The following is a 72089-nucleotide window of genomic DNA, read 5'->3' on the forward strand; positions in this document are numbered from 1 at the left end:
TCCCAGCTTTGTGTATATATATATATATATATATATATATATATATATATATATATATACACTGTATCCAGTGTTTCTAGATTTCACTGCAGACTGTTCCTCCTGGTGTACTGTTTCTAATATACTTCAGGCAGGCAGTTGATTCAGTTAGCTGAAGTGTATCCAGGGTCAAGTCCTGGGGAAAAAAGTGTGGGAACTCCCACCCAAGATCCACTACCCCCACCAAAAAAAAAAAAAAATGATACGCTCATATGCTTCAAAAGTGGTATTTTTCATCCAATTTTCGTATTGTGTGTATGAAGCTTAACTGTTAGTACATAAAAAAAAACAATTCTCAATAAACATAAATACGGTAATTCTCTGAATAATCAGCATTCATTCAATTGTGCTTCCATGCAAATGTAAACATCGTGTTCTGATCTTTATTGGGGAATTTTATTTTGTATATAGAGTGTTTATGTGGTGAGTTTACACTTTTCATTGAACAGAGTTTGGATAACACAGGGTTAAACGGAAAGGTCATAAATTAACTGCACATTATCTGGACAGAATGCTTGGGGAGATAGTGATGTATTCCTGCTTAGGAGATGTATGTTAGCTTGGGGGGTTGCAAACTCTGCAAGGCTCCAACACACACTCGCTGATATTCCAACCTAAGCAATTTCCACATAAACTTCCCTCCTGGCATTAAACTTTGCCAGGTATTGTGCTCAGCTTACCACTCCAAACTGATGTTCCTCCCTCAGCTCACCTCTCTCCCTGCATGTCCTGTGAGCAGAATAGCTGTGCTCCTCCTCTGGGTTCTCCCATCATTTGGCACTGAAGATAGAGGAGTGGGGATTCAGCGGGACACACAGAGCAAGTATGCAGGATAAGGGTGGGAGGATGAAGAGACAGAAAATCAGGAGGGGCCGGCGGGGAGGAGCACATCACGAGAGGTCTGACTAAATACAATCTCTTAGCAGCAGGGACCTGATCTACCCGTCAGCTAGCTGTGATTGACAGGTAGATCAAAGCGGAAGCTGTCATGGGGCCCCCTACTGGCAATGCCTGAATGGTCAGGTGTGCGGCACTTACTATTGCGAGCTGTGTCGGCGGCTGCTGGTGTAGCACCTGCCATACGGCTCACATACTTCAAAGTCTTGCAGGACATGGCTGCTAATGGGAACTGAGTTCCCGTTGTGGAAAAAGTACAGGAAACGCCGTTCCCGTGAGTTCCCGCAGGACTTGAGCCCTGAGTGCATCTATATACACACTGTATCCTGTGTAGCTAGATCTGACTGCAGGCCATTCCTGGTGTACGTTTTCAAATAACCTTTCAGTCAGGTGGGCCAGGCAGGTTATTCAGTGCATAAAATATATATACAGTCACCAACATATATATATCCACATTCTTTTACCCTATTGGGGGGGGGGGGGGGGAGAGTGTCAATCTATGTAAATACTAAATGCTATTTTGTGGGTTATAACAGTTTGAATGGCATTGGCCCCTCCCCAGGTTTACGTAAAAAATTTATTTGCTAAAATAGTTTCACTGGTTTCCCCCAACCCCTTTACTATATTTTAAATGGAAAGGACCAGGGCAGAAACACATACCACTCGTTAGTGAGCTTGTCTCTAGCTAGGGGATGGTGATAACCTCACACTACCTGATGGGAACTCCAATTGCCCAGACCTCAATGTTTTTTTTGCTATTATGTCAGCCAACAATGTTCCTTAGTCGCGGGGTAGGAGGTATACCTTGGTCCAGTGTACCTCACTCAGACAATAACTCTTGCTTCTCTCCTTTCTCCTTTCTGTCCTTTCTCTTGAGTGTATCCGTTTCCAAAGTCACAAAACTTCAATCGAAACACCAGCACCTCAGAAGTGAAGATGGATAACTACAACAGGTGAGTACAGTCTGCCGAGCCCTAATGTTAAGCACACGTCACTCTCATACTCAAATCTTAACTCATAATGTTCAAGGCCTTAATTCCCCCATGAAACGAACAATGGCCTTCCAAACATATCACAAATTGGGTATAGACATCCTGCTCCTCCAGGAAACGCACTTTTCGCGTACCTTAGCTCCCAAATATTTAAATGCCAGATACCCCACATTCTACCTATTGAATGGCCCAGATAAGAAAGGAGGCGTAGTGATATGTATAGCAAAAGTCCCATTTACTTCCACCACAGTAATTAAAGATAAAGAGGGGAGATACATCATGGTGGTGGGGAAAATAAACTAACATACAATCACCCTCATCTCATACTACGCCCCCAATGTGGGCCAAGTAAAATTTTTTGAGACCATGTTTAAAATATTGATGCCACATGTGTTGGGCCATATCACAATAGTGGGAGACAGCAATGTGTCCCTAGATCAAGCCCTGGATAGAACCAATGCACACAAACCAATATTGAAACACACCCCCAAACAGGGTTGTAAGTTGGCTCGGATATTACACTCCCATGACCTCATAGATATCTGGAGGGACCTCCATCCCACGACCAGGGATTTCACCCATTATTCTCAGGTCCACAAAACAATAGACCATATATTTACACTATCACCACTTCTTCCCTCTGTAGACTCTGCCAAAATGTCCACTTCATGGCCTGACCACTCACCGGTTCAAATTTCAATAACTGACTTGTGGACTAGACCAAAACCCTCAGCATGGCTTCTTAATGCTTAATGCATTACTTAATGATCCTACTATATTTATAGAGATAGAGACAGACAATATTTTACGGATAATCGAGCAATTGATACCTCCCCTAATGTTAACTGGGCAGCACATAATGCCACAATTTGCAGCAAATTAATCCAACTAGCCTCCAAAACCAAACGCAATCACACACAAATGATAAAAACAACAAGAAGAGGAGTTGCAACATATAGTCCAGGAACAAAATTTTAACCCCCAACTAGACTTGAGACATAAAATAGAAGCGGCATGTACAGCACTGAACTTTAGTCATACCACCAAGGCTGAGAAGTATCTACGCTGGTCTAGGCATTTATTTTACACACTGGGAGACAAACCCTCCACGCTCCATGCCAGGAAACTTACCCCTCGACCTTACAATCCTGCGATGCCAAGATTGTGGACGCAAGATGGGAAATTAACCCAAAATGCTCAATTAATACTAGAGGAATTCTCAAATTTTTTCTCTAAACTATACAAGAAACAAAACCCATTCCCCACAGCTCAGGCGAACAGTTTCTTCCATGATATCCCCTTCCCACAGGTAGCACGGGCACATATAGGGCTGATGGAGTATGACTTCACAGAGGGAGAAATAGTGGCAGCAATCAAAAGCTTGAACTCTACAAAAGCACCTGGCCAAAACAGCTTTACTGCTCATTATTATAGAAAATATGCAGAAATATTGACACCACATCTGTGCTCCTTTTTCAACACATTGAGAAGGGGGGCTCCCTCCCGGAACTCCGCCGGACCCAGTTCGTAGTGGGAAACATGTTCGTCTGTATGCTGGTCCGACTGACCAAATACAAAGCAAGGGCAGCTACAGCACCTGCCTGCGAGAATGTTTCCAGCGCGAACCTACCATGTTGATTCTCGGCTGCAGGGTACTGTACATCTCGCGCTCACTGCAATAGGAAAAACACATTTTCCTATTGCAGCGAGCGCGAGAGAGGGGTGACAATGTCCCTTAGGTCTGGTATGGATTTTAAGGGTAACCCCCTTTAAAAAAACGGCGTGGGGGGCCCCCCCAAGGTCCATACCAGACCCTTATCCAAGCACACAGCCCGGCCGGTCGGGAAAGGAGGTGGGGACGAGTGAGCGGCCCCCCTCCTGAACCGTACCAAGCCGCATGCCCTCAACATGGGGGGTGGGTGCTTTGGGGAAAGGGGGCCCCAACCCAAACCACCCACCCCCCATGTTGATGAGGACAAGGGCCTCTTCCCAACAACTCTGGCCATTGGTTGTTGGGGTCTGCGGGCGGGGGGCTTATCGGAATCTCTGGGCCCCCTTTAATAAGGGGGCCCCCCAGATCCTGGCCCCCCACCCTATATGAGTAAGTAGGGGGTACATCGTACCCCTACCCATTCACCGGGGGGGGGGAAGTGTCAAGAAAAAAACACACTAGACAGGTTTTTAAAGTAGTTTATTAGGCAGCTCCTGGGGTCTCTTTCGACTCCTCCTCTCTCTAGCCTCTTCTCCCGCTCTCCATCCTTCTCTCTCGGTCTCTGGTTCTTCTCCCGCTCTTCGATTCTTCTCCTGCTCTCCGATTCTAGGGTGGGGGGCCGGGATCTGGGGGTCCCCTTATTAAAGGGGGCTCCAGGATTCTGATAAGCCCCCGCCCGCAGACCCCGACAACCAACGGCCAGGGTTGTCGGGAAGAGGCCCTTGTCCTCATCAACAGCAGGGCACACCCCTTCCCCAAAGTACCCACCCCCCATGTTGATGGCATGCAGCCTGGTAGGGTTCAGGAGGGGGGGTGCTCGCTCGTCCCCACCCCCTTTCCTGACCGGCAGGGCTGCATGCTCGGATAAGGGTCTGGTATGGACCTTGTGGGGACCCCCATGCCGTTTTATCGGTGTAAGAGGCTACCCTTAAAATCCATACCAGGCGATGGGGCTCGCAAGGTGTCAATCTCGCCAATAAAAGCGGTGAGATTGACTTCCTTTTCTAGTCCTGTCGTAACTCTAGTTTCTATACACCCAATTGAGGGAGGCCTGGGGGTTCTGGATCTGACCAAATATTTTGAGGCAGCACAGCTAGCCCAATTAATCCGTTCCCACTCCTGACAAATTCAACCATCTTGGATGAAAATTGAATCGTCTCTCCCCCCACTAAACCGATTAATCACATGATGTGGCTGCGCATGAGAGATAGACCAATTATATTGTGTCCTACCTTATCTTTTTCCCTAAGTCTATGGGACAGATTGATGAAGCCTCATAAATTCAGATCCACCCATTCTCCCCTAGCCCTGTTGACTGGAAACCCGATGTCTTAATCCTCAAGAGTTTGCATGGTGGACGAACAAGGGCCTGATACGTATTGCCGATATGTGTGACCACAAAGGTATCTTATCAAAACAAACCCTGATAGAAAAGTATCAATTCCCTAACACGGAATTATATCATTACCTTCAGAGTGCCTTATATGAAGGCTTTACAGCGTACAACTTCCACTTCCACAAATTCCAATGGAATACCTGTGCAGGTCGTTTGATAAGCATACAGGCCACATCTCGAAAATATGCAGTATCTTGTCCTCAAAGTCAGAAAAACTATTTATATGAACAAGTGGGAACAGGATATAGAGGCATTGATGGAAATTGACAAATGGGTTAAAATTGCACAATTCGCCTCAAAATCATATAACAAAACCTCACTGATAGAGGCGAATTATAAAGTTCTACTGCGATGGTACATGGTACCAGTGAGAGTGGCAATATTTGTCCCAGGTACCTCCCCTCTATGTTTCAGGGGATGTGGTATAGAAGGCACAGTATACCATATATGGTGGACATGCCCTAAAGTAAGGCGTTTTTGGATACGCATTTATAATTTTATCTACTCACTATCCCAGGTAAATCTAACTAAATCACCACAACAGGCGCTGTTGGGAAACCAAATAGAAGGAGTGCCAAGACACACCAAGAAACTCATATCATTTATCTTTACGGCGTCTAGGATAGCAGTAGCTAGATCCTGGAGAACGCCCATGATCCCCTTCGACATGGTGAAAGCAAAGTTGTCCTGGATCATGATCAATGAACGCCTCTCAGCGATATTAATGGATAAACAGCTAGTCTTTGACAGGGTCTGGGAACCATGGATAAAATATTTGTCGGACGAATCTTGTATGAGAGTTCAGCAAGCGGAAAAAGGCCATATGGTCACAAGGTACGGAGTCCTCTTCTTTGGCTTAATAAAGCCAAGGGTAAGGATAGGGACCCAAGAAAGAGGTAACTCAGCCCCTCCCCTTTTTGTTTTTTACTTTATTTTTTGAGGTTCTCCATGTTTTTGCCAGGTCACTCATTACATACTACAGGTTTTTCATATAGTTTGTCGAGTCTAAGTATAAAGCGGTGAGAGATACAATAATCATCTTTGATAGAGTATACATAACTGTTCACTTATTTAGTACTTCAAGACACTGTGTACACGGAAAGGCTGATCTCATGCAAACAATATTTTGCCTTTAAATCTTGTCCGGTTTAAATGCTAATAAAAACGAATGGAGGGGAGGCGTGGAGCGGCGGTCCCCCCATCCACAGCGTGATCCCATAAGGGGTGGCCGGTGGGGCTCTCGCCTGCTCGTTTCTCTCCTGCACGTTAATAGGTACTGTTGTGACAATCCTAGGGACAATATATTCCTAAACAGTTAAAATTCCAAGTAATGATTTTCTGAATAATGCCTAACCATATTTGGGTTGTGTTCAGTCAGTTGGATGCAGTTACTTAATCACTAAGGATGAGCTCGGTGTTCGACTTGAACGCATCTTCAATTTGAACAACGGCCGTTCGTCTGTTCGGCGAATTCAGAACTTTGTGGACCGTTCGCACCAAATTCGTGTGGTACGAACGGCCCACAATGCACTACGCCATCGAAGTGCATTGCTGGCTCATGATTGGCCAAGCATGTACTTCTGACCCCGCATGCTTGGCCAATCACAGCGCCGGCAGCGAGGAGAGCCATAATTGGCCACAGGCAGGATGCCTATGGCCAATTATAGCTCAGGGGGTTTAGTACACACCCCACACTATATAAGGCCGCCAGCGCGGCAGCCTTGTGTAGTGTGTTCCGGCGTGCAGGGAAAGAGCAAGATAGGCAGGGACAGGGTTCTTTTCTCAGCCATCTGCAGGAGTTAAAATGGGTGTTGTGTGCCTCCAGCACAGTATACACCTGTATCTACCCTTTTTGGCTGGTGTTCTCTAATACAGGCATCTGCAGGAGTTAGTGGGTGTTGTGTGCCTCCAGCACAGCACAGTATACACCTGTATCTACCCTTTATTGCTGGTGTTCTCTAATACAGGCATCTGCAGGAGTTAAAGTGGGTTTTGTGTGCCTCCAGCACAGTATACACCTGACGATACCCCTTATTGCTGGTGCTGCCTGTTGCATATCTTGCATATTAGCCTTTAAAATTAGCACTTTTGATTTCGAACGTTCGAGTCCCATAGACTTATAGGGTTCTAAGGTTCGTATGAATTTTTGGTCCGTTTGAAGGTTCTGGTGCGAACCGAACCGGGGGGTGTTCGGCTCATCCCTATTAATCTCCCATGGCACATTAACTATTGTGATACCTGTGTTCGCATTATATTTTCCTTATATCTTATAGGCTGTGTTGGCTAATATGTTTCTAGTTTTAGGGTTTTTCAGAATGTATCTTGTATTTTCATCAGTTTTTTTTTTTTCCCATTTAATATTTTATTGGTTTTAAGAGGAAGAAAGGCAAACACTTTATCAACATCAAATATAACATATTATGCATGCCTATATGCTAATCTAATATACATATAAATTAATTTTCTTCCAAGACCACGACCATGCACTCTAAATACAAAAAAAATCAACTATCTTATTAGAATTATAATCCCCCCCATTACATCAAGGCAGAAGTCATCTCCCACCCTTAATCAAAGTATATCTTAGACTCCATCCTGGGGGATTCTATCTATATATTCCTGAAGTGTATAGCACTCTCTTACCTCTATATTTACAAACAAAAACAAAAAAAAAATCTCTCCTCCCGTCTCTCCAAATGGACCAGGGAGGGTAAGTACTGTTGGAGCCGCATCGCCAAGATCTTAGAAAAAGGCTTCAGGTCCGCGTTTAGACTTAGGAATACTGTATGTAATGCCATTAAAAATAAAACACGACATTTGTAAGTGAACCAACATTCCAAAATGCCAATACCTACATAGAAATCTTTTTTCTTTGAAATACAACCATATATGTTGAAATACAAAAACACATATTTTTTTTTTGAGTCATTTGGGGGATCATCTTACCAAGGATGCCAAAGGTCACTGGGTGACTAAATAGATGTTAAAAGGAAGGTCATGCACCAGATGGGGTTGTCCACAAGGACACTAGCAGTCATATGAGGGATAAAGCCCAATTCTCTGTCTTAATTCATACCTTATTCAAATCAGAATTGTCTCACATGGACCTTCCTCCACTGGTGGCCATGACACTACATCCATTGCCATTGGTGGGGCTTTAAATAACCCTTCAATTCCGCTGGTGTCTTGCATCACCAGCGGGATGTGGACACCCATTAGTGCCACCGTGCCTGCGCCCCCCACTGGCCAGAGGGGACGTCTCGCCCATGTGCTTGGGCCTGGAAGAACCCAAGATGTGAAGGCCCACTGTTGCCACCTTGCAAGTGCCCACTGCCATTGCTCGACAACCTCCCGATGCCATCCTAGAAAGTCCCACTGCCCGACCTGATATTCTTATTTGAATCTTGATGTGCTTTGTGTATTTTTTTTTTAGATCTGTGCATTAATCTAATGTGAAACTTGTGAAACATTACCTCTGTGCAGGAGTTCTCTGTAATAAAGATCGGGCACTCTTGCCCTCTCTCCTTGTGCAGTGTGACTGGTCTTGTCTCCGCCCCCAGCATGTAGTGGGTCTGCTGGGTCCCTCCCACAGCTCTGCTCTGTGCACAGGCTACGTACAGCACAATGATGCTGTCATTGCTACTTTTACAAAATAATAACTAGGTTTGAAAATGCATTTGCTGCATACAAAGTGGATTTATATAATTTGAGAAATATATTTCAGTTGATAGTTTTTCCAGAGTTCCAGAGTTCAGCTTTAATTTCTGTGCATGAGGGGCCAACCAAGCCTAACAGTGGTATTAAACCCAAAAGCAAATGTTCATTATATTGCAGCTTACCAATTCTTATGCCCTGTACACACGGTCGGAAAATCTGACGGAAAAGGTCCGATCGGATTATATTGTCAGAAAATAAGACGGAAAAAATTTGAGAGACGCCCTCCTCCTCCCGCGGTGCACTCTGTGATCACCGGGTCAATGAGATCAGTGCCCATCAGTGCCACTTATAAGTGTTGCCTATCAGTGTCACCTAGCAGTGCCCTTCAGTGCCACCTACCAATGCCCTTCAGTGCCACCTATAAGTGCCCACCAGTGCCCCCTCATCAGTGCCCACCAACGCCACCTATCAGTGTCCATCAGTGCTGCCTTGTAAGTGCAGCTTATCAGTGCCAACCGGTGCCACCTATCAGTGCCCATCAGTGATACCTTATCAGTGCAGCCCAGCAATGCAGCCTCATTAGCGCACATCAATGAAGGAGAAAAATTACCTGTTTGCAAAATGTTATAACAAACTATAAAACGGTTTTGTTTTGTTTTCACAATTTTCTGTCTTTTTTTGTTTTATTAGCAAAAAAAAACAAAAAACACAGCAGTGATTAAACATCACCAAAAGAAAGCTCTATTTGTGTACAAAAAATGATAAAAATGTAATTTGGATAAAGTGTTGCATGATCGCGCAGTTGTCATTCAAAGAGTGACAACAGTGAAAGCTGAAAATTGGCCTGGACATGAAGTGGGTTTAAGTGCCTAGTAAGCAAGTGGTTAATGCATAGAATGTATTAAGATAATAACTCTTCTGCCTGTACAACCACTTTAAGTCTCACTAAAACAGGAGGTGTTTTACTGACCAGAGAAGATAAAACCAATGCAGCCACCACAGTCCAGATCTGGCCCTAAGCTCTACAACTGATTTCTGAAAACTGGAGCTAATGTGGAGCTCAAAGCAACCAATCAGCTTTCAGGTTTGTCACATGTAAAAAGGTGCCTGGTTGGTTCCTGCATGCTACAGATCGAGTTGTGCCCACCAATCCCCCCTCAAGGACCATCTGAGAGCAGGTACAGGTATAAGGTAGGAGGACATAATGGTATAAGAGGTGAGCCATTGAAGAGGAAGGTGCTGGAGCCATTGAAGAGGAAGGTGCGTGATCCATTGAAGAGGAAGGTGCTGGAGCCATTGAAGAGGAAGGTGCTGGATCCTAGATGAACAGATTGCTCTTCATGTGTCTCTGTGTATTTTCTGCATGAAGCAGTAAGGGCAGACTGAGCAGATTGGGTGAATATGGGAGCAGGAATAGCTGCGATCCTGGGGACACAGCAATGTATGAAGAGCAGAGCAATGTGAGCAGCACAGGAGCGAAGGGTGCTGGATGCGCTCGCTGTGTGCACACCCGGGAACAGCAGAAGGTGTGAGAAGGATTCGGAATAATTTGTTTTCTGTTGCTGGCAGATTCCAGATAAAAAAGAATTTGGTTTCCTAGCAACAGCAGCTGATTTCCCATAATGAGTCTGTCCGTCTGCTGAGATCTCTTCATTTCTCCCGCAGAAGCTGCGAGCTTTCCTCCAGTAAAGCCAATCTCTGGGGGCTGTTGGGGGTCTGAGCTGACATTGGGGAGCACAGGTTTTGTTAGGGAGAGCAGCAAGTCAAAGGGAGCACAGGCTGCTAGGTAGTTTAGAAGAGAACTAGTGATAAGGGGTTAAGAGGAGAGAATGACACCATCAGATAAGGGGGAGAGGTGAAGAATAGGGGGCAGCAGAGAGATCAGGGGGTGGGTGGGTGGGGGGGGCAACCACAAGGGCAGAAGAGTGAGCTAGCTAGTAGGAGTCACCCAGCTGGTAAGCACACATCACATCTGATAGCTCTCTCCTCCCTCCTGATGCCTGGCTGCCTCTCATCTTCTTCTCTGGATACCTGATACCTACCTACTGACTCTCCTGAATTGCACAAGTAAGTGACTCTCTTTGCCTCTTTGTGTGTCGGTTACAAATTACAATCTTGAACCCTTTCTAGACTCCTGAGGTCCAAACTCCAAGCCTAGGTATTCTCTTCCTATCTACCCTCTGCAGCCTGTGGACCACTCATAATCTTCACAGCAACTGTCAGATATCTTTCCTTCAGCATAGCCCTCCATCTCTCCTGTCTTATTAACAGTTTCGTGGACAGTTGTGTCAGTCTTATACTCGGCAGAGGCAGGAGGTATGTGATATGGTGAGAAATGGAGGCTCAGCTAGAGAAAAAACTTGACGTCTAGATCAGATTTTCTCAACCTTTCTTTTTTATTATCATGGAGGAACCCTTGAAACCGTTTTCAGGTCTCAGGGAACCCTTACTAAAATGATCATATAAACAGCTTATGGTACATTCCCAGGATCAGCAGTTTTGTAGAGACTTAAAAAATAGAATTTTAGTTAATAATTATGAAATTACATTAATAATAATAATGGCCAAGTGACCCTTTACATTGTTGGTCAGTTCAGAAGTGATCCCTTACAGTGGCGGTTGGTGTAGAAGTGACCCTTTACAGTAGAGTTCAATGTAGAGGTGTCCCCTTACATTGGTGGACAGTGCAGAAGTGTCCCCTTACAGTGGTGGTTGGTGTAGAAGTTACCACTTACGCTGGTGGTTGGTGTAGAAGAGACCTCTTACAGTAGAGTTCAGTGTAGAAGTGTCCCTTACAGCAGGGTTCAGTGTAGTAGTGACTCCTTACATTGTTGGCCAGTGTAGAAGGAACCCCATACAGTAGTGTTCAGCGTAGAAATGTCCCCTTACAATGTTGTTCATTGTAGGGACTCCTTACATTGTTGTTCAATATAGAAGGGACCCTTTACAGTAGGGATCCGTGTAGAAGTGTCCCCTTACAATGTTGGTCAGTCTAGAAGGGACCCCTTACAGAAAGGTTCAGTGTAGTAGTGACCACTTACATTGTTAGTCAGTGTAGAAGGAACCCCTTACAGTAGGGTTCAGTGTAGAAGTGTCCCCTTACATTATTGGTCAGTGTAAAAGGGACCCCTTATAGTAGGGTTCACTGTAGAAGTGTTCCCTCGCATTGTTGGTCAGTGTAGAACTGACCCCTTACAGTAGGGTTCAGTGTAGAAGAGTCTCCTTACAATGTTGGTCAGTGTAGAAGGGACCCCTTACAGTAGGGTTCAGCTTAGAAGACTCTCCTTACAATGTTGGTCAGTAGAAGGGACAGCTTACAGTAGGGTTCAATGTAGAAGTGACCCCTTACATTGTTGGTCGGTGTAGAGGTGTAGAAGTGACCCTTTACTTTTGTAGTTAGTTCAGAAGTGTCCCCTTGCATTAGTGGTCACTGTAGAATTGTCCCCATGTTGGTTAGTGTAAAAATGACTCATTACAGTGGTGGTTGGTGTAGAGGGGTCCTACTTCATTTCTGGTTAGAGCAGAAGTGACACTTTATGGTGGTGGTCGGTGTGGAAGTGAACCCTTACGGTAGTGGATGGTGTGGAAATGACCCCAAATGATCATCAGTGTAGAAATTACCTCTTACATTTGTGGTCAGTGTAGATAGAGATCAATCTGCTGCTGCCCTTTTCTCTGGGAACCGTTTGCGACCACTGGAGGACCCCTGTGGTTCCACACAACCTTGGTTGAAAAAAACTGGTCTAGATACTAATATTTAACCACCTACCATCTTAATTATTTGGATCGTCTTACTTGCAGCACGATTGGTAAACGTCCTCTAAGAAGGTGACATCAGCCTAATTAAATGGCCATTATATCCTAAGCTGATGTTCAGATTTGGGTAGATGCCAGTAGTTTCAGTTAGCTTTTTATGTCTTAAGCTGGCTACACATTATACAATTTTTTTGTACAATTTTCCTTTAGATTTACCAAAATCATATAATATGAGGTCAACCTGAACACTTTCAAATTGCAATCAGGCAGGCTCTTGCACTACATAGTTAAAGGTAAATCTAAAGGAAAGTGAACAAGAAAATTGTATAATGTGTAGCCAGCTTTAGGAACTCCCGTGGTAAGATTCCATGAGCCCGCATGTGGTAACCATTAGAAGAGATGGCTTTCACGATTGGTTTTTCATATTTTTCCATATTAGAGAGAATGCAGCAGGAGGGGCAAGACTCCTCCAGTTGCAGCAGGAAGATGCTCCACAGGGGAGTAAAGTCAGAATCTCTGAGAAGGTGGTCTCTACGATGTATAGGAATCCAGGGAGTGATTCATGCTGCTGACATGTAGCCAAAAATGAGCAATCAAGCTTGGGTAGCTGTAATAGGAAAAGCTGTCAGGGATCATTGAAAATGAGAATACTTGATTAAATATTTATAGTTTATATTTATAAAGAAAAAAAATGTGGAATAAAATGTCACTAGCATTCTAATTCCCATTGTAAATTCTTAGTATGTTGATTTCCTATTATAGTCAGCTCCATCTAGTGGCCAAAATATGATTTTCCTAATTGAGGTATTTCAGGAATAAAAAAAAGCATGATGGCAGCTAGATGGAGCTGACAATCATAGGAAATCAACATATTAAGCAAAATACAGTCAGAATTTGTGATGGTTTTGTATATATATATATATATATATATAGGCCCCCATGGTGTTTGCCTGCTGTTCTGCAGCTCCTAGTTGATATAGTGCTTTGAGGGTTAATTGCTGTACCCCTCATCTATCTATTGATATCACCAGGTCAGCCTGTGTTCTCTGCCAATGATAGAACAAAAAAACAGCTTTGGATATCCTGCTTAAAATTCAATCAGCTTTACATTAATTTTATTTAAATGATTCTGCCGGAGTGCATAACTAAAGAACACCAAAGGAAAAAAACGAAGAAGTAATCGTATTTCGGTAAAGGTGTGACTGTGCATGTACAACTTTTTTTGCACCGGGGACCAGTGGGGGGAGGGGTTGTTTTCTGGGCAGTTGATGATGGCAGATTCACAGAGTAAGTCCTCAGCCCTCTTTCACAAGTCCCCTTTACAGTAAGGTCCCCCCTTTATATCAGTGTCCACAGCACCCCTTTACATTACAATTCCCCCTTTAAAGAAGTCCCAGAGTGTCCTCGGTTCCCCTGCACACCACAGCCCCCCCTCCCCCTTTGCTTGACAGTGCAGTACCCTGTACATCACAGTGTCCCTTTAGAGTCCAGTCCCCTTTATATTAATGTAATGCGGACTGCACTGTAAAGGGGGTGCTATGATGGGAAAGGGACTGCACTGTAAAGGGCCACTGTGATGTAACAGGGTACTATGATGTAAAGGGGGGCTGTGATGTGAAGGGGGTGAAGGGGACTGCACTGTAAAGAGCCACTGTAATATAAATTAACTGTAACATGCCCCCAGTAATCACACCCCCCCATCACAGCCCCCCAATCACAGCACTCATAGCAGTCATGCCCCCCCCCTTTTCTCTCTACTCACCGTGCCCCTTTTACGCTCAGCCTCCCCTGCATAATGCTACCTTCAGGAGGGCAGAGGCAGGATTCAACCTGTGTATCCTATCCAGGGTCTCCTGCTTCACCAATGATGTCATCCTGTCATCAGAGCAGGGGGCGGGAAGAGCTGCAGATCTGGACAGAGGGTGAAAGCTGCCCAATTTATCATATTAAAGTGGTTGTATACGCGCACATCAAAAAAGAAAAAGAAAAAACCTTGCAAGGCAAAGGCATAATGAGCTAGTATGCACCGCATACTAGCTTATTATGAAATACCTTAGATCGTATTGCAGCCCGGTCCACGCGGAGGGAGCTGACATCTTGCCCTCTGCGTTTCTTCCGGGTTTGCGGCTCTGGCGCTGTGAGTGGCCGGAGGCGTGATGACGTCAATCCAGCGCATGCGTGCGGGAGTCTTCTTCCCGGCAAGGTCCTGCCTGACCTTCAGCCAGGCATTCAGAGTGCATGCACCCCTGACGTCAGCGGCTGCATGCAAAGTGAATATATGGTTTAGGAGATTTTAATTTTACGTACAGGTAAGCCTTATTATAGGCTTTCCTGTAGGTACAATTGACAAATTGGGGTATACAACCACTTTAACAAGCAAGTGCTTACACACTTGATATTATGAAGGCTCCCGCTCTCTGAAGCTCCTCTCGCCCCCTGCTGATAGAAAGGCGGGGCGGGAGAAGAGACACAGGCATGGCCGCATAGCGGGAGGTAATAGTCCTATCCGGACCATGGTCACCACTTATCTCCCGCTGTGCGGCCCAGTCATCAACTGGCTATAAACCTGTACCTGTCTGCGGGCCGGAGGGTTGGAGACCCCTGATGTCCAGGACACGATATGTAATAGGAAACCTCCCAGACCTACATCTCATGACAGTTGTTATGTCAGTTGTTAACACAGAGGATCAATCGATGACTTTCATAGCAAGTGTAGAATCTATGTCCAAGCATTACACAAGCAGAATGACTTTCACAGGTTATTTAAGTACATATGGCTGTCCAGACTTCATTTCATCTAAGGTTAAAAAGATATCTTTTTTTTCTGACAGTTCTTAGAAAGTATTTTACAGTAATTATTGTAAATGATAAAAAAAAAAAAAACTGGCAAAATATATGAACTGGAGGAACTCTCGTGTCCCGTGGCTATTTTTCACATTGGAAGTGTTCTTGAATTAGAGAGATAAACTTGTGTCCTGCTTGTATAATTGATGAAAATTCTCTTGGGCAAAACTACAATCATGAACAAAGGCACCAATTAATCAAAGAAGACACAGTGATTAATTAGAAAGCAGAAGAGATAATCCTACATGTACATAAAAGTGGATGCAGACGCCACTGAACGGTTGGACATTCACGGTCCAACTGCTTCACAATAGGCTCAGATCAGGAAGCTAAAACGCCAGGATAAGCAACCTTAGTTTAACCATTTCCCCTCCGGAGCAATATTTTCATTTTTCCCACACGTTAAAATCTGTATTTGTATTTGCAAATTTACCTAGAACTGTCCTCCTCCCTCTCCACTAAACATTATATATTTTCTGAATGCAGAGGACCTGTAGAATAAAAAGATGGTAGTTGCATTTTGTTTATTTTGTATGCTACTTAGGCAACTGTTTATTAAATCTAAATTTTCAGTAAAAAAAAAAATAGTAAAGTTAATTTAATTGCACACAAACACATTTACTACACAATTTCTTTCTATGAAATAAAAGATGAGATATTGTTGAGTTAATAGATACCAAGTACATCAAGTCTCAAAGCTGAATGTACCCACAACACAGCAAAAAACCGGTGGCTCTTTAACCACAACCAGACCGGCTCACGCCGGCATACGTCAGCACTTTGAAGAGGGATATGATTGTTATGGCAGCAGCTAGCTACCATAACCCAGGTATCCTTTTCCTCAGTGAGCAGTCTGGTTTCAGATAAAAGTGGTCTCTGCGACTGATTCGCCAAAAGATCACTTTTATCGGCAGCGGGAGAGGGCCCCCCTCCCGCCGCTCTCCGGTGCTCTCCGCCGCTTACCGGAGCCATCGGTAGCGGTGGAGGCTATCGGGTCCTCTCCCTGGCTTATTATGGAGATGAGTGAGGGGAAGATGGTCCCCACCCATCTCCATACCATTGCAGGGCACAAGGAACGTCAAAAAGTTACTTCTGCAAACTTAAAGCAACGTTATTTTTTTAAATTACATTTAATTTTTGTTTATTGCATTTTAGTGTAAATATGAGATCTGAGGTCTTTTTGACCCCAGAGCTCATATTTAAGAGTTCCTGTAATGCTTTTTTCTATTACAAGGGATTTTTACATTCCTTGTAATAGGAATAAAAGTGACACCATTTTTCTGTAAAAATATGTGTAAAAATAAAAGGTAAAATGAATAAGAAAAAAAAAGTTTTTTTGAATGCTTGCATGCAGAAGCGAACGCATACGTGAGCAGCACCCACATATGAAAACGGTGTTCAAACCACACATGTGAGATATCGCCGGGATCGGCAGAGCGAGAGCAATAATTCTAGCCCTAGATCTCCTCTGCAACTCAAAACATGCAACCTGTAGAATTTTTTAAACGTTGCCTATGGAGATTTTTAAGGGTAAAAGTTTGTTGCCATTCCACAAGCAGATGCAATTTTGAAGCGTGACATGTTGGGTATCAATTTACTTGACGTAACATTATCTTTTACAATATAAAAAAAATGAGGCTAAATTTACTGCCTTATTTTTTAATTAAAAAAATGGTATGTTTTCTAAAAAAAAGTGCGCTTGTAAGACCGCGGTGTGACAGAAAGTATTGCAATGACCGCCATTTGATTTTCTAGTGTGTTAGAAAAATATATATATAATGTATGGGGGTTCTAAGTCATTTTCTAGCAAAATGTAAATATTTTTAACATGTAAACAACAAATTTCAGAAAGAGGCTCGGTCCTTAAGTGGTTAAATGTGTTTACAGCTAATCAGTTTAGAACAAACTTTAAATGAGGGGCATAGAATTATTCTCACACTGCAGCATTCACGGCGATATATAACATGTGGCGCAATCACTGTTTACATACACAGGTGTGCCCTTAGCACATGTTTGCATCTGTGTGTGTGTGTGTGTGTGTGTGTGTGTGTGTGTGCACAGGGCAATGGTATTGCTTTTAATTTTATTTTTATTTTTTACTGTTTTCGATTTAGTTTTTGTGTTATAACTTTATTGCTATCATAAGTGGGCTAACAAGTTAGTGAAATCATTGGGTAGGGGACCGGTTTTCTTTATGGAGACATCAGGGGTCTATTATATCCACAATGTCATTCTTGCCCTCCACTGCAGCTGATCAAGCACAGACCATGCTTGATTAGCTCCTTCCTTGACAACAGGAGTCAAGAATGTACAGCTTCAAATCTAGAAATGCTCAAAGCTGAGTGTTTCTGTCTTCACACACAAGTAGATTGGAGAATGTATGTTCTCCTCCTGATCACCATCCTGAAAAACAGGAGCGGGAGAGACAGAAAACCACAGTGGAAGAGGCCTGTCCCCTGCAAGTTACATAAAGTGATCAGGCAGCTATAAAGCAGCCTGGGTCACTTTTACATTCAAGAAAGAAGCTTGTTTTAAAATAAAAGTATGAGTTTATCAAAAAAAAAATGCCTATACACACTTGCAGCACCAATCCCAACTGCATCTTTCCCCCTTCCAAAAATGGGTCACAGGAGTACAAAAGGAACTGCGCTCCTGTAATCCATAGGAGAAGTAGTGCCAAAAGAGCTTTGGCCCTACTTCTTCTATAAACTATTCAGACATTAAAATTCTCTGTAAATCTAAAGTAGTTAAAAAAGTGAAAGTTATTTTCAGTTGAGTCCAATGGGATCCGAAAATGATGATTAATTGTGTTAATGCTTTGTGAGTTGAGCCTAATGTCTTTTGGGTCAGCTGTTGCCCTAAATACTTGTGAATGTTCCTAATTTGGCAAGGGAAGGGGTAGGTGCACACAGACAGTGACAACTTACCTCAGAGGTACCAACTTGACTAAATTACCAGAGTGTGACTAAAGTTTAACCTGCTAATGATAAATTCTGATGCTTTAACCACTTGCTTACTGGGCACTTAAACCCCCCTCCTGTCCAGACCAATTTTCAGCTTTCAAGACTGTTGCATTTTGAATGACAATTGTGCAGTCACACAACACTGTACCCAAATGAAATTGTTATCATTTTTTCCCCACAAATAAAGCTTTCTTTTGGTGGTATTTGATCACCTCTGTGGTGTTTATTTTTTGTTAAATTTTTTTAAAAAGACTGAATTAAAAAAAAAAAATTATATATTTTTATATTTTGTTATAAAATTTTGCAAACAGGTAATTTTTCTCCTTCGTTGATGTACGCTGATGAGGCTGCACTGATGGGCACCGATAGACTGCACTGGTGGGCACTGATAGGCAGCACTGGTGGGCACTGATAGGCGGCACTGATAGGTGGCACTGAGAGGTGACACTGATGGGTTGCACTGAAGGGCATTGATAGGTGGCATTGGTGGGCACTGAGAAGTGGCACTGATAGATGCCACTGATAGCTGGCAGTGATGGGCACTGAAGGGTGGCAGTGATGGGCACTGGGTGGCAGTGATGGGCACTGATAGGTTAACCTGAAAGGCAGAACTGCTAGGTGGCACTGATGAGGCACTGATAGGTGGCACTTGTGGGCATTGATAGGTAGCACTTGTGGGCATTGATAGGTGGCAGTGAGGAGAAAAAAAAGCTGATTACCGAGCTTTTGTTTATACACATGATCAGCTGTCATTGGCTGAAAGCTGATCACGTGGTAAGGGGCCGGGACCGGCCCCTTACTCGGATCGTGATCACCCGAGTCTCAGTGACTCAGTGATCACAGCGGGCACCACGGGGAGCACACAGAGGGGAGGACGTCCTATGACAGCCTCCCGGAAATTCAGGTCCGTGCTGTGGCTGTCATTCAGCTGTAGCGCGGACCTCAAGTGGTTAAACAATATAAATTGAATTTAGTCAAGGATATAACTGCAGAGGTATACCAGCTGCACTTATGTGTTGTAATTAAGGGTCCATTTAAGTGTTTTTGTGGGGCACCCTTTCTAATAAGAGTCAAACAAGAGCTGTTTATTTTTGGACTGTTGTTCTTGGAACTGATGCTCCCTTTCATACATATTCTGTATTAACTAGACACAGGAAGTGGGAGTATCCCTCCTGTAACTCATTCATCTGCATGTATACTGAACAGAAGGGAACTAAGGTTGACCATAGATTATGCAATTTTCTTCCCTTCCACCACGGGGGGAAGGAAAAAAATATACTCGATTTCCCCATCAACATAGTGTTGATAGGGGAATCCCTCCTGCAGTGCTATTGTGTTCTGTCAGTGGGGAGCTCAGGTAACCTTCCCTGCTGGCAGAACGCAATGGTTAGCGTTTCTGGCCATAGCCGGTGGCACTAATCGTTCAAGAAAAATCCGTCAGGCTGGTTGTACACAAGTCGATCGATAGATAAGGTGCTCATATATGGATCATAATTCGGCAAATCCCTACTGAACCAGACTAATTTTGATCCATGTATGGCCAGCTTAAATAATACTATGTTTACAGCAAAGACGTTAAGAGCTGAAAAACTTGTTGTCAGTTGTCAAACACTAGTGCTCCACCTCCTAAACGTATGTGGTGAATATGAAATAGTCATGCATGATATTTGTTTTTTACCTAAGGACAAAGAAACTTTTAAAATTTTAATCGCTAGTCCTAAATATAAAAAAAAAAATTGCAATGTATTAAATTGATTTTAAATTATCACCTTGTAAATCAACTCATTTGGTTTAAAATAGAAATGAAAGACAAAACATTTGTATATAGATATAAATAAAAACATAAAAACATTATAAATATCTTTTACAAGTGCTCACATTCCCTCTCAGTTGCATAAGAGCTGGGGGAGGAGAAGCAGCAGCACACTGATCTTCCCAGTAAAAGGCTGTGCTGGGGGGAGGGAGACTGATCAATGGAGGAAAGCAGACTGAGTTCCCATGGGTAGACCCCCTGCCCATTACCAGCCCCTTTGGGTCTTGTACAGATATTAAGGGGAACCCTGTACCCAACTCTGTGAACGATTATATCAAGAATTCTAATTACATGCCATTGTTGAACAGTGGTAGAAAAAATGGGCCTTTGGTGGTTGTGGTGGTGGTGCTGGTGCCACAACACTATAAGTCCTCACAGTTTCTCTCGGTGGGCACAGGAACGGGCCCTGCTGTGAAATATTATATCAAGAATTGTAATTATATGCCCCTGTTAAACAGGGGCTGAAACATTGGGCCTTAGGCACTTCTTGCTGTTGCCACGACACTGCAACCTCTCCCAGATACTCTAGTTGGAGTGCAGGAATGAGCCCTGCTGCAAAGCATTGCATCAAAAATTGTAATTACATGCCCCTGTTAAACAGGGGCTGAAAAATTAGGCCTTAGGCACTGGTGCTGGTGCCACGACACTGCAACCTCTCCCATATACTCTAGCTGGAGTGCAGGAATGAGCCCTGCTGCAAAGCATTGCATCAAAAATTGTATTACATGTCCCTGTTAAACAGGGGCTGAAAAATTGGGCCTTAGGCACTGGTGCTGGTGCCACGACGCTGCAACCTCTCCCATATACTCTAGTTGGAGTGCAGGAATGAGCCCTGCTGCAAAATTGTATTACATGCCCCTGTTAAACAGGGAAGAGGATAGTCAGACAACATAACAGGACAGTCATTCAGCATCAGCATAGGCAGTCTTGAAAGGATGTGACATTTAAAAAATATATATATTCGGTTACATCAGCTTCAGGTGCTTGGTGGTGATCCAAGACTGATTCATCTTTATCAAGGTCAGTCGTTCAACCGAGTCGGTGGACAGGCTCACCCTGTGATCGGTTACAAAGCCTCCAGCAGCACTGAAGGTGCGTTCCGAAAGAACGCTGGATGCAGGACAGGCCAGTAGCTCAATTGCATACCGTGCAAGCTCTGGCCAGTGATCCATCCTCAAGACCCAGTAAGCCAGAGGATTTTCAGTGGGAAAGGTGTCCAAGTCTGACCTTGCCCCTAGGTATTCCTTCACCATGTAAATCAGACACTGGCGATGGTTGCTGGAACTGATCATACCTTGGGGCTGCGGACTAAAAAATTGTCTGAATGCATCGTTCAGACGGCCACCTTCTCCACCGCTCCTTCTGTGACTGACCGAAGCCTCAGCAACATGTCCAGGACCAGGAGTTTGTAACCTCCTAGTCTCTGGGAACGTGTTGCACAGACCTTTCTGCAAGGCCTCCCGGAGAGGTCTCATCCTCTGCTCCCTCTGCGTAGCAAGATAAGGTCCGCAACCTTACCCTTGTACCATGGATCAAAGACAGTGGCCAGCCAGTAATGGTCCCTCTCCTGGATCCGAAGAATACGAGGATCCTTCCGCAGGCTTTGTAGGATCAGAGCAGCCATGCAGCATAGGTTAGCTGAGGCAATCGGTCCGGAGTCCTCTGGGTCACTAAGGACAATATGATCCGCAGCCACCTCCTCCCAGCCACGTACAAGTCCATGGGTTTCTTTGGACTGTAAATCATCCCTAAAAGACTGCTGATGCTGAGTGTCAGGCTCCACCTCCATGCTGACACAAGCCTCCTCCTCCTCGTCCTCTTCCTGTGTGATGGGTGCGACAGCAGGAACACTGTCTGGATAAAGAGGGCCTTGAGAGGCAAGGAAGTCCTCCTCTTCCTGCCTCTGTTCTGCCTCAAGTGCCCTGTCCATTATTCCACGCAGCGTGTGCTCCAACAGGTGGACAAGAGGTACAGTGTCACTGATGCATGCACTGTCACTGCTCACCATCCTCGTGGCCTCCTCATATGGTGACAGGACAGTGCATGCATCCCTGATCATGCCCCACTGGCGTGGTGAAAAAAAAAAAGCTCCCCTGACCCTGTCCTGGTGCCGTAGTCACACAGGTACTCATTGATGGCCCGCTGCTGTGTGTGCAGCTGCTGCAGCATGGGCAACGTTGAGTTCCACCTGGTGGGCATGTCAAATATAAGGCGGTTCTTGGGCTCCTTTTGGAGCTCAGCCAGCCGAGCACTGACATTAAATTAAATTAAATGATCATCGTAAATGCACACAGACTTTCCTGGCCTGCCTCAGGACATCCTGTAAGCCCGGGTACCTGCCCAGGAACTGCTACACCACCAGGTTAAGGACATGAGCCACACAAGGCACATGGGTCAGTTGTCCCTGTCGGAGGGCAGAGAGGAGGTTGGTGCCATTGTCGCAAACCACCATTCCTGGCTTAAGCAGCGTGGCGTCAACCACCTCTCGGCCTGCCCCTGCAGAGCTGACAAAATATCTGCCCCAGTGTGGCTCCTGACCCCCAAACAAACCAGTACAAGCACGGCATGGCATCTTTTTGCCTGCGTACTTGCGTAGCCCCTTGAACGCCTACGGAGCACCACTGGTTCTGAGGACAAAGCACTAGAAGAGGCCATGGAGGAAGAAGAAGAGGAGGGGGTGGAGGAGAGAGGTGTGTCACAACCAGTAGTAGCATTTTGGAGGCGTGGTGGTGGAACAACCTCCAACACTACTGCACCTTGTCCTGCATCCTTCTCAGCTGGCCAGAAGAGTGACCCAATGGGGCGTGAAGGATAGGTAACGTCCCTGTCCATGCCTGCTGGACCATGCGTCAGTGGTAATATGGACCTTACTGCTGACTGCCCTGTCCAGCGAGGCATGGACATTGCCTTCCACATGCTGGTAGAGAGCCGGAATTGCCTTCCGTGAGAAAAAGTGGCGTTTGGGGACCTGCCACTGAGGAACCGCACATTGCACAAACTCACAGAGGGGGGCCGAGTCTACCAACTGAAAAGGCAGCAGTTGAAGTGCTAGCAATTTAGCCAAACTAGCATTCAACCGCTGGGCATGTGGATGGCTGGGAGTGAACTTCTTTCGACGGTCCAGCAGCTGGGGCAGGGAAATTTGCCTGCTACAATTGGATGTGGGTGTACTGCTAGCAGAGTGCCCGCAAGTACTTGGCTGTGACACACCTAATTCTACACCTTCATTCCTCTCAGTGCAGGTTTCAGAGAGGACTGAAGGTCTAGTGGGTTTGTAGATCCCAGCTGATGAGGAGCAAGGAGAGGTCCGCTTTGATCTTTGGTGTGGGTACACTTGCCAACGAGCTGCATGGCAGGTCAACATATGTCTGGTCAAGCATGTGGTGCCCAAGCGGCTGATGTTTTGGCCACGCTAGATACGCTTGAGACATATGTTGCAAATAGCAACGGTGCGATCTGATGCACTCGTCTCAAAAATAACGTGCAGAGGCAGCACCCTGCACAGGCAGAACTCTGCGGTGTGATTCAGTCGGTGTGCTGCCCCTAAGCTGGCCCCTGGAGGGCATCCTGCCTTGTTGGAAATGTGCCTCCTCCTCCTCCTCTCTCCTATCAGGCACCCACATGGAGTCAGTGACCTCATCATCCCCTCCCTCTTCATCACTGGAGCAAACCTGGCAGTATGCTGCAGCTGGTGGAACATGACTGCCAGATTGCTGTCCTTCTTGAGCATCCCCTCTCTCTGCGCTCACGCTACTGCCTTCCTCTAGCTGGGTATCATCATCAGAGCCTTTAAAACGCTGGGCATCCTCCTGGAGTATGTACTCAACACTGTGCTCAAACAGTTTGGGGGACTCCTCAGGAGGACATGGTGGGTCTAGGGAAGGAGTGACTGATGACATTGAGACGTGGGAAGAGGACGCATTGGCAGCTGCTTTGCTAGTACCCTGAGCCTGGGTGAGAGAGGATGAGGAGGGCTTGGTCATCCACTCTACCAAGTCTTCGGCATGATGCAGCTCAACCCGTCCAGCTGCCGAAAATAAGGACAAGCATGTCCCATGGCCACGGGTTGATGACGATGCACCTTGTCCATGACCAGCACTGTTGTCTCTAGACACAGAGCCTGCTTGCCCTCTTTTATTGGCTCGTGACTGTCTGCTTCTCCTTGTTGGCCTTCCAGACATAGCAATGGCCTGCAGGGAGATGGGAAAACAATCAATTGGGTAGATTTAGGTGCACACTGAGCAGATGACACAGTACACAACTGTAATTACTGCAGCTGCCTGCCTGTGTTACAGAAACAGAACAACACCAGCAATAAGGGGTATCTTCAGGTGTATACTGTGCTAGAGGCACACAACACCCACTTTAACTCCTGCGCATGTCTGTATTAGAGAACACCAGCAATCAAGGGTAGCTACAGGTGTATACTGTGCTAGAGGCACACAACACCCACTTTAACTCCTGCTCATGCCTGTATTAGAGAACACCAGCAATAAAGGGTAGCTACAGGTGTATACTGTGCTGGAGGCACACAACACCCACTTTAACTCCTGCAGATGCCTGTATTAGAGAACACCAGCAATAAAGGGTAGCTACAGGTGTATGCTGTGCTGGAGGCACACAACACCCACTTTATCTGCTGTGGATGCCTGTATTAAAGAACACCAGCAATAAAGGGTAGCTACAGGTGTATACTGTGCTGGAGGCACACAACACCCACTTTAACTCCTGCGGATGCCTATATTAGAGAACACCAGCAATAAAGGGTAGCTACAGGTGTATACTGTGCTGGAGGCACACAACACCCACTTTAACTGCTGCAGATTCACAAGAAAAGAACACACTGTCCCTGCCTATGCTCCTCTCTCCCTGCACGCTGGAATACACTACACAAGGCCACCGCGCTGGCGGCCTTATATAGTGTGGGGCGTGTACTAAACACCCTGAGCTATAATTGGCCACAGGCATCCTGCCTGTGGACAATTATGGCTCTCCTTGCTGCTGGCGCTGTGATTAGCCAAGCATGCGGGGTCACAGTGCATGCTTGGCCAATCAAGAGCCAGCAATGCACTGCAATGGCGTAGTGCATTGTGGGCCATTCGCGTCACACGAATATGGTGTGAACGGTCCACAAAGTTCTGATTTCGCTGAACAAATGAACGGCCGATGTTCGAGTCGAATCATCCCTATCGGGCACAGGTAGGCTGCATTGATGGACACAGGTGAAGCAGCATTGATGGACACAGGCAGGCTGCATTGTTGGGCACAGGTGAGGCACCATTGATGGACACAGGTGAAGCAGAATTGATGGACACAGGTGAGGAAGCATTGGTGGACACAGGTAGGCTGCATTGTAGGGCACAGATGAGTCAGCTTTGATGGACACAGGTAGGCTGCCTTGATGGACGCAGGTGACGCAGCATTGATGGGCTCAGGTAGGCTGCATTGTTGGGCCCAGGTGAGGTAGAATTGATGACACAGGTGAGGCAGTATTGAGGGACACAGGTAGGCTGCATTGATGGACAAAGTTAGGCTGTATTGATGGACACAGTTAGGCTGCATTGATGCACAAAGGTAGCCTGCATTGTTGGGCACAGGTGAAGCAGCATTGATGGACACAGGTGAGGCAGCATTGGTGGTCACAGGTAGGCTGCATTGGTGGTCACAGGTAGGCTGCATTGATGGACACAAGTAGGCTGCATTGTTGGGCACAGGTAAGGCAGCATTGATGGACACAGGTAGGATGCATTTATGGACACGGCCAGGCTGCAATGATGCACACAGGTAGGCTGCATTGTTGGGCACAGGTAGGCTGCATTGATGGACACAGGTAGGCTGTATTGATGGACACATTTAGGCTGTTTTGATGGACACAGGTAGGCTGCATTGTTGGGCAAAGGTAGGCTGCATTGATGGACACAGGTAGGCTGCATTGATGGACACAGGTGAAGCGGCATTGATGGACAGAGATGAAGCAGCATTGATGGATACAGGTGAAGCAGCGTTGATTGACAAAGGCTGCATTGTTCTGCATAGTTGGGCTGCATTGTTAGGCACAGGTAGGCTGCGTTGATGGACAAAGGTGAAGCAGCATTGGGGGACACAGGTAGGCTGCATTGTTGGGCACAGGTGAGGCACCATTGATGGACACAGGTGAAGCAGCATTGATGGACACAGGTGAGGAAGCATTGATGGGCACAGGTAGGCTGCATTGATGGGCACAGGTAGGCTGCATTGTTGGGCACAGGTGAGGCAGCATTGATGGACACAGGTAGGAAGCATTGATGGACACAGGTGAAGCAGCATTGATGGGCACATGCGAGGCAGCGTTGATGAACACAGGTGACGTGGCATTGATGGAAACAGATGAGGAAGCATTGATGGACACAGGTAGGCTGCATTGATGGACACAGTTAGTCTGCATTGATGGACAAATGTAGCCTGCATTGTTGGGCACAGTTGAAGCAGCATTGATGGACACTGGTGAGGTAGAATTTATGAACGGAGGTAGGCTGCATTGGTGGCCACAGGTAGGCTGCATTGTTGGACATAGATGAGGCAGCATTGATGGGTACAGGTGAAGCAGCACTGATGGACACAGGTGAGGTAGCATTGATGGACACAGGTAGGCTGCATTGTTGGGCACAGGTGAGGAAGCATTAATGGACACAGGTAGGATGCATTTATGGACGCAGCCAGGCTGCATTGATGCACACAGGTAGGCTGCTTTGTTAGGAAGAGGTAGGCTGCATTGATGGACAAAGGTAGGCTGCATTGATAGATGCAGGTGAAGCAGCATTGATGGGCACAGGTAGGCTGCATTGCTGGGCACAGGCGAGGTAGCATTGATGGATACAGGTGAAGTAGCATTGATGGACACAGGTGAGGCAGCATTGATGGACACAGGTAGGCTGCATTGTTGGGCACAGTTAGGCAGCATTGATGGACACAGGTAGGCTGCATTGATAGATGCAGGTGAAGCAGCGTTGATGGGCACAGGTAGGCTACATTGCTGGGCACAGTCGAGGCAGCATTGATGGACACAGGTAGGCTGCCTTGATGGACACAGGTGAAGCAGCATTGATGGACACAGGAAGGCTGCATTGTTGGGCACAGCCGGGGCTAGCATTGATGGCCACAGGTGAAGTAGCATTGATGGACATAGGTGAGGTAGCATTTATAGACACAGCCAGGCTGCATTGATGCACACAGGTAGGCTGCATTGTTGGGCACAGGTAGGCTGCAACAATGGACACAGGTAGGCTGCATTGATGAACACAGGTAGGCTACAGTGATGGACACAGGTAGGGTGCATTGTTGGGCACAGGTAGGCTGCATTGATGGATAGAGGTAGGCTGGATTGAAGGGCACAGGTGATGCGACAATTATGGATACAGGTGAGGTTGCCTGGTTGGGCACAGGTGAGGTAGCATTGATGGACACAGGTGAAGCAACATTGATGGACACAGGTGAGGCAGCATTGATGGACACAGGCATGCTGCATTGATGGGCACAGGTGAGGCTGCATTGTTGGGCACCGGTGAGGCTGCATTGTTGGGCACAGGTAGGTTGTATTGATGGATATAGGTAGGCTGCATCGTTGGGCACAGGAGAAGTGCCATTGATGGACATGGGTAGGCTGCATTGTTGGGCACAGGTGAAGCAGCATTGATGGACATAGGTGGGGCAGGGTAGGGGATGGGTGGGGCAACTGGTTGACGAGTAACCCTTGATGCCGAGCTAGTAGTTCAGGACTTGAAATTTTGAGCCCTGTGCTAGTCCATCTAACACTACTCTCCCCCCAGATTGACAGTGCTGCTGTTCAAACGTGTCTCCATTGTTCCTCCAGTGGAGCAGAGACACCTTAAGACATGAAGTGTGTTAATGGCCAGACCACTATGTGAAAGGACAAAGCCTAAAAGAAAGAAAACAAATGCAGCCACCACTTGGAAAACTGTAATATACGGTATTACGTTATTTTTTTTTTTTTTTTGGTTTAATAAGGGTGTATTAACGAATACAGAGCTGCATTAAATTATGAGGTTCAGCTATAATTTAGATATTTGCGATACTAATCCAGCACACATTTTTGGTATATTCTTTAGCTTACAAGAAACTGTCCCTATCATTAACAGGTTAGTTTGTCCCCCCAGACCAAAAGGTCCCAGAACTCCTGTAGAATGTCTATAATGTCCCTCACCCAGCAACTCATTTCCAGTAGAGGTGTATCACTCTAAGGCCGCGTACACACGGGCGGACTGTTCGCCCAACCTTGTCCGCTGAACAGTGTTTGGGCGGACAGTCCGCCCGTGTGTGGGCTTTCAGCGGACAGTTTCAGCGGACAGTTGGACGGACAAAGTCTTTCGGAAATTCCGAAAAACTGTCCGCTGAAACTGTGTTTGAGCGAACAGTCCGCCCGTGTGTAGGCTACTTTCGAAATGAGCAAACTGTTCCCGCTCGGAAAGTCCGCCCATTTCGAGCGCGTGTACAGGTAGGCGGGGCCCGCGAAGGAGACGTCGCGGGCTCCGCTGCCTGGAATGGGCTTAAAGGGGAACCCCAACGCCGAAAAAAATCGGCGTGGGGGTTCCCCCAAAGTCCACACCAGACCCTTGTCCGAGCACGCTACCCGGCCGGCCAGGAAAGGGGGGCGAGCGAGCGCGCCCCCCCTCCTGAGCCGTACCAGGCCACGTGCCCTCAACATGGGGGGTGCCTTGGGGAAGGGGGGGCCACGCGGCCCCCCCACCCCAAAGCACCTTGTCCCCATGTTGATGAGGACAAGGGCCTCTTCCCGACAACCCTGGCCGTTGGTTGTCGGGGTCTGCGGGCGGGGGGCTTATCGGAATCCGGGAGCCCCCTTTAAGAAGGGGGCCCCCGGATACCGGCCCCCCACCCTATATGAATGAGTATGGGGTACAATGTACCCCTACCCATTCATCTGTGAAATAAAGTACAAAAAAAAACACAACACAGGGAAAAAATATTTTATTGCACAGCTCCGGGGGTCTTCCGTCTTCGGGGGTCTTCTCGCCGGACTCCTCCGCTATCTGTGTGTAGCTCTTTTGCTAGCGGAGGAGTCCGGCTTTCTTCCTCCCCGCCGCCGGCCTCTTCTCCCGACTTCGGGGGTCTTGTCCCCCTCTTCGGTTCTTCTGCCGGGCCACAGCGCCTTCTTGTAGCTCTTTTGCAGGCGGTGGCCCGGTCTTCTGTCGCCGCTGCCTTCCGTTCTTCTGTCGCCGCCTTCGGTTCTTCTGCCGGGCCACCGCGCCTTCTTGTAGCTCTTTTACAGGCGGTGGCCCGGTCTTCTGTCGCCGCTGTCGTCGCCGCCGCCGCCTTCCGTTCTTGTTCTTCTTCTTGTTCTTCTTCTCCTGGAGATGTTGACTCGACGAGCTCTCCGGCCGGAATGCCAGAGCCGCGCTGTGCGGTCACTTATATAGTGACAATGGGGCGGTGTCACATGGTATATGTCACATGGGTTGGTCACATGGGTTGATGTTACATGGGGACTATGACATCGTAAGGGGGCGGGGTCACCATGTGACCAACCCATGTGACATATACCATGTGACACCGCCCCATTGTCACTATATAAGTGGCAGCGGAGCGTGTCCCTGGCATTCCGGCCGGAGAGCTCGTCGAGTCAACATCTCCAGGAGAAGAAGAACAAGAAGAAGAACAAGAACGGAAGGCGGCAGCGACGACAGCGGCGACAGAAGACCGGGCCACCGCCTGTAAAAGAGCTACAAGAAGGCGCGGTGGCCCGGCAGAAGAACCGAAGGCGGCGACAGAAGAACGGAAGGCAGCGGCGACAGAAGACCGGGCCACCGCCTGCAAAAGAGCTACAAGAAGGCGCGGTGGCCCGGCAGAAGAACCGAAGAGGGGGACAAGACCCCCGAAGTCGGGAGAAGAGGCCGGCGGCGGGGAGGAAGAAAGCCGGACTCCTCCGCTAGCAAAAGAGCTACACACAGATAGCGGAGGAGTCCGGCGAGAAGACCCCCGAAGACGGAAGACCCCCGGAGCTGTGCAATAAAATATTTTTTCCCTGTGTTGTGTTTTTTTTTGTACTTTATTTCACAGGTGAATGGGTAGGGGTACATTGTACCCCATACTCATTCACATAGGGTGGGGGGCCGGTATCCGGGGGCCCCCTTCTTAAAGGGGGCTCCCGGATTCCGATAAGCCCCCCGCCCGCAGACCCCGACAACCCATGGCCAGGGTTGTCGGGAAGAGGCCCTTGTCCTCATCAACATGGGGACAAGGTGCTTTGGGGTGGGGGGGCCGCGCGGCCCCCCCTTCCCCAAGGCACCCCCCATGTTGAGGGCATGCGGCCTGGTACGGCTCAGGAGGGAGGGCGCGCTCGCTCGCCCCCCTTTCCTGGCCGGCCGGGTAGCGTGCTCGGACAAGGGTCTGGTGTGGACTTTGGGGGAACCCCCACGCCGATTTTTTTCGGCGTTGGGGTTCCCCTTTAAGCCCATTCCAGGCGGCGGAGCCCGCGACGTCTCCTTCGCGGGCCCCGCCTACCTGTACACGCGCTCGAAATGGGCGGATTTGCCTCCTCCTTACGTGGGCGAGTCCGTTCATTTCAAAAGTTGAGCGAACTGTTTGGCAAACAGTTCGCTGAAACAGTCCGCTCGTGTGTGGGCAAGTCCGCTCATGCAAATTTTGAGCGGACTGTTTGCCGAAACTGTTTGACGAACAAGGTTGGGCAAACAGTCCGCGCGTGTGTACGCGGCCTAAGGGATATAAGCAGTCTTCAGTCGTTACTATTTTTTCCTTCTCGCTGAGTAAATGGGCTTTTCCACTGACTAATGTGTCACTGGAAACGCTTAGTAAGCCTTGTGAAGTTTACAAATAACAGATTGGGAGATTGGGAGCCCCTGGGTACAACTGGCAGACATGACACATTGACTTCCCACATACCACCTCCACTAGGCTTTTCTGTTCACCAGCTATTTTCTGGAATTGGGCATTCCTACTGAATAACAAATAGCTGTGATTTCTTATTCAAAGAAATTAATATAAATAAAAGAATAAGAGATGAAATGTATATTAAAGCCTATCTCCAGTCAGAATTTTGGTTTCTTTTGCGTAAAGTGCATGTGGATCCAGTACACGTTTGAGGGACATAATGCAGAATGAATTCTAGTGAATGTGGCTGTTTAGGAAGTCAGGATTAAATAGAGCAGATCAAAGGAACACAAATCAGCAAACACTAATATAGTTATTGTAGCACTGACCCCTGAAGGAGCAGCTGGTTTTGTTGGGCTTAGCGTTACCTTCTTGACCTCATGTACGTCTAGAGGTTTCCCAAGGTAGATGGCCCAAAGAACTGCAGAAACTGACACTGGATCCACTTTTAGTATTTTTATTTGACAACAAGTAGACAGAACAGTCTCTCAATGAAGGGTAGAGGGTTAGGTAGGAAGTTCAGGTACTCTTGGAACTGCAAAAGATAGGAAGTCTCTCACTGTAGAAATACAGAGAATTGCCACCCACAACTGGGTTCTCACAGCTACCGGATAGACCTCCTCTCACTAGGCCTAGCAGCCGATAGAGTCTTTGAATCAACTCATTCCCGACAGTTATAACCTTCTGTACCACCTGCCCCACCCTTTTAGATTGTAAGCTCTTCTGAGCAGGGCCCTCTTAATCCTCTTGTATTTAATTGTATTGTAACTGTATTGTCTCCCTTTTATATTGTAAAGTGCTGCATAAATTGCTGGCGCTATATAAATCCTGAATAATAATAATAATAAAGCGAAGCCTCTGCCACAGACTTGCATTTGAACACTTGAACAAAGTCTCTGCCACAGATTTGGATGTAGAACAATTGTGAACAAAGTCTCTGGCACAGACTTAGATGTAACCAAAGGATGTAGACAAATTTAGAGTGCCATCATACAGTACAAGTATCTCGCAGCCATTCCGGCGATACCGTATGAGTGTAGATTTGCTTGGTGTCTTTCAACTGAGCCTCCAGGCTCTTTCTGAGAAGTCAGCCTTCAGTGTAGCCTTCTCCCAAAGAGTCCTCCCCTGGTTTCTTCTCCAGTTGCTGGGCCTCTCCACAGCTGAGACGGCACCGGACCACCTTTGAATCCTCCTTCCAGTTACTTTGCCTTGGGCTAGCCAGCCCCGAGACTCGGAATTGGATGGATCCGCACCCCAGGCCATGAGGACCATGGGGGCTGGTCAGGAGGACCAGGAACAAACAGACAGAAAGATCTTCTGGAACGGAACCCAGAAGCACATGATGTCAGTACCTTATGAGAAAAGAGAGCTCAAGAAAAGGGAATTACTCCAGAAAATACCCTTGGAGCATAGAGGACACTAAGGACTATTACGGTACCAAAATATAGTATACAAAAAATCCTTAAAATTTCATTTAAATTTATTGAGTAAAGTTAAAAATACAGAGACAAATAAACAATTCGACAGAGACATATTGATAGTAATCAATCTGTACATTTGTAGTAGAGTTTTACAGCCATTACTGGGAACTCCACAGAAGGTGGTTTTACATTGATGTAGAGTGAACATGTAGCTCGACCGGTTTCGCGGCTAAAAGCCACTTCCTCAGGAGGCATCACCTACAGTATCTAACACAGAAAATAGAATGATTTTTTGAAAAAGCAATATAACCATAATTTAACATAATAAAACAAAAAGGTTGATTTAATTGTAACTGGAGTATTAGTTAACAAGAAGTATCCCCATGGTTTTTGGCTTGGTATGAGGATACTCTTACCTATTTCTAACCTATTTTCCTGCTATATGTACTTTGCCCATGGGCAACCCTATGGTGATGGGTCAATTGATATTCCCAATGATTTATTTATTATTATTTTATTTTATCCTTAGTGGAAATTGTGCTTCTTTACGTTCTACCCCCCATATCCACCCCCAGGGGGGTCACCCCGTAGAAGGGTGCCTCAAGTTTCGCCATCTCTGTGGCTAAGGGTTGGACGTTCTGTGGGAGTCACGGGGACTTCTTGTTAACTAATACTCCAGTTACAATTAAATCAACCTTTTTGTTTTATTATGTTAAATTATGGTTATATTGCTTTTTCAAAAAATCATTCTATTTTCTGTGTGTTAGATACTGTAGATGACGCCTCCTGAGGAAGCGGCTTTTAGCCACGAAACCCGTCAAGCTACACGTTCACTCTACATCAATGTAAAACCCCCCTCTGTGTGGTTTCCAGTATGGCTGTAAAACTCTACTACAATTTGATTACTATCAATATGTCTCTGTCGAATTGTTTATTTGTCTCTGTCTTTTTAACTTTACTCAATAAATTTAAATTAAATTTTAAGGATTTTTTGTATACTTTATTTTGGTACCGTAATAGTCCTTAGTGTCCTCTATGCTCCAAGGGTATTTTCTGGAGAAATTCCCTTTTCTTGAGCTCTCTTTTCTCATATGTTATTTTGGGATGATGGTAGTGAAATGGATATTTTATAGATAGGAAACTCCTATACTCATATTGATTAGTGGTTCCAAATTAATAATAACTACTGCAGTAGGGAACAGACACAAAAGATACGCTCAGCATCTTTCCAAATAACCGTTCTCCTTTATTATGACGCATTTGAAGGTTTTTATACACATGATTACGTAGGTATCACATTAATATTACAATTGTACGTTTATGGTAACAAGGGGCATTACATAGGCAGGCTAATTCTAATCAGGACTCGAAAGAATGCAAAACATGTACTGAAAACATTATTAGTGCCGTGTGCACAGTGGGGGCATTGTGCAATACATATAAAATAGAATACAATTATATACAGAACCTACAAATTTCCATTATAGTACCTTTTTCAATGTTTGCTTATTGAGGCGACACTTTTTGCAAAGTCAGTACCTTAAGTACCCTCTCCCAGAATGCACAGCAAGATGACACTCCCACTGGGCAGGTTCCGAGAAAGAATGGCACACAATGCACCTAGCTAAACTGCGTTCTCACACCTGCCAGTGGTGACAGCGACACCTGTGGCCAAGCAGAACCCAGTGCAATCCAGCTAGACTGGCAACCAGTAAACCTCTCATACATGTCCAGAGCAAACACTTTTTCCCTGAAAAGGCTTTGGAAACTTAAAGAGGAAGTAAACCCCTTCAAACCACTTTGACCTACAGGTAAGCCTAGATTAAGGCTTACCTGTAGGTCCAAGCAATATCTCCTAAACCTATATGGTTTAGGAGATATTTGCCCGAAAATGGGCACCGCTGTCTACGGCGCATGCGCCGTAGACAGCGGCGCGCAGGCGCACTAAATGCGGCAAGTCCAAGAATGGATTTGCCTAATTTGTCGACTCCCGTGCGCATGCGCGGGAGTGACGTCATCGCGGCTTCGCCGAATGGCAGCGGCGGAGCTGCGAGACGCGACTCCCGTGTGCATGCGCGGGAGTGACGTCATCGCGGCTTCGCCGCTGTCATTGGTCGGAGCTGCGAGACGCCACCAGCAAGATGGATGCGGCGGACTACAGGGATCAGCGGCGACTTCGCTGGCTCCTGTGTCAGGTAAGTGACACATAATGAGCTACTATGCGATGCATTTTGGTCCATTATGCTTTACCTTTGCAGGGAAAAAAAGAGGAAGTAAACCCATCAGGGTTTACTTCCTCTTTAAGGTAGTCCCAGACATCATCAGTATACAATTCTTCATGGTTTTTCTCAATCACCACCATAATTTCCTTGGGCACATACGGAAACTCTAGCCCATACTCAGCTGCCACCCGTTTGTTAAGCAGCCGCTGGGACCGTGCGAGTCTGGGCAGAGCTCTAGCACTTCCATTCCCGGAGGTACACAAGAGTTTGGGGAATTGCGCACCAGGCAAAAGAGGTTTTCTTAGGCACAGGCAAATTCACAGGTTTAGGCAAAGTCAGGTCTATGGTGGTCGGGGTTTCCGCCCGTGTCGATACTCTCCCCGAATTTAGGGTCAACCAGCCAGAGATACTACAGGTTGCAGCAACATCATCCGCGTTGGCCCAAAGCATCTCCTGGGACATTGTCTCCAAGAGGTCATCATCTCCAGCATCAGAGAGAGAGTCTAAAACAGAAACAGACAGAAAGATCTTCTGGACCGGAACCCAGAAGCACGTGATGTCAGTACCTTAAGTACCCTCTCCCACAATGCACAGCAAGATGACACTCCCACTGGGCTGGTTCCGAGAAAGAATGGCACTCAATGCACCTAGCTAAACTGCATTCTCACGCCTGCCAATGGTGACAGTGACACCTGTGGACAAGCAGAACCCAGTGCAATCCAGCTAGACTGGCACCAAAACCATAATTTGGTATAATTGACCCTAAAACCCAACTGTAGTTTTAGGAATTTTAGATAGAAAAAACACATAGCATGTGCTCTTCAGGAGCCGGCGCTACATTATATTTTAGCCCTTCTGGCAAATTTGGGATTGCCATATTTAAGGTTTCTCCATCAGACCTAACATTGTCATGGACTTCCTGTTCCTATAACAATTGCTATGTTCACAAGCTCTCCCCCCAAAGATTATTTTTGTGTGCAGATAGTACGTTATATTTCCTGATAGAATCAACTAACACTATTGTCTATGTCACTTCTTTGTTCTCATTATTGTTTGTTCTGTACATACAGTACACTATCCAGATATCACAGGAAACGCTTGGTGTGTGGCTTGTGAAAATTGCATAGCATTTAATCAGTACTGGACTTTCAGGCCTCATCTCCAGTTTGTATTTTATGGCTTATCTCTTGCTTAGTTATTGCAATACCAAGGCTATATGTTGTTTGTTTTTCACAGTTTTGTCACAATTATTTAGCTATTTTCTTATTTAAAAATGTCTGCTAATGTTTTCTCATCCACAGGTCTCCTGTAAATCAGCTACAGATACAATAATGACTCATTCCAGAGCTTGGTCCTAATGGTTTTGTAAGTATTGTCTTTTAATTGTTTCAGGAATTGGTAGGTTACATAACATCTGCATTTCTTCAACACAGACACTTTTAAAAGATATTATTTATTAATGGGAGATTGCTATTAATTAATTCCTCCTCTGAAAGTACAGGCTCTCTTGCTTGATTGTTGATTCATTGGCTTCAGTACTTGTCACTGATCCAAAAACAAGTCCTGTATGTGGGTATAAAGCTGTGATTTCACTATGACCTTCCTCTGTGTGCTTCTTTTGGGTCAATGCCTCAGAATGTATTGAAGCCAGAATGGACCAAGCAATATTTTTTTCAAGGAGGTCAGCAGTGACAGCCTGCATGTTTTGGCCAGTACAGGTTTCATTTAAAGAGTCACACCACCAAAAATGTAAATTTAGTGTCCGGTAGGTTGAGTCACCCGCTAGTTATTTCTACTCTTTGGGGTCTCCAGCAGTGGAATCTCCATATTTCCTGGCTCAATCTTCACCCACCTTGGAATTTTGAGGGTTACCACCTGGATCGTGTTTTTGTGATATTTGACAGTATTGGCTTGGTATCTGAAGACGAGATATGGTAAAAAATATGGTAGAAACGTCAATTTTTTTCCTTATAGTGTTGTAGCGGTCTCCCCGACTTCCAAGGTCCTAATAGTGACCCCCTCAGAGCCAGGGAGAACTGACATTCCTCCTCAGGTGCAGGTTACCAGGCATAGTGGGTGTGGTGCAAGATGGAAAGATTGGGCACCAGTCACTTTTTTGTAAAAATTAACAAAGAGATTTTATTTCTCTTAACAGGAACGAGGGGAGAGAGGGTTAGGGCACAGGACACCCTTAGGCAAATGCAATAGCAATTAAGGCAAGCTCCGTAGACAAAAATAGAACTAGGCAGACATCAATACAGATAAAGGGCCTTTAAGCTGAATGCAAAAATCTGTATCTTGTAGCAACTGCTGTCTCCTATAGCAACAACTTCTCTCACAGTATCCTACTGTAGATATTACAGTTTAACTCACAGTATTCCACTGTAGATCCTTAAGCTCAGCTCGCTATCTCTCACTAGACTTCTTGGACTCTCAGCTACCTGCTAGATCCTTCGAGCTTCACCCACAGCTAACCGCTGTACTTATCTTCAGCTTTACTTACAGCTACCTGCCGTAGCCCTTCAAGCTTTACTCACAGCTACCCGCTGTCTTCCTGGATGATTCTCCACTGAAGCTTTCCCACTTACTTCACCTTCCCCAGCTAGTGAACCATCTGCTCTGGTACTCCTTCCGAACTTCATCCATTCCAAAACTTGCCTCTGGTAACATGAGTGGTCGTCCCTTTGTGGCAACTGCTTCTTCTTTTCCTCCAGCAACGATCAGGCTGAGCCTCTAACACACACGGTTACGCCCCAGTCTTCAGGTGCTTAACCTTTGCTGCTCCACCTTTGCAGAACCTTGAATAACTAAATAGGCCTCACTTAGACCTAGCAGCCAGGCTGCAGCCCTGGGCGGGAAGAACCTCGATCACCTGACTCCTCCCAAATAAATAACCTATCCTAGCATGCACAGCGGCCAAAGAAACTCCTGCTGATTGGCTGAAACAACTTATTTACCGATCTTACCGACTTATTTACCCTAGTGCCAAAGGCAACAGTGCCACCTATTGACAGAAAGGAGAGACTACCAAATTAAACTCACACTTAGGACAGAAATCAGTGGATCAAACTATCAATCAGCCAGGCTAGTTACCACCTAGCACAACTAGATTTATTAGCAGCCCTGTTTGGGACCAGGGTGCTACAGTGTTAAAGCCAGACAGGTTATAGTGAGGTGGGCTTAAAGGAACCGCCTCTGCCCACTATCCTATATTATTTGTTCTTATATTAAGGGGCACAGCATGAAGAAATTCAGATATATTGGGTTATGCTGCTGCCTCAGGAGATTGGACACAGGTAAACAAAGCTATAAGGACAGCTTAGTTTGACCCCTTAGTTTGAATCCAAAGGGGAGTTTAACAAGACTCATGGCCACTCATTAAAATTAGAAGAAAAGAGGTTTAACCTTAAACTACGTAGAGGGTTCTTTACTGTAACAGCGGCAAGGTTGTGGAATTCCCTTCCACAGCCAATGGTCTCAGCGGGGGGCATTGATAGTTTCAAGAAACTATTAGATAAGCAGCTGAACGACTGCACCATACAGGGATATACAATGTAATACTCACATATAATCACACACATAGGTTGGACTTGATGGCCTTGCGTCATTTTTCAAACTCACCTACTACCTAACTACATCTCCTATCAAGAGAGTAAATGGTGGCACTCAGCAAAAGGCAGCTTGGGAATCTTCTGCTAAAATAAAGTGTATCCAAACACAAGTCCAGTGTAATGTATTGTGGCTTACCAGTCCTTAAAAATGGAGGGAGCATTTATTATATTTTTCAATATTTTTTTTTTTACCAGGAAATACACTTCTTATTCTAAGGGGACAACACAAACTGACTGTACTATATCTTGGGAAAATCAGGGCTCTCACCCCAGACTGCTCGCTCCTGATATGGCATACAGAGCCCCCCCACCAGCACCACTATGATATATGGGGAGGTGTTCTGTAATAAACATATATAACTATGTGGGGCTGATTACATTCAGTGCAGCATTGCCATCTTCCTACAGGAAGTCCATTGGATTTCTGACATGATCTACTTTTTTCACTTATCAAACAGGTATAACACAAAGCTCGCAATGGTATATTTAAAGCTGAAGTGTAGTCTAAAATATTTTTTCTACTACAGCTGCAATCACATCATTTACCTGTAATTAAGTATGACTCACGTTACACAGGCAGTTGGATCCTTCTGTGTAGGGTGTCTGGTTCTTTGGTGCTTAACTGCCAACCCTGTGGGAGTTAAAAGAGAAGTATGGGAATTATTATTATTTATTTTTTTTAAGAACTATACTTACCTAGGTGGATGCAGAACATACTGTTGCTGCATCAGTCACCCGCCAGTTCTAAGACTGAGAACCGAGCAATCAAACACCGCTGATCACTCTGTCTTTAGAGCTCCGTGAGCAGAGAGCTGGTGACTGTCAGCCACTGCTGTTTGCTTTGCCCCCCACGCTCACTGGAGAGCTGGACTGTGGAGGGGGTGGGAGAGGCTGGCTCAGGCTCAGTCAGGTGCCGGTCCAGGGTTGTGGGTGGGTCCTGATCATATTGTCACAATCTTTCTCCAGCCTGGACTCCTTTAGCCCGCTGTCTGCTAAAAATGGGTCATAGTAGTGCAGAAAGAACTGCATTCCTGTGATCCTCAGGAGAAGTAGAGCCAAGCTTTGCCTGTACTTCTCCTTTATTAGCTTCTGGCCTTCTGTGAGCTGCAGTTAAAAGGTCAGACAGCGACCCACCCCCTCTTCCCCTCTCATTCATTGAGAAAAGTCTGAGCATAGCTTAAATTGCATGTAACATGATCTCAGAATGGGGGAAAGAATCTTGTCATTGAAAGTACAGGAGTTTCTCAATAGATGAGAGGGAAAAAAGGGATGGGTCCCTATCAGATCTTTTGCACTGCAGCTCACAAAAGACCAAAAGCTATTAACTCCCTCAGTACCAGGAAGAGGACTGGACATTTCTGCACAGAAGATACTTTGTTACATGTAAGTAATGTGATTTCAGCCATAGGGGAAAGAATCATTTTTTTACTAATCTTCAGCCTTAGCAGACTAAAAGGGAGAAAACAAGGAACGTTTATTGCTAGAATTTGCTTACACTTTAAAGAATTAGTCTAATCGAAAAATAACATTTAGATTTGGGAAACTGCTATTATCCACATGCGTATTATATCACTCTAAGTCTCTCCTCTACCCCTGAGCTCACACTAATTATATACAGTGCCTTGCAAAAGTATTCACCCCCTTGGCATTTTTCATGTTTTGTTGCCTCACAACCTAGAATTGACATGGATTGTTTGAGGATTTGCATCATTTAATTTATAGAACATGCCCACAACTTTGAGCAAATAATGCAAAATAACAGAAAAAGTCAATGTGCAAAACTATTCACCCCCCTTAAGTCAATACTTTGTAGAGCCACCTTTTGTGGCTATCACAGCTCCAAGTCACTTTGGATAAATCTCTATGAGCTTGCCACATCTTACCACTGGAATGTTTGCCCATTCCACCTTGCAAAACTGATCCAGCTCCTTCAAGTTGGATGGTTTGCTCTTGTGAACAGCCATCTTTAAGTCTGACCACAGATTTTCTATTGGATTGAGATCTGGGCTTTGACTAGGCCATTCCAACACATTTACATGTTTCCCCTTAAACCACTCAAGTGTTGCTTTAGCAGTGTGTTTGGGGTCATTGTCCTGCTGGAAGGTGAACCTCTGCCATAACTTTAAATCACACACAGAGTGGTACAGGTTTTGTTCAAGAATATCCCTGTATTTAGCACCATCCATCTTTTCCTCAACTCTGACCAGTTTCCCAGTCCCGACTGCTGAAAAACATGGTGTTCTTCGGGTGATGTGATGTGTTGGGTTTTTGCGCCAGACCTAGCGTTTCCTTTGATGGCCAAAAAGTTAAATTTTAGTCTCGTCAGACCAGAGCACCTTTATCCATACATTTTGGGAGTCTCCCACGTGCCTTTTCGCAAACTCAAAATGTGCCATTTTATTTTTTTCTGAAAGTAATGGCTTTCTTCTGGCCACTCTGCCATAAAGCCTAACTCTATGGAGCGTACGGCTTATAGTCATCCTATGTACAGATACTCTAGTCTCTGCTATGGAACTCTGCAGCTCCTCTAGAGTTACCTTAGGTCTCTGTGCTGCCTCTCTGATTAATGCCCTCTTTGACTGGTCTGTGAGTTTTGGTCGTCTCTTGGCAGGTTTGCTGTTGTGCCATGTTCTTTCCATTTGGTTATGATAGATTTGATGGTGCTCCTAGGGATCCTCAAAGATTTGAATATTTTTTTTAAAACCTAACCCTGACTTGCACTTCTCAACAACATTGTCACTTACCTGTTTGGAGAGTTCCTTGGTCTTCATGGCAGTGTTTGGTTAGTGGTGCCTCTTGCTTAGGTGTTGCAGCCTCTGGGGCCTTTCAAAAAGGTGTGTATATGTAATGACAGATCATGTGACACTTAGATTGCACACAGGTGGGCATCATCTCACTAATTATCTAACTTCTGAAGGTAATTGGTTGCACCAGAGCTTTTTATGGGCTTCATAACAAAGGGGGTGAATTCATACGTACATGCCAATTATCAGTTTTTTATTTCTGAAAAATAGTTTTATTTATATATTTTTATAATTTTACGTCACCAACTTAGACTATTGTGTTCTGATCCATCACATATAATTCAGATTAAAAAAACATTGAACTAAAGGCTGTAATGTAACAAAATAGGTAAAAAGCCAAGGGGGTGAATACTTTTGCAAGGCACTGTATAACAGGTATTTACAAAGGGTGTCACTATTTCCAATTATAATATAAAAAATGCAACAGGTCAACGGTATGTCTACAGCCACAGTGAAGTGGCAAGAAGCCAGGAACGTTGTTTGGGAGCTCTCACAGCTGCTGGTCTAGAGAAATACAAGAACACCATGGGTGACTCAGCTCATCAACATCTACCCATAACTTAAAGTTGAACTACGGTCAAGCTATTAAATTATACATATAATGTAGGCTACCCATACCAGTTAGAATGGAATTTTTCTAAGCACAATCTGGAAACGATTTGTAAATGCCTGATGATCATACCAGTAGCACCCTTAGATAGAAACATTGTTTGATGGGCTGGCAAAGTTTTTTCTTCTGTAGTAACATCACGGTAGTGTTGTCATCCTTGCTGCTCCTGCTGTAGCTGATTAGATACCGCCACCAATGATAGCCTATCAGTTCATAGCTATGCCTGTTTTCACCCACAGCCCTTTAAATTGACAGATTGCTTTATCTATAGAAACTTGGCAAAATGATGTAAAAGTGTTACGCAGTCTGTCCCACCCCCTCTAGCACTGTTTAGCAGGATGCAAGAGAAATGTAGCTTCCCAGATGCATTGATCATTAAAACAAGGTAAACCAATGAAATGCTTGTCTTGAAAATACCCAATTATCACTTTAAAAGGAAAAAACAAGAGACAAGGTCTTGGAAGGACTGTAAATATCTCAATATAATATGTATTGGGTGAAATTATGCTATAATGCACATGAAGTGGACCTGATGAACTTGAACTTGTGAATTAATACATTTTATGCTTTGTAGGTACATCCTGAGGATCTTCAGGTTATATGAAAATGGAGGATTATCTACGACTTCTGTACCTTAATGTGACTGGACGTCTGGGCCCTAACTGGGAAGGGGAAGACCCATGTGCAGAATCTGTTGGCAATGTAACCTTTTTAGTTGTGGCTTACAGTGCCCTCATAGCTGTGGGACTTATTGGAAATTCTTGCCTGGTCTTTGTCATTGCACGTCAGCGGGAGATGAGGAATGTCACAAACATTTTTATTGCTAATCTTTCCTGCTCTGATATACTCATGGCTTTGGTGTGCCTACCCGTCACTGTAATCTACACTCTTATGAACCGCTGGATTCTAGGCGAGGCACTTTGCAAAGTTACACCATTTGTGCAGTGTATTTCTGTCACAGTCTCTGTGCTGTCACTAGTCCTCATTGCTTTAGAACGACATCAGCTCATTATTCACCCAACTGGTTGGAAGCCCTTGCCATGGCATGCTTATCTTGCTGTTGCTGTAACTTGGGCCATTTCCTGCTTCATTTCTTTACCATTCCTTTCCTTTAGCATTCTAACCAAGCAACCATTCCAGAACCTATCATTGCCATTTGACCCTTTCATTGACCACTTTGTTTGCACTGACAGTTGGCCTTCTGAGAATCACCGTCTGGCTTACACCACCTGTCTTCTGCTCTTCCAGTATTGCCTACCCCTGCTACTTATTCTCCTCTGCTACCTCCGTATATTTCTGCGACTGCGAAGGAGGAGGGATGTGGTAGAGCGAGCAGGGGGTGGGGATTCAGTTGGACGCAGGGGAGGCCACCGCAGAGTAAATATCATGCTTCTTTCTATTGTAGTAGCCTTCGGCCTTTGTTGGCTTCCCCTCACTGTATTCAATGCCCTTTTTGATTGGGACCATGAGAGCATTTCATCCTGCTACCACAACCTTATATTTTCTCTTTGCCACCTAGCAGCCATGGCATCCACTTGTGTCAACCCTGTCATGTATGGTTTCCTCAACAGTAACTTCCAAAAGGAAGTGAAGACCTTGCTGCTCCGCTGCCGGTGTGCAGGGGGTCGGGATAAATATGAAAGTTTCCCGCTCTCCACTGTCAGTACTGAGGTGTCAAAGGCTTCTCTTCAAAGTGTAACTAATGGAAACAATGTTTAAGGCAAGCAGTCTGCAACCCGGTATGGGTTTGATAGACAAATAGTCGGACATTCATCTGTAATATCTGATTTGTAATTCTGAAGCACAAAGTTGTGCCAAAATGCTGCTTCCTGGAAATTCTCTCTTGTTACATAAAGCTTAAACCATGCCAATGACACCAATTTCTGCTACTTAACTGCACACGTTTACATTGAATAACATAAGAAAAACCCTAATTTAGAATACCATGATGTTTTGACCCTCATCTAGCAGCATGCACACTGATGTTTGTGAGTTGTGTTCTTCTTCATATCAGTCAGACATTATTGATTCGACAAACAAAAATCATCAGCCTTATTCACCAACTTAATCTTTTGTCACCAATTGCTTTTCATTGAAGAGCATCACTTTTAAGCAATCACTTTAGGGTCACTTTGAAACAAATCAGGAGTTGAGCATGTGGCAAATATTATTACCATGAGAACTCCTGTCTCTTTCCAAGACAGCCTCACCAAACCTTTCTTACTGCACACATACTCCCCGACTTAACAAATGTGGACATTTGCTTCTCAAGTTGCACTAAAGATGAGAAAAGATCTGATTGATAACTGCATGATGTGTAACAGAACTTGAGAATAAAAGGACTACACTAGTTTCCTGCACTTTACATGTAATTGTTAAATGGGAGTATAGGTATCTTAACCCATGAGAAACCTGAGTGTCCATTTTCATTTGGATATACTACAAGCATGGACCTGCTGTGAAGATCTTCTGGCAGATGGCAGCAGCTGACTTACCCACAAGTTCTGACATTTGATGTTTACATGTATACAACGATATGTTTGTAGAACTTTTATATATTTCCCATCCTGCATAGAATGTATGGGCTGGCCTCCAGATGTATTTTGTTAAGTGTTAAACTGGCTACAGAGAAGATCTTCGGCATCAACACAACACATTTATATGGTTGGCACCACATGGAAGTAGCAGTTATTTTTAACAAGCTGAACATGTATATTCCAAAGCCAATGCAGTATTGATTAATGACTGGCATAGCAACAACCATTCGTTGCCACCCTGGCAGTATTTTCATATCTGGATTGCAGTTGAAGTTGTTATTTCCATTGAATATGGAATCCGCAACAAGAATCTAATTCAGGCTAACATGGTCTAAATTGAGAGAAAATGTTTTTATTATTACCCTATGACATATCTGTGAAATGGTTTGTGCTGTACAATTTTAAGGGCTTACAGACACTGGAAAGCATTTAAAGTCTCTGATGAAAAAATGCATGGTAAAGGACTAGCAGGAAAAGCACACCGCATTAAAGTGGAACTATAGGCAAAACTTTTTTTTTCATTTTGGATATAACCCCTGTCAGATTTTTATTCTGTTTTGCCATCTGTGTCTAATTGCAGAGCTTTCCCTTCTTCCTGTCCCAAAGCCAAACAGGAAGTGAGAGGAAATCCCTGCAAATTTAGGAAATTCCTTGGGGACGCCCAGGCCACCAGAACTAGCTTCTCCATTGGAAGATTTCACCTTTATTACTTTTCTAGGGAAAACACCCAATTTGGGATTTTCTTTCACTTTCAATGATAATGGTAAACAAGACAGATAGAGATGGTGAATCTCTCTAAAGGGGGCACAGACAGCAATAAAAACGAATGGGTTCTAAATTTCTAATCCCTCTCCATTCTATCCAAAACTAACAAAAAGGTTTTTCTTTAGTTATGCTTTAAGGATAAACTCTCAGAAAGAATATACTTATATTTTTTAGCTTGCATTCTTCATGTTAGACCTTGCTCACGTGGGCACTGACTGCGACTGTGTGGTATTACACTATTTCTCAACTCCTGTCCCAGTATTTGGACCAGTCTAGTTGGAAAAAAAATGTTCCTTGCAATATAATGCTGCTCACGTGTTCAGCCATTTGGCTCCAAGCATTCCGTCTGTTCTGGTATCTGCAAGAGGGTTAGCAGAAGGGGATGCGTACAGGGTGCCCCCTTAAATGCCATTTGTAGGAAACCTGGTTGTAAAGAGTACTTATTCCTGTATTTCTAATGTTCCACAGACTCTGTGTATGTACGTATATGAGTCTGTGAATGGGGAGGCTGGATCTGCCCTTTTGTTGTCCTTTTATTTGTGATTTAAGGTAAATGTGGCTTTTACCTGTGTGTACTTTATATACAGTACCATAACAGTTTATCTGTTTGTGTGCCTTGGGTAGTCTGGTATTGCCCTTGCAGTACATGTGCTGGGTACACATGTATGTCTGTACAGTATTTGAGTGGTCAGTGCCTGCTGCCAAAGCTGTGTTCATGTAAAAGTGATTGCTGCACCATGTCTCAACCATACTAGAATGCAAACTTATAGCTTATTTAGAGGAATACCCTGTATTGTGTAAGGTCCCTTGCAAATTAATGTGTCTTGTTAAAAGCAATTTAATGCTTCCTGCCACCCAGCGTTTAGACACAGATTGGTGCATGTACAACAGACTGCATTTACCTGTATAGTACCTCCTGGCTTTAATGCATGCACGGAATTGATCTAAATGTTGGTTGACAATGAGCGTTCACCTGAGCCACATTAAGACACGTTGTAAGGACCCCATCAGCACCGCTATCATTACATTTACATTTCAAGATACAGATGTGTGCAAGCAAGTTTAGATTACAGTATTTAGAGTAGGATTTAAGATCTGGGACGATAAACCACTGTTCTAGCGCCCCAGTTACACAGTAGCAAAGAAACAGTGCAGGCTATTAAAATATATCTCATCAGATGTGCTGGCTGCATTAGTATACTCTTTTGTAGGTTTTTTTTTTTTATCAATTTGTTTTCACCCTTTGGTCCTGCCAGTAGTACATTTTCCATCCTTGGGTGACAATGCTCACTTACTGTACCATTATCAAGGAGGGCTCATGCACATGGGAGTCCCTATGGGTGGGGTGAAACATGCTGGGGGTGTGGCCTGGATGAAGTTAGGCGGAGGCTGTTATCACCTATTACATGCTGGGCTTGTATGGTGTGCAGTGGCTGAGATTTTTCTGCGGATTACATGGTGCCAGGGCGGACTCCTAGCCTGACCTGCACCCTCAGTGGAATACACCAAATGGGGGACATAGATGCTGAAGTGGAGACCCTAAAGTTGGTTTAGGTTCACAGGAGTCACAGGTGTTGTGTACAGTTGCCTGTAAAAATCAATGAAAGGCTGCAGCTGTAGGCTGATAAACGTAGATCCAAGCATATACATCGGTACACGTATGGATGTACACTACTGAACACAGACAGTCTGCATTCAGCATGTAGACTTGGATAAAAAAAATAAAAGAGTGCCCAGTGTCCGGAGAAATGCAACTTCTAAAGTATGGTTCATAAATGTTTATTAAAAAGTAGCAAGCTGATGTACATGTTACTACTTTTTAATAAATGTCAGAGGCACAGGAGAGTTCACGGGAGGTTAGGAGCTTAATAGATTTGTGGCAGGATCAACAAATATTTTTCTTGGCTTGCAGAATTTTAAAGAAACAAAACATGGGGAAATGTGCAAGTATTGGAATCATGTACTGAATATGCTTTTTTTTCCAGACATTTTAAGATTATAAGGACATCTGTGCACTGTGGAGTAGATGCAATACTGATCAGTAATTAGAAACCTAATTTTAAGACAAAGCTGTCCTGTCCTAGTTTACTGTAAATTCATTGGTACTTCACTATTTTAAAGAATGTTCAAAGGAAGCCAGTCTGTCTAAGAAGGCCTGTTACCAGTTTTGTGCTGCTTTAAAGTGGTACTAAGATCTGTTCTACCGCTTATACCTACATGTAAACCTACAATAAGGCTTACTTGTAGGTACTGTGAATATTTCCTAAACTTGCACCGTTAGGAAATATTCAGAGTTCATGCACTTGGTGACGTCACGGGTGCAAGCGCCCTCTGAAGGACCAGCATGCCTGACCTTGAGAGCCTGTGACGTAAACGGCAGCTTCCACGCGCATGTGCAGGAGTGACGTCATCGCTCCCCCTGGCCACTCATGTAGCCAGAGGCCATGAACTTGGAAGGAAGACCAGGGGAAGATGGAAGCCTTCTCAGCGGTGACAGCGGAGCACTGGAGGGCTTCATTTTAATGTAAGTCTTTCATAGTGTGCCAGCACATTATGACATTGCTTACAAGGGAATTTGTTTTTTTTGTCTTCAGCTGCAGTTTACTACTGCTTTAGGAACGTTTGCATTATACGCTTGTGTAGACAGAGTTTGCAGGCTTACCTAAAGGTTACCAGTCTACCTTAAAGCAGAACTTCACTCACAGAAAGTTCCACTCTTCCTCCCCCCCTCTTTCCTCTGCCATTAAAGGAGAAGTCCAGCCTGAGCTGGACTTAGGCTGGGATTCTCCTCTGGGTCACAGAAGTGCAATTTGTTTTGCACTCTTGTGACCTGTTTTCAGCGGAGAGCAGTCTGAAGTTCGCTCTCTGCTGATGTCACTGCAATCAGTCGAGGCAGTGCGTCATCCCTACTTAGGAAATCTGGAACCCGCCAGCTGCCTTGACTGATGGCAGTCTCAGCAAGCTGCTGAGATGGCCGCTCAGTGCCCCTCCACAGCTCATCGCTCCACTGAGCATGGAGGAACAGAGCATGATAGTTGCTGACTGACAGTCAGCAGCTCTCCTCTCAGGGAGCTGAGAGAACCGAGCTATCGGCGGTGATCGATGGCTCGGTTCTCAGTGCAAAAATGTGGGGGGACAGCTGCAGCATCGGTCTGATGCTGCATCCGTCTTCTCTTTTATTGGTAATTTTATTTATTTTTTCTAGGATACTTACTTTTGACAGGTACCCACTCCCACTTACACTCACGTCACTTAGGCACCCCCCCCCACTATCACCACCCACAACCTCTTGGGACATGTCACAGGTCTCAGGACGCTGCGGGATCAATCACAGAGTGGAGCTCGGCTCACACTACTCCTGGTATAGCTTTTAAAGAATTATAGAGGTGAGAGCAAAAAAAACAAGAGCAAGTAGTCCACAGAGTCCTACCCTTTTTTTATTTTTGTTGTTCTTTGTTTTCGTTTTTTTTTTTTTTTCCATTTTAATCTTTTTGTCTTCTTAATAAAAAATACAGCAGGGAGAGTAGAACCCCCTCGAAATGGCAGATGTGCAGACCTTGGAGCTTAAGTACAGAAATCTCACAATTGGCAGCTCCAAGAGATATAAGAAATTGCTAAGAGGTTTTACTCTCCAGCATCTACCAAACACTAAAATATATCCGTAAAGGATTGACAGGTGGCTTAAGAAGCTCTGTTATTTATATTTTTATTTTTATAGTATTACACCAAAAACCACAGATCCAATCCGATTCATACTTTTCTGCTCGATCACAGATATTCATCATGGATCAGAAAGGAAGGGAGGGAAAACAAAATATTTTAATACAGCGCAGCATGTAGTAGAGTGCAGTAGACACAAATTTATGTTTAAAAAAGACTAAAAGGAAGGCACACACACCTAGTGTATTATCAATGACAATTTAATGAATAAAAAAATCCATAGAAAGTGGGTACTCACAAAAAATAACTCTCAATTGAGGCATAAAAATCACACAGTGTATGGACCTGTGCAGCACCATAAAAGGGTAAAGCTGACATGTTTCAGGGGCGCACCCCCTTCCTCAGAGCTAGAAAAATGTATGTTTACCATCATGCTTTTCCCAAAGGCTTATAATAAAAGGTAATCTTACTTTCAGCACATTAGGGCTCATTCACACTAGCAGTTGGGGGTGGGGGGAGGGGTGTCAGTAAAACCCCGCGATTAAGCAGCGGTTTTACCAACCCCACACAGCTGCCCCTTTAGCTGCAGAGGCTGTGTACACTTGTGGTGGCTCCCAGTCTCTGCTTTGGAGCCGCAGCAAGAATTATAACCCCCCCCCCCCCCCCCCCCTCAGCAGGCAGTGAATGGGGCTGCTCTGTGACCGCATGCGCCCGCAAGTGTGGGCTTCAAGGGGTTAAACCAAGTGGTGAGGAGGACATACAATGCCCCCTCACTGCCTTTAAATTGCTCTCTGAAGAGTGATCTGCAGAATGAGCCAATAGGGTCAGTGTTCTGAAACAAAATTGAATCCTATTACCCTGAGCTTCCTGATTATTGTGGGACTCATTTATGAAAGATGAAGCAAAATTGTTCACAGCGTCTAATCCACAAAAAATAAAACAAGGAACATTGCTACCTCTTATGGGGAAAAGCCCTGTATTTGCTTGCCTTTTCATAAACAGTCCCCATGTTTCAATAAATTATAATGCCAACAGCTACTCCATAGTGCTGAAATTCTCTATGTAAGGGTGAAATGTTTCTGCCAGTGGTTTCCTAGATATATATATATATATATATATATATTACACCATATGAAAGGAATGGATGATGCTTCTGGAAGGTTCGTCCATATTTATATAAATATATAATAAAACTTTTATGCCAGTATTTGTATATTTATGAAGAGAAATATACCTATATATACAGACAGAACAGAGCATGGATAATTTTTTATGCCCTTTGCTGACACTGCTTTATGTCGATAGAAAATAAAGGAATAGTTATAAAACCTGGTATCTGGCTGTCTTTTTGTCAAACACAAAATTTGACATTGTTCAGGCTTGGTTTTTATGTGTACAGGTGTGTAAAAACAAAATTAGGAAATGTAACTTTATTATATAATGGTTATGTTCACATCTACGTGTAGCTAAGTGTCACATCTATGTGTAGCCAAGTGTCGCATCTATGTTTAGCCAAGTGTTCAAGACTACAGTGACATTTTATAACACAAATAGGTTAGTTCCCTGAAATACATGAGACTATAATTATGGATGTAATCACATTGCCGGCATGAAGCCACATAGTTTTAAATGCAACTAACTGCTTGCATTTTGTTCAAAGGATTTGAATGAAATGCGTGATCCTACTGTACTTTAGACTGGTCAGTGCACCATGAACATAGCATAGAAATTCAATGAATACTTAGACTCTCCCCAAGTCAACCATCTGAGCAGCTTTGAGCCACCACTGAAAAGAGCTACAATGCTTGGGATTGCAGGCCACACGTCCCCCTAACATGAGTCAATAAAATATACCAAACACAAAAAAAAACAATTGGCATGAAAAATGGGCGTACTTTTATTGCTTTAACCACTTCGATACCGGGCGCTTTCACCCCCTTCCTGCCCAGGCCAATTTTCAGAGCTGTCACACTTTGATTGACAATTACGCAGTCATGCAACACTGTACCCATATGACATTTTTATAATTTTTTCACATAAATGGAGCTTTCCTTTGGTAGTATTTAATTACCACTGGGTTTTTTAGTTATAAAAAGTAATAGAGACTACAAACTATGGTATATATATATATATATATATATATATATATATATATATATATATATATATATATATATATATATATATATATGAAAATTGATCAATCCTGATATACTGATGACCTCTCACCTCATCTCATCATCTAATTTCTTGAGGCCCGAAAATGCCAGGACAGTACAAATGTCCCTCAAATTACCCCTTAGGTATTAGTAAGAGGCATGGAGAGTTTTTTTAGGTTGAAAGTTTTTTTTTTTTTTTTTACTTTTTTTATTTGTGCATAATGTCACCAGTGCAGTACAGTGTCATCATATAACTGGTGTGGTGGTGATCAGGGTTCATTCAGTGTTTACTATTGTGATTAGCTGTGATTGGCCACAGCTAATCACATGGTACATATGGGCATTGATTGGCCCTGTCTGTGCCATGTGATCACTATGAACAATCACAAAGATCAACACAATAGTACACAATGAATGGCATGACTCAAAGCCATTCATTGTGTACAATTGTCATGTGATCTGCTGTGATTGGTCATAGTGATCACATAGTACCGGCAGTGGGCCAGTACACTGATCTGTCATCCACCAAGTCTGGTGGACACACGACAGATCGTACCGGAGTGCAGCCCATGGGGCACACATGAAGTCCAATCCTTGGAGGACGTCATATGATGTCCTCCCAGGATAACAGGGTTTCTATCATTTTACATTAGGCCAGGCGGGAAGCAGTCAAGATAGATTTTACAACTAACATCCAATAGAATTTAAACACACTTGAATAATGGACATTACAAAAATGCTCAGTCATAGCACTCAAGCAAAATTACATTAATTTAACAGAACAAAGTCCCCCCTTAATACAAGCGTAACAGACCACACAAAGTACCTGCGGCAGGGAGGGTGAGTTGAGGAGAAAACTCCAATGTCCAGCCAATAGCAAGAAGCCAGGTGAGATGCTGCCTTTTATACTGATCCTAAAGGTTCTGGAAGGTTCTGCAGAGGTCACATGCTAATCTAGACCACTCAGGTGTTACCTGTACAGCAGGGGAGTATAAATTAGGGCCCACATGCGGCCCAAGACAGCTATGAATGTGGCCCAACACAAAATTGTAAACATACTTTGTTTAATTATTTTTTTTTGGGTGGGTGGGTGGAATTTCAGTAAAAATGAGGTTACACTTATGCCCCGTACACACGATAGGACTATCCGGCGGACCCAAAAGTCCGGCGGACTTAGAAAGAAGTTTTGACTCAAAATTGTCCGCCGGACTTGCCCACACACTGAGAAAAGTCTGTTCATTTTGAACGCGGCTCCAGGTAGACGGGACTAGCGAAGGAAGTCAATGTCTCCGACTTCATCGGCGAGATTGACACCTCGCTGGCCCCGTCACCTGGTATGGACTTAAAGGGTAGGCCCTACGCCGAAAAAACGGTGTGGAGGTCCCCCCCAGGTCCATATCAGACCCTTATCCAAGCACGTAGCCTGGCCGGTCAGGAAAGAGTGTGGGGACGAGCGAGCGCCACCCCTCCTGAGCCGTTACTAGGCCACGTGCCCTCAACATGGGGGGGTGCTGTGGGGAAGGGGGGCCAAAGCACCTTGTCCCCATGTTGATGAGGACAAGGACCTCTTCCCGACAACCCCGGCCGTTGGTTGTCGGGGTCTGCAGGCGGGGGCTTCTGGGAGTCCTCTTTAATAAGGGGGCCCCCAGATACCGGCCCCCACCCTATGTGAATGGGTATGGGGTGCGATGTACCACTACCCATTCACCTGGTGAAAAAAGTGCTGGGAAGATGCTGTGACATCATAAGGGGTAGGGTCACCATGTGACATCACCTGGTGACCTCGTCCCTTGTCCCTGTCATTGTGGCCAGAGACAGCGTCGAGTCAACATCTCAAGGAAGAAGAAGAGAAGAAAAGAAGAGAAGACTGGGCCAACGCTAGTAAAAGAGCTGGAAGAAGAAAGCGGAGGCCCGGCAAGAAGAACCGAAGAGGGGGACAAGACCCTCAAAGTCGGAAGAAGAGAAGAAGGCGGCGGCGACAGAAGACAGGGCCATCACTAGTAAAAGAGCTAGAAGAAGATAGCGGAGGCCCGGCAAGTAAAAGTCGGAAGAAGACCCCCGGACGGCCGCAGCGACGATGAAGAAGAAAGTCCAGCGAAAAGACCCCCCAAGATGGAAGACCACCGGAGTCTAATAAATTATTTTCAAAACTTGTGTTGTGTTTTTTATTTACACTTTTTTCACCAGGGGAATGGTTATGGGTACATCGTACCCCATACTCAATCACATAGGGTGGGGGTCTGGTATCTGGGGGTTCCCTTATTAAAGGGGGCTCCCGGATTCCTTTAAGCCTCCCGCCCGCAGACCCTGACAACCAACGGCCAGGGTTGTCGGGAAGAGGCCCTTGTCCTCAACATGGGCACAAGGTGCTTTGGGGTGGGGGGGCCGCAGGGCTCCCCCTTCCCCACAGCACCCCCCCATGTTGAGGGCACATGGCCTGGTACGGCTCAGGAGGGGGGCGCTCGCTCGTCTCCACCCCCTTTCCTGACCGGCCAGGCTACGTGCTCGGATAAGGGTCTGATATGGACTTTGGGGGGACCCCCACACCTTTTTTTTTCGGCGTAGGGCTTCCCCTTTAAGTCCATACCAGGTGACGGGGCTAGTGAGGTGTCAATCCTGTCTACCTGGAGCCACGTTCAAAATGAATGGACTTTTCTCCGTGTGTGGGCAAGTCCATTTATTTAAAAAATCCGGCAGACTCAGTCCGGTCGTGTGTGGGCAGGTCCACTTGTTCGCGAACACATGTGGACAAAGAAAAAATTGACAGTGTCTCTTTATTGGACTTTTAAAAGGTTTTTTCTTCCCAAAGAAAAATATCCCACTCTTCACAATCACTCCTTATTCATGTCATCAATTTTCAGCAGCACCTACATTTGTGAGCAACTATTTTCAAGGATGAAGCACACAAAGGTAAATGATCTATATCAGTGATCTGCCCAACTTTTTCTGTTCATCAGTTATCCTTATTGTTAGTGTATTTTATGCGTGACCCAAGACAATTCCTCTCCTTTCAATGTGCCCCTTGAAGGTCAAAAAGTTGGACACCCCTGTTGTACAGGTAAGTCCCAAAACATTTAAAGGGCCCACAACACTTAAACTAAATTACAACATGAGGCTCCTCCCACCTGCATTCTAAGCCTATTCTAACTACCCTGTAAGAGGTAACGAGGAGAGACAACTGACAATGGCTGCCAACCAGCGGGTTGAAGGAAAGAAAATGACTTGCTTCCCCCATTCACATATTCGATGTGGGAATCACAACAGTGGAGCTATTGTATTCTGACAGTGGTAAGACTTCCCATCCATCAGAATTCACTCATCAGCACCGCTGGCTATACAGGTGCTGATAAGTATTGAGCCTTACCAAGAAAAAATGTATCTAATGCCGCGTACACACGATCAGACTCTGACTCTGTGGGCTCCGGCGGACTTAGAAAGTAGTTTTGACTCAAAAATTGTCTGCCGGACTGCGAGTCCGGCGGACAATCCGGCCATCTGTGCGCTAGTCCACCAGACTTTTGAAATGAACGGACTTTCCCGCACACGGAGAAAAGTCCATTCATTTTGAACGAGGCTCCAGGTAGACGGTATTGACACTTCACTAGCCCCGTCACCTGGTATGGACTTAAAGGGGAAGCCCTACGCTGAAAAAATGGCGTGGGGGTCCCCCAAAGTCCATATCAGACCCTTATCCGAGCACGTATCCTGGCCGGTCAGGAAAGTGGATGAGGACGAGCGAGTGCCCCCCCTCCTGAGCCGTACCAGGCCGCGTGCTCTCAACATGGGGGGTGCTTTGGGGAAGGGGGTGCCCTGCGGCCCCCCCGCCCCAAAGCACCTTGTCCCCATGTTGATGAGGACAAGGGCCTCTTCCCAACAACCCTGGCCGTTGGTTGTCGGGGTCTGCGGGCGAGGGGCTTATCGGAATCCGGGAGCCCCCTTTAATAAGGGGGCCCCCAGATACCATCCCCCACCCTATGTGAATGAGTATTGGGGTACCATGTACCCCTACCCATTCACCAGGTGAAAAAAAATGTAAATATAACACAACACAAGGTTTTAAAATAATTTATTGCACAGCTCCAGGGGTCTTATTCCGTCTTGGGGGGGTCTTTTCGCCGGACTTTCGTTTTTGTCTCCATCCGGGGGTCTTTTTCCGACTTCGGAGTCTTGTCCCCCTCTTCGGTTCTTCTTGCCGGGCCTCCGCTTTCTTCCTATAGCTCTTTTACTAGCGGTGGCCCGGTCTTCTGTCGCCGCCGCTTCTTCTTCCGACTTCGGAGGTCTTGTCCCCCTCTGTCGATTCTTCTTGCCGGGCCTCCGCTTTCTTCCTATAGCTCTTTTACTAGCGGTGGCCCGGTCTTCTGTCGCCGCTATCGTCGCCGCCGCCGCCTTCTCTTCTCCTTCCTTGAGATGTTGACTCGATGCTGTCTCTGGCCGCAATGACAGGGACATGTTGTGCGGCGACTAATATAGGGACAATGGGCGGAGTCACTGAGTGATGTCCCCGCCCATTATGATGTCACAGTCCCAGCATCATGCGTCCCTGTCATTGCGGCCAGAGACAGCGTCGAGTCAACATCTCAAGGAAGAAGAGGAAGAAGAAGAGAAGAAGAAAAGAGAAGGCGGCGATGACGACAGAAGACCGGATCACCGCTAGTAAAAGAGCTGGAAGAAGAAGCAGAGGCCTGGCAAGAAGAACCCGAAGAGGGAGACAAGACCCCCGAAGTCGGAAGAAGAGGCAGCGGTAACAGAAGACCGGGCCACCGCTAGTAAAAGAGCTATAGGAAGAAAGCGGAGGAACGGCAAGAAGAACCGAAAAGGGGGACAAGACCCCCGAAGAGGGAGACAAGACCCCCCAGTTGGAAGAAGACCCCCGGACGGCGACGAAGAAGAAAGCCGGGCTCCTCCGTTAGTAAAAGAGAAGATAGTGGAGGAGTCCGGCGAGAAGACCCCCAAAGACGGAAGAAGACCCCGGAGCTGTGCAATAAATTATTTTAAAACCTTGTGTTTTGTTTTATTTAAAAAAATTTCACCAGGTGAATGGGTAGGGGTACATGGTACCCCAATACTCATTCACATAGGGTGGGGGGCCAGTATCTGGGGCCCCCTTATTAAAGGGGGCTCCCGGATTCCGAAAAGCCCCCGCCCACAGACCCCAACAACCAACGGCCAGGGTTGTCGGGAAGAGGCCCCTGTCCTCATCAACATGGGGACAAGGTGCTTTGGGGTGGGAGGGCTGTAGGGCACTCACTTCCCCAAAGCACCCCCCCCATGTTGAGGGCACGCGGCCTGGTATGGCTCAGGAGGGGGAACGCTTCCTCGTCCCCACCCTCTTTCCTGACCGGCCGGGTTGCGTGCTTGGATAAGGGTCTTATATGGACCTTGAGGGGAACCCCCACGCTGTTTTTTCGGCGTAGGGCTTCCCCTTTAAGTCCATACCAGGTGACGGGGCCAGTAACGTGTCAATCTCGCCCCCAGAGGCGGCAACATTGACTTCCTTCGCTAGTCCCAGCTACCTGGAGCCTCGTTCAAAATGAACAGACTTTCCTCCGTGTGTGGGCAAGTCCGTTCATTTCAAAAGTACGGCGGACTCCCGCCAAAAGTCCAGCGGACCTAGTCTGCCGGAAAAGTCCAGTTGTGTGTGGGCAGGTCCGCTTGTTAGGCTCGGTTTGTCCGCCAGACTAAGTCCGCCGGATAGTCTGATCGTGTGTACATGGCATAAGAAGCTGTCAATTTCAGGGTGTACTGTGTTGTTTGTCTATATTTAATGGTGCAAAAATCAACTACCCATGATTTTAACTTATCGTTCTTTTCCATGCTGTCATGTTCCAAAGTGAACATGGAAGCACCTCCAGAAAAATTCAGTGTGGAAGAGCATAGCACCAAATGAGAAAGGGAAAGGTGCGAAGCAGATCCTTGATCAAATGTCACAAACTTTGGGAGACAGTGGCCCTTTATATGCAACAGTTAGACTTTGGGTTGTCAATTCTAAAACTGGTCATTTTGGTGTTGAAAGTGAGAAACCCAGTGGAAGGCCTGTTTCTGTGCCGTCAAAAGTTTTAGGATACACTTTGCTGCAAGCTTTCTCATTTCCAAGTCGTTGTGGATAATGGCATGAACTCTCTAATGTGATATTCTCAGATATGTAGCAATACTTTTGGCTGATACCCAGGATCGTGTCATTGATGGCTTTCATATTTGCAGGTAGTGACGGATGAATTTCCGACGGGACGTTTCGCGAACCGCGAACACGGCCAAAAGTTTGGCGGACCCCATTGACTTTAATGGCAGGCGAACCTTATTTTCAGCCACAAAATACTTACTAGCTGTGCACACATAGTCCCACAACATGGACACTGACATGACAAAAGTATTAAGTGAATCTGGGATCGACAACGACAAGCATTCTTTTTTTATCTGTGAAATTTTGACAATTCAGGAGCGCATGAAGGCCATGGAGGAGAGGCAAGGTCAGGCCAGGCTATGAAGGGGGTGCAGGAGATGATCAGTGTCCCAGTGTGCCAACCTGTACTTGAGCCCCTGACCACTCCCTCTGCCCGGTGCTGGCACTGCCTGCTGATTGGCTTCTCCGCTGCTATCTCCCTCACTGTCTGAAACCAGCACCGCGATAGAGACTGAGCACTGATACCAGCACCGTGATAGAGACTGAGCACTGACACCAGCACCGAGATAGAGAGCACTGACACCATATCAGGGCTGGCTTAGCCCTTCCTTCTCTGGGCTGGCTGCTCAGCTGTCGGCTAATTGCCAGCTCTCTTCTCTTTCCACAGTTACCAGCTGTTCCCGATAATGCTCGTCTGACCTGCCTATTTAAAGCCTTCCAGCTCACTCTTTCATTTGCCTTTGTGTGGTCACATCTCTAGGAACCATCTCCTGCTGTTTGTTTCAAGACTAGCTTGCTGACATCCCTCTTGGCTTCTATCCTGCTTGCAGTTGCTCTCCTTGGATCCCTGACGTCTGGACTGGCTGATTACCCAATCTGGTTTATGAACTTTGGAATGGCTGACTACCCGATCTGGCTATGCTTGACTACGCTTTTTCCTATTTACCCTTTTATTTTTATTAATAAACAAGTGTGATTTGATTGTACTTTTGTCTCTGTCTGTTTCATGGTTCCTGACAGTACGCGAAGGCCATGAATTCAGAAGATACAGTCAATCCACTTGTTGGTAATATTTTTTCCAGATTGGATGAGCAAGATCACGCATGGATCAGTTTGCCTTGGCGTTACAAACGCTCCTGAATCGCACGGCTCACCTGGAATCCCCCACGGTGGCTGCTCTGGTACAATCTGAGTCGCAGGCCGTCCCTGCTGCTGCGCCAGTCTCTGTGCAGGCACCTGCCTCGAGTATTACCTCTATAAGAGGTATGTCTGGTTCTGTGCCACTTCCCCAGCGATTTGGGGGCGATCCAGTTCAATGCAGAAGGTTTCTCAATCAGGTTGAGATATACTTCGGAATGCTGCCCCAGGCGTTTCCCACGGACAGAAGCAAAGTAGGTTTCGTGATATCTTTGCTTTCTGAGAGAGCCTTGGCCTGGGCTAACCCTCTATGGGAGATGCAAAAACCTGTTGTCTTGAGTTACCCTCAGTTTGTGGCCTCCTTTAAAAGGGTTTTTGACGTTCCCGCACGCTCCGCTTCTGCTGCCAAGTGCCTCATGTCCATCATGTCCATCAAACAGAGTACAAGAACTGTTGCCGATTACGCCATTGAATTCCGTACTCTGGCAGCAGAGGTTGCTTGGAACAATGAGGCCCTTGTGGCTGCTTTTTCTCATTGTCTCTCAGATTCCATCAAGGATGAGATAGCAGCCCGAGATATAACCACTGAGTTGGAGAGCTTGATCTCGTTTGCCATCCTCATTGACTCCAGACACAGAGAAAGACTTTCTCTTAAGGAGCGCTTGCGGAAGATTCCTGTACGTTTGCCTCCGAGCTTTGTAGTCCTACCCATGCCTCCCTCACCTCCCATGCCTCCTGGTACCGAGTTGGTCAGTGAAGATAAACCCATGCACCTGGGCTTCACGCGTCTCTCTGTGGATGAGAGAGCCTTTAGGAGGAGGGAGAGATTGTGCCTTTATTGTGGCCAGGCAGGTCACTTTTTGAAGTCTTGTCCTACCCGTCCAGGGAATGCCCGAACCTTGAGGTCCTGTCATGGACAGACCGTAGGTGGCGTTGTTTCGTCCCCAGTTATCCAGAAGGATAAGCCCCAGGTTTTGGTCACTGTCTCTTGGGCTGAGTCGTCCATCGAGATACAGGTACTAATCGACTCTGGGGCTGCAGACCTATTCAATTGATGCTGCTTTTGTTTCGCAGCACTCGATTCCGCTGCGGCTGCATGACACTCCACTTGCCATTGAGGCTCTTGACGGGAGACCTTTACAGCCTGCCCATGTGACTCATGAGACGGTTCCATTGTCCATGGCCGTAGGGGCACTTCACCATGAGATAATCCAATTCCAAGGTATTTCCTCACCCAGATTTCCGCTGGTTATTGGTTATCCTTGGTTACAGAGGCACAACCCCTCTTTTGATTGGCCCCGTGCTGAGGTTCTCTCCTGGTCCCCACAATGCAGTGAGACATGCTTCCTGAAGGTATCCAAGGTCCTGTGCACCGCTTCACTCCCCTCCCTGCCAGAGGAGTACCGTGATTTTGGTGATGTCTTTGATAAAGGTCAAGCCGGTAGTTTGCCTCCACACCGGCCTTATGATTGCGCAATTGACCTTGGTGCTACACCTCCTCGTGGCCGGGTTTACCCTTTGTCGGTCTTGGAGGATAAGGCCATGGAGGAGTATGTTGCTGGCGTACTTTCTCAAGGTTTTATCCGCAAATCCTCGTCTCCTGCTGGTGCTGGTTTCTTCTTTGTGAAAAAGAAAAGCGGTGAACTGAGACCTTGTATAGATTATAGGGGTCTCAATCGTGTCACGATTAAGAATGCCTACCCGATTCCATTGATTACAGAATTATTTGACCGCCTCAAGGGAGCAACGGTTTTCACAAAGCTTGACCTGAGAGGGGCATACAATCTCGTGCGCATTAAGGAGGGTCGACGAGTGGAAAACTGCGTTTAATATCAGAACAGGCCATTATGAATACCTGGTAATGCCTTTTGGCCTTTGTAACGCCCCGGCAGTTTTCCAGGAATTTATTAAAGATGTCCTCCGAGATTTGTTGCAATTGTGTGTGGTGGTTTATCTCGATGATATCCTCATATTTTCCAAGTCCCTGGAGAGCCACCACACAGATGTCTGTCGTGTACTTCAGAAACTAAGGGAGAACAATCGCTATTGTAAACTGGAGAAGTGCGAGTTCCATCGTGAACAGGTTACATTCCTGGGCTATGTCATTTCTACTGCTGGTTTTTCAATGGACCCAGAGAAACTGTCGGCAGTCCTACAGTGGCCTCGACCCGTGGGTTTATGTCCTCTGCAGCATTTCCTGGGCTTTGCCAACTACTATCGGAAGTTTATTCGTAACTTCTTGTCTCTGGTCAAGCCTCTGACTGATATGACCAGAAAGGACGGTAACCCACAGAGTTGGTCTCCGGAGTCCATTAAGGCCTTTGAGACTCTCAAGGCTGCCTTTGTTTCTGCTCCTGTGTTGGCACATCCTGATCCTACGTTGCCTTCTATCCTAGAAGTTGATGCTTCTGAGACTGGAGTTGGCGCCCTTCTGTCTCAACGTCCTAACTCTGAGAGCACTATGCATCCATGTGGTTACTTTTCCAAGAAATTGTCACCTGCTGAATGCAATTATGAGATTGGTGACAGAGAGCTGTTGACGATCATTTTAGCCCTGAAAGAATAGAGACATCTCCTTGAAGGTACCACTGTGGCCGTTCTTATTCTTACTGACTATAAGAATCTTACATTCTTGTCTGAGGATAAGCGACTCTCTCCCAGAAGGGCAGGATGGGCTCTTTTCTTGTCGAGCTTTAATTACATGATCTCATTCTTACCCAGTACTAAGAATGTAAGGGCTGATGCCTTGTCATGACAATTTTCCTCCACTTCCAAGTCGTAGTCGGTTCCGGTTCCTATGATTCCTCCTGATCGTATCTTGGCTACGGTTCGCACCAGTCTTACTTCTCCTTTGGGTGACAAAATTCTTGCTGCTCAGGTCCATGCTCCTCCTGATAAACCTTGTGACCGCTGCTTTGTCCCAGAGAGTCTCCGTACTGCAGTGCTCCAGACTTACCATTCTCCCAAGGCAGCTGGCCATCCTGGGAAGAATCAACTAATTTGGGCCATTTCCCAACAATTCTGGTGGCCTAGTCTACGGGCTGATGTTATTGCCTTCGTGGCTGCCTGTCCCGTGTGTGCTCAGAGTAAGACACCACGACACCTTCCAGTGGGGCTCCTACAACCCATACCCAATGGAGAGAGGCCCTGGACTCACCTGTCTATGGATTTCATTGTGGAATTGCCCAACTCCCAAGGCAACGCTGTTATCCTTATGGTGGTTGACCGGTTCTCAAAGATGTGTCATTGTATTCCACTTAGGAAGTTGCCCACCTCTAAGGAACTGGCTTCCATTTTTGCTCGGGATATCTTTCGCTTACATGGGCTACCCAAGGTGATTGTCTCGGATAGGGGCAGTCAGTTTGTCTCCCGGTTCTGCTGAACCTTTTGTGCACAGTTGGGAATCCAGCTTGCGCTCTCTTCTGCGTATCACCCGCAGTCTAATGGGGCCGCAGAACGAGCCAATCAGTCCTTGGAGCCATTCCTACGTTGCTATATTTCTGACCATCATAACAACTGGTCTGACCTATTACCTTGGGCAGAGTTTGCTCACAACAGTGCCTTGAATTCTGCCTCCCGATTGTCTCCATTTATGGCGAATTATGGTTTCCAACCTTCCATGTTGCCTGACTCGTTTGTTCCGCAGAGTATTCCTGCGTTAGAGGAGCATCTCCGTGGTCTTTGTTCGACTTGGGTACAAGTCCAGGAGGATTTGCGTCATGCTAATAATAGGTACAGACTCCATGCTGACCGCAGACGCCTGCCTGTGCCTTCCTATCAGGTTGGGGACAGGGTCTGGCTGTCATCTCGCAACCTCCGGCTTTGTGTTCCCTCACTGAAGTTTGCACCTCGGTTTATTGGGCCTTTCCGTATCCTTCGCAGGATTAACCCAGTAGCTTACGCGTTGGACCTTCCTCCTACGGTAGTATGCGCATCTCAAATGTGTTTCATGTCTCCTTATTGAAACCGTTGGTCTGTATGGCTGCGACTGACCAGTTTGGTGATCTCATCAAATGGCTGCAGAAGTCTGCATGCATCGTGCATGAGCAGCCACTGGCGCGGTGAAAAAAACCAAGCTCCCCAGAACCTAGAGGCGATTCAGTTCGCATTGTGCGCTATACAAGTATTTCATTCATTCAACCTGTTCTGCCGAAGAGTTTGTACAGGTAGTCCTTAACTGCATGTTTCTGCTGGAGCAGCCTATCAAGCACATAGAAGGTTGAGTTCCATCGCGTTGGGCAATCGCAAATAAGATGTCTGACCGGCAGATTGTGTCGCCGCCGAATGTCAGCAAGGCGAGCCATGGCCGTGAAAGATCTTCTGAAATGGGCCGAGATTTTCCTTGCCTGCCGCAAGATGTCCTGGACCCCAAGGTATTTGACAACGAATCGCTGCACGACCAAGTTTAAGACATGTGCCATGCATGGCACGTGTGTAATTTTGCCCTGTTTCAATGCGCTAAGCAGATTGGCACCATTGTCACACACCACTTTACCAACTGTCAAATTGAGCGGTGTTAGCCACTGATCTGCCTGTGAACGCAAAGCTGAAAGGAGTGCAGGGCCAGTGTGGCTCTTGGCTTCCAGGCACAACAGACGCAGCACAGCATGGCAATGTCTCACCTGGCATGTCGAATAGGTTCTGGGGATCTAGGGCGGCGCAGCGGAAGAGACGCTAGCAGCGGAAAAGGAGGAGTCAGCCGAGGAGGAGAGGGAGGATGGAGTAGGAGGAGGAGAAGAAGAGCCAGGCCTGCATGCAATCCGTGGTGGTAAAACCAAATCTACACGGGTGCCACGGGTTACATGCTTGACGGCCGTCAGAAGGTTCACCCAGTGGGCAGTAAAAGTTATATACCTTCCCTGCCCGTGTTTGCTAGACCACGTGTCTGTGGTCAGATGTATCTTGGCACCGACACTGTGTGCCAGAGATGCATTCACTTGCCGCTGAACATGGCCATATAGCTCTGGAATGCCCTTCTGTGAGAAATACTTTATTCCTGGGACCTTCCATTGTGGTGTTCCAATGGCCACAAATTTTCGAAGGGCCTCCAAGTCCACCAGTTTATATGGCAGTAGTTGGCGGGCTATCAGTTCTGACAAGCCAGCCGTCAACCGTTGGGCAAGAGGGTTATCCGGCGTCATCATTATTTTACGCTCAAACATTTGGCCCATGGAAGCCTGCCTTTTTCCAGAAAAACGTGAGGACGGCATGATGGAAGGTGGAGTGGAGGACAATTGTAAAGAGAGAGGAGAAGGAGTAGAAGACGAGGCTGGACGGTGAGAGCCTGGAGTGTGGCTTTGTGGGTTCCGTTGCTCCCACTGGGCTCGTGATGGCAGTTCATGTGCCTTCTTAAGGCGGTCGTCCCTAGGTGAGTGTTGGGCTTACCGATTGGGGGTGCACACAGCAGAGAGTGAAGAAGAGGGTGCAGATCGAGAGGATGAGGAGGGTGCAGAAAAGTAAGGCTGAGTGAGCCACTCAACCAAGTCTGGTGCGTCCTTTGACGTAATCGAACGCACCTTCTGCAATTTGCCACTTTGGCTCAAGCCTGTTGCTCCTGCCCTACCCCTACCACCCCTGCGGAAGGGCCTGCCTCTTCCTCTGCCTGTCATTTTTTAAATGACCCTGTGACAAAAGTCTCTAGAGAAGTGCAGTATATGTGGAAGAAGGTATATAACACCCCGCTTCAATCTGTCGTTTTGGGGGGCCACTGGTCTATCACACCAGTTATAATACTTTTTTCTAATTGCGTTTGTCACTCTTTGTAGTATCGCTGCAGAACCGCTCAGCAGTCACAATGCTGCACAGTGGAAATGCACTATACTATGCTTTCTATATTTGAAAGTATTTTATACGTGTATTACACCCATATATACTGCACACCAAATAGTACACCTATACCAGTCCTTAAAAGGACCTTTGTGGACCTAATAGTAGCTAGCTAGTAGCTAATGAATTGCAGACTGTCCCTGCTCCAAACACCAAACTGTCCCTCCCTACATTGAGAAACGACAGCTGCAGAATCGGTCAGCGGCACAGCAGTGCATTGCACTATAATATGCTTTCTATATTTAAAAGAAAGTATATTATACGTGTATTACAACCCTATATACTGTACACCTATACCAGTCCTTAAAAGGACCTTTGTGGACCTAGTAGCTAGTGATTTGCAGACTGTCCCTGCTCCAAACACCAAACTGTCCCTCAGTCCCTACACTGATACAAGACAGCTGCAGAATCGGTCAGCACTCAGCAGCACAGCAGTCAGCAGTGCACCATAATATACTTTATATATTTGAAAGAAAGTATATTATACGTGTACAACCCTATATACTGTACACCTATACCAGTCCTTAAAAGGACCTTTGTGGACCTAGTAGCTAGTGATTTGCAGACTGTCCCTGCTCCAAACACCAAACTGTCCCTCAGTTCCTACACTGATAAAAGACAGCTGCAGAATCGGTCAGCACTCAGCAGCACAGCAGTCAGCAGTGCACCATAATATACTTTCTATATTTGAAAGAAAGTATATTATACGTGTACAACCCTATATACTGTACACCTATACCAGTCCTTAAAAGGACTTTTGTGGACCTAATAGTAATAGCTATTAGCTAGTGATTAAACTGACTGTCCCTGCTCCACACAGCGTCCTTTCCCTACACTGACAAAAGACAGAATGTAAAATGGCCGCCAGATCAGGTCTATTTATAAGGTAGGAGGAATGTCCAATTGTCCATGTGCTGAAATGTCTCAATTGGCTGTCCTGTACCCCATGATGGATGTGTCATGGGTTCTTCACAATGTAAACGCATATATATTTCCGCTGCGCGAACAGTGGCAGAAGTCCGCCAGGTCGGCGAATCGCGAACGAGAAAAATTTGCCGCGAACCGACCGCCGGGCGAATCGTAAGTCCATCTCTATTTGCAGGCACAGACATAAACAGGCCTTCCACTGGGTTTCTAAATTTCAACAACAAAGTTACCAGTTTTAAAATTGGGAACCCCAACGTTTAATTGTTGCATATGAAGAAGGGCTACTGTCACCCAAAATTTGTGACATTTCATCATGGATTTGCTTCACACCTTTCCCTTGGAGAAACATGAACTTGCTTATGGTCCTATGCTCTTCCACATTCAATTTTCTGGAGGTGTTGTCATGTTCACTTTGAACCTGAAAAAGAAAGAGAAGTTAAAATCATAGGTAGTTGATTTTTGCACTATTGAATATAGACAAATTGGCCAGTATATACCCTGCAATTTACAGCCTTCTAGATCATTATCAGCACCCGTATAACCGGCGGCACTGATCGAGTGAGAATTTTCCAACTGGCTCTTTGTGCAGAAATTGATCACAAGATTGACTTCTGCACAACCTGCCTACTCATAGATGGATTGAAATTCATGCAGTCCCTGCTGGACCAGGCGAATTTTGATTCATCCATAGCCGGCTTAAGATTAAACTAAACATGCAAATTTGTGCACCATCAATCAAGTTATCTACTGTACTGTAATATGACAACACCATACGGTTCCCATCAACATTCATTATTGTTGAAATAAAGCAAGTATACATACCGCTGGTTCCCTGCTTTGTTTTTCATTTGTGAACAATATATAATTCAGCTTCTCAGTTCAAAATCACATGTGCATTTTTTAAAATAGAGCATTTGTGGATGTATGGTGAGATATCACCCTAAAAGGTAATAGAGTTTCAAATGTAAATAGTGTGCTGAATTAGGTGTTATAACAATAGTCTGGATAAAATGAGATCAACCAGAGCCACATCTGATGTATTTACCTATCCCAATGATAACTTTTCAAATCTTATTACGGCAGGCTTGATTTTGATTTAGTATTAACCTCCTTAACCACTTCAGCTCCGGAGGATTTACCCCCCTTCATGACCATATGGCACGCAATACAATTGTGTGGTCGTGCGACACTGTACCCAAATAAAAATGATGTCCTTTTTTTCCCACAAATAGAGTTAAAAAGCATACAATTTTGAAAAAAAAAAAAAAAACATGCAATAAAAAATGTAAAAAAAAATCAAAATTCTTCATTAATTTAGGCCAAAATGTATTCTGCTACATATTTTTGGTAAAAAAAAAAATAAAAAATCCCAATAATCCTATATTGATTGGTTTGCACAAAAGTTAAAGGGTTTGCTAACTATGGGATTTTTTTTTTACAATGGCAGCGATCAGTGGACTTATAGCAGGACTGTGTTATTGCAGCAGACAAATAAATTGAACACCTAACTGACACTTTTAACACATTTTGGGGACTAGTGACAATCATAAAATGATCAATGCTAGCACTGGCATTGGCAGGGAAGGGGTTAACATCGGGACAATCAAAGGGTTAAATTTATGCCTAAGTTGTGCTTACTAACTTTGAGATAGGTTCTTTGAGTAGGGGAAGACAAAGATAAGTGTTCCTGCTTAGCAGAAATACAGGATCAGTACATTCTCCTCTGACAGAATGACAATCAGCCTTGTTTAAACAGACAGACTGCCATTCTGCTTGTGTCCTGAATAGGGATGAGCTTCGTGTTCGAGTCGAACATACGTTCGACTCGAACATCGGCTGTTCGCCCGTTCGGCGAATTCCGAACGTTATGGGCCGTTCGCGCCAAATTCGTGTGGCGCTCACGGCCCACAATGCACTGCGTCATCGCAGTGCATTGCTGGCTCATGATTGGCCAAGCATGCACTGTGACCCCGCATGCTTGGCCAATCACAGCGCCAGCAGCGAGGAGAGCCATGATTGGCCACAGGCTGTGTAGTACATGCCCCACACTATATAAGGCCGCCAGCGCGGCAGCCTAGTGTAGTGTGTTGGCGTCTGAAGCAGTTAGTGGGTGTTCTGTGTACCTTCAACACAGTACACACCGATCGTTTTCGGCCGATTTTCGATCTTGCTGTTGTGTAGTGGTTGTTGTCCGTGTGCCCTGACCGCAGTATACACCGCTATATTCACCTCACCTATATAGCTAGTGATCTATCTTTTATAATAGAGCTTGCAGTCAGTAGTGTTAGGAGCTTGTGCGTGCTGTCTGCGTGCTCTGTACCCAGTACATACCGCTATATCCACCTACATAGCTCTTCTCTATTTGAGCCCACTTGCCATCTGCAGGAGTTATTGGAAGTTGTGTGTGCCTCCAGCACAGCACAGTATACATCTGTATATACCCCTTTATCTCTGGTGTTCTATAAAAAAGGCATCTGCAGGAGTTAGTGGGTTTTTTGTGCCTCCAGCACAATATATACCTGTATCTACCCTTTATTGCTGTTCTCTAATAGAGCCATCTGCAGGGCTTAGTGGGTGTTGTGTGACTCAATTACAGTATACCCCTTTATCTCTGGTGTTCTATAATAAAGGCATCTGCAGGAGTTAGTGGGTGTTGTGTGACTCCAGCACAATATACACCTGTATCTACCGTTTATTGCTGTTCTCTAATAGAGCCATCTGCAGGGCTTAGTGGGTGTTGTGTGACTCCATTACACTGCTGTTTTACCCAACTCCCTTCAGGCCATTACCATGTCTGGAAGGCCAGCAAGGAGAGGCAGACAGGCGCGAGCCGATAAAAGAGGGCAAGCAGGCTCTGTGTCTAGAGACAACAGTGCTGGTCGTGGACGCGGTGCATTGTCATCAGCACGTGGCCATGGGACACGCTTGTCCTTCTTTTCGGCAGCTGGACATGTTGAACCGCAACATGCCAACGACTTGAGTGGATGACCAAGCCCTCTTCATCCTCCTCATCCTCTCTCACCCAGTCTCAGGGTACTAGCAAAGCAGCTGCCAACGCATCGTCTTCCCTCCTCTCAATGTCATCATCAGTGACTCCTTCCCTAGACCCACAACGTCCTCCTGAGGAGTCTCCTGAACTCTTTGAGCACAGTGTTGGGTACATGCTCCAGGAGGATGCCCAGTGTTTTGTGGGCTCTGATGATGACACTCAGCTAAAGGAAGGCAGTAGCGTGAGCGCAGAGAGAGGGGATGCTCAAGAAGGACAGCAATCTGGCAGTCATGTTCCACAAGCTGCAGCATACTGCCAGGTTTGCTACAGCGATGAAGAGGGAGGGGATGATGAGGGCACTGACTCCACGTGGGTGCCTGGAAGGAGAGAGGAGGAGGAGGAGGCACATGTCCAACAAGGCAGGATGCCCTCCGGGGGCCAGCTTAGGGGCAGCACACCGACTGAATCACACCGCAGAGCTCTGCCTGTGCAGGGCGCTGCCTCTGCGCATTATTCTAAAAGTTCTTTGGTGTGGGCCTTTTTTGAGACGAGTGCATCAGATCGCACCGCTGCTATTTGCAACATATGTCTCAAGCGTATCTCGCGTGGCCAAAACATCAGCCGCTTGGGCACCACATGCTTGACCAGACATATGTTGACCTGCCATGCAGCTCGATGGTAAGCGTACCTCAAAGACCCACACCAAAGAACAAAGCGGACCTCATCAGCTGGCATCTCCAACCCCACTAGACCTTCAGTCCTCTCTGAAACCTGCTCTGAGAGGAATGAAGGTGTAGAATTAGGTGTGTCACAGCCAAGTGCTTCCGGGCACTCTGCTAGCAGTACACCCACGTCCGATTATAGCAGGCAAATGTCCCTGCCCCAGCTGCTGGACCGGCGAAAGAAGTTCACTCCCAGCCATCCACATGCCCAGCGGTTGAATGCTAGCTTGGCTAAATTGCTAGCACTTCAACTGCTGCCTTTTCAGTTGGTAGACTCTGCCCCCTTCCGTGAGTTTGTACAATGTGCGGTTCCTCAGTGGCAGGTCCCCAAACGCCACTTTTTCTCACGGAAGGTGATTCCGGCTCTCTACCGGCATGTGGAACGCAATGTCCTTGCCTCGCTGGACAGGGTGGTCAGCGGTAAGGTGCATATTACCGCTGACTCCTGGTCCAGCAGGCATGGACAGGGACGTTACCTGTCTTTCACGGCCCATTGGGTCACTCTTCTGGCAGCTGGGAAGGATGCAGGACAAGGTGCAGTAGTGTTGGAGGTTGTTCCGCCACCACACCTCCAAAATGCTACTATTGGTTGTGACACACCTCTCTCCTCCACCCCCTCCTCTTCTTCTTCCTCCATGGCCTCTTCCAGTGCTCTGTCCTCAGAACCAGCGGTGCTTCGTAGGCGTTCCAGGGGCTACGCAAGTACGCAGGCAAAACGATGCCATGCCGTGCTTGCGCTGGTTTGTTTGGGGGACAGGAGCCACACTGGGGCAGATGTTTTGTCAGCTCTGCAGGGGCAGGCCGAGAGATGGTTGACGCCACACCAGCTTAAGCCAGGAATGGTGGTTTGTGACAATGGCACCAACCTCCTCTCCGCCCTCCAACAGGGACAACTGACCCATGTGCCCTGTGTAGCTCACGTCCTTAACCTGGTGGTGCAGCGGTTCTTGGGCAGGTACCCCGGCTTACAGGATGTCCTGAAGCAGGCCAGGAAAGTCTGTGTGCATTTCCGCCGATCATTTAATGCCTGTGCTCGGCTGGCTGAGCTCCAAAACGAGTTGAACCTGCCCAAGAACCGCCTTATATGTGACATGCCCACCAGATGGAACTCAACGTTGGCCATGCTGCAGCGGCTGCACACGCAGCAGAGGGCCATCAATGAGTACCTGTGCGACTACGGCACCAGGACAGGGTCAGGGGAGCTCGGTTTTTTCTCACCACGCCAGTGGGGCATGATCAGGGATGCATGCACTGTCCTGTCACCGTTTGAGGAGGCCACAAGGATGGTGACAGTGCATGCATCAGTGACACTGTACCTCTTGTCCACCTCTTGGAGCATGCGCTGCGTGGAATAATGGACAGGGCACTTGAGGCAGAACAGAGGCAGGAAGAGGAGGACTTTCTTGCCTCTCAAGGCCCCCTTATCCAGACAGTGTTCCTGCTGTGCCACCCATCACACAGGAAGAGGATGAGGAGGAGGATGATTGTGTCAGCATGGAGGTGGAGGCTGGCACTCAGCATCAGCAGCAGCAGCAGCAGTCTTGTAGGGATGATTTACAGTCCCAAGAAACACGTGGACTTGTACGTGGCTGGGAGGAGGTAGCTGGGGATCATGTTGTCCTTAGTGACCCAGAGGACTCCGGACCGAATGCCTCAGCTAACCTACGCTACATGACCTCCCTGATCCTGCAAAGCCTGCGGAAGGATCCTCGTATTCTTTGGATCAAGGAGAGGGACCATTACTGGCTGGCCACTCTCCTTGATCCATGGTACAAGGGTAAGGTTGCCGACCTTATCTTGCCATCGCAGAGGGAGCAGAGGATGAGACATCTCCGGGAGGCCTTGCAGAAAGGTCTGTGCAACGCGTTCTCAGAGACTGGGAGGTTACAAACTCCTGGTCCTGGACAACGTGTTGCTTAGGCATCGGTCAGAAGGACCGGTGGAGAAGGTGGCCGTCTGACTGATGCTTTCAGACAATTTTTTAGTCCGCAGCCCCAAGGTATGATAGGTTCCAGCACCCATCGCCAGCGTCTGATTTACATGGTGCAGGAATACCTAGGGGCAAGGTCAGACTTGGACACCTTTCCCAATGAAAATCCTCTGGCTTACTGGGTCTTGAGGATGGATCACTGGCCAGAGCTTGCACAGTATGCAATTGAGCTACTGGCCTGTCCTGCATCCAGCGTTCTTTCGGAACGCACCTTCAGTGCTGCTGGTGGCTTTGTTACCAATCACAGGGTGCGCCTGTCCACCGAATCAGTTGATCGACTGACCTTCATCAAGATGAATCAGTCTTGGATCACCCACAGCTACCAAGCACCTGAAGCTGATGTAACAGAATCATTTTTTTTAAATACAGTGGTGTGAAAAAGTGTTTGCCCCCTTCCTCATTTCCTGTTCCTTTGCATGTTTGTCACACTTAAGTGTTTCGGAACATCAAACCAATTTAAACAATAGTCAAGGACAACACAAGTAAACACAAAATGCAATTTGTAAATGAAGGTGTTTATTATTAAAGGTGAAAAAAAATCCAAACCATCATGGCCCTGTGTGAAAAAGTGATTGCCCCCTAAACCTAATAACTGGTTGGGCCACCCTTAGCAGCAACAACTGCAACCAAGCGTTTGCGATAACGTGCAATGAGGCTTTTACAGCGTCCTGGAGGAATTTTGGCCCACTCATCTTTGCAGAATTGTCCTAATTCAGTTACATTAGAGGGTTTTCGAGCATGAACGGCCTTTTTAAGGTCATACCACAACATCTCAATAGGATTCAGGTCAGGACTTTGGCTAGGCCACTCCAAAGTCTTCATTTTGTTTTTCTTCAGCCATTCGGTGGTGGACTTGCTGGTGTGTTTAGGATCATTGTCCTGCTGCAGAACCCAAGTTCGTTTCAGCTTGAGTACACGAACAGATGGTCGGACATTCTCCTTCAGGATCTCTTGGTAGACAGCAGAATTCATAGTTCCTTTTATCACGCCAAGTCTTCCAGGTCCTGAAGCAGCAAAACAGCCCCAGACCATCACACTACCACCACCATATTTTACTGTTGGTATAATGTTCTTTTTATGAAATGCAGTGTTCCTTCTACGCCAGATATACTTGGACACACACCTTCCAAAGAGTTCCACTTTTGTCTCATCGGTCCACAGAATGTTGTCCCAAAAGTCTTGGGGATCATCAAGATGTGTTGTGGAGAAATTGAGACGAGCTTTGATGTTCTTTTTGCTCAGCAGTGGTTTTCTCCTTGGAACTCTGCCATGCAGGCCATTTTTGCCCAGTCTTTTCCTGATGGTGGAGGCATGAACGCTGACCTTAACTGAGGCAAGTGAGGCCTGCAGTTCCTTGGACGTTGTTGTGGGGTCTTTTGTGACCTCTTGGATGAGTCGTCGCTGCGCTCTTGGGGTAATTTTGGGCGGCCGGCCACTCCTTTGAAGGTTCACCACTGTTCCATGTCTTCGCCATTTGTGGATAATGGCTCTCACTGTGGTTCACTGGATTCCCAAAGCTTTGGAAATGGCTTTATAACCCTTTCCAGACTGATAGATCTCAATTACTTTCTTTCTCAATTGTTCCTGAATTTCTTTGGGTCTCGGCATGATGTGTAGC

General features: G+C 46.1%; 1 protein-coding gene across 1 annotated transcript; it reads left to right on the plus strand.

Moving 5' to 3' along the window:
- Positions 1 to 10602: 10602 nt before the first annotated feature.
- LOC143960725 (neuropeptide Y receptor type 1-like) lies at positions 10603 to 43988 on the plus strand. Its single transcript, XM_077469554.1, has 3 exons — positions 10603 to 10759; positions 35915 to 35978; positions 42213 to 43988. The coding sequence occupies exon 3, from the start codon at positions 42239 to 42241 to the stop codon at positions 43355 to 43357; it is 1119 nt and encodes a 372-aa protein (XP_077325680.1). The 5' UTR covers positions 10603 to 10759; positions 35915 to 35978; positions 42213 to 42238; the 3' UTR covers positions 43358 to 43988.
- The last annotated feature ends 28101 nt before the right edge of the window (positions 43989 to 72089 follow it).

This window comes from Lithobates pipiens, unplaced genomic scaffold, assembly GCF_037356315.1.
Source record: "Lithobates pipiens isolate NorthernLeopardFrog02 unplaced genomic scaffold, aLitPip1_a1.2 Scaffold_8, whole genome shotgun sequence".
Classification (NCBI taxonomy): domain Eukaryota; kingdom Metazoa; phylum Chordata; class Amphibia; order Anura; family Ranidae; genus Lithobates; species Lithobates pipiens.

Coding starts and splice junctions, on each gene's coding strand:
- LOC143960725 (XM_077469554.1), top strand. CDS start 42,239: ATGAAAATGGAGGATTATCTACGACTTCTGTACCTTAATGTGACTGGA.